Raw genomic sequence first — 72,089 nt, 5'->3', positions numbered from 1 at the left:
GGCCTGCTCACCACCACTGAAAATCCCCACTTTGATGGAGGCCCCTGCCTTGCTTCACCTGGAGCCTCAGGTGATGCCTTTCATGTTCAGGTAAGAGTCACTTCTTCGGCTAACCCAGCCCCAAGCCATTTAATACTATAAAGCTTAAAAGCAGCACTTTGAATTGGGCCTAGGAACAACCTGACAGCCAGCGCAGATAACAAGGTCATGGCATAATATGAGTCTGGACATTCACTGAAACGGGCTATTATTGAGATTGGATTATTGTGTAGTCTGAACCATGATTTGTTGACCTTAAAGAAGTGGCGGTTCACAACATAACAACAAACCATGGGTTCACATTATGGCTTGCTCATAGCTGGGTTCAGACAACACAGAGCCCACATTTTAACAACCTCCAGTTCAATGACTAGTCACCTTCAACCCATTCTGGAGTTACCATGTTATCTGAACCTGGTCAGTGAGTTAAAGGATCTGGGTGTGCTACAGTTCACCATGAGAAGTGATGCAAACCAGCCTCATCTTTCTTCCAAAGCAAATAAACCAAAAAATTATTGACTGCTTCCAAGCAACGTTTAGGGAGCATATTGGACTCTCTGTGCAGGACTTGGAATTTGGGCAACTCCCCAAACCTTAGAACTTCCCCACTTTTTCTATTGCCTTGCATAAATGGGGCCCAACCAAGCAACATTCAAATTAGCAAAGGTTGTTCCTTCTGGAATAGGGTATATTTTTTTAATGCAATGTAAGAAAGTGCCGGGGGAGCAAGAGGGGTGGCTGTCAGACCATTGGTCTGACTAGCGCAGTATTTTCAGCTCTACTTGGCAGCTACTCTATTGGGTCCCAAGCAAGGTTTATTTTCTAGCCCTACCTGGAGATGCAGGGCATTAAACTTGGGAGCGTCTGCATGCAAAGCGCGTGCTCAGAGATATTAAAATGGTGGGATGGGAAGATAAAGTAAAATGAAATGGAAAAAAGAATTCAATATCTTTTTCAGCCTGGTTAAATTCAGATGAAAACAACACCAACGGGAGGAAGTGCAATCGAACTGAAGAAGTGAACTGTCAAAATCAGATAATCTAGGAATGGCTTGAGTTAAAAAAAGAGAGAGAGAGGCTTTGTTTCATTTTCTTTCTTGTTTATACATTTTTCAGTAAATGGACCATGAGCCCTGACAAAAAGCTAAACGGAAAAACACGAAAAATACTAAAATAAAATGCATTGATGTAGCAGCCTGCAGATTGCCTTCAAACAAATAGCTAGCTTAATGAGTGAACAAGTATTGCCTATTACTGTTGCTCCTGCTAGGAAGTAGAGTGTGTTTCCCAAAGCCAGTGAGAAGAGACCAGGACAAATTAGGATAATTAGATAGGCCAGTTGTACTTCATTCGCATTTATGTTTATCCCTTGTTATTAGGATTTTTCTTAATGGCTTTCTACAGTAATTCTAGAAGACACAAACTGAAGTGGCCTTACCTCCAGGCAACCATTGGCAACAAAAGAGTAGCATAGTTCAGGGGCTGGATTTTTATACAGGAGCAGCAATTGTGGGACAAAAGACTTTTCTTTCCCAGATGGCTGCACCTGCTACTGCTGTGCAAATCATGGAAAGATTAGGATGACAAATGGGGATACAGGGAAGTGCCCTGAGTGGATGGAAGCGGTAGGAGTGCCATTCACTTCTTTCCACTGTAGCTCTTCTGGTGCACTATACACACTGGAGACTCCAAAAGGCTCCAATGAATGGGCGAGCTGTGGAGTGTGTGTGTGTGTGTGTGTGTGTGTGTGAGAGAGAGAGAGAGAGAGAGAGAGAGAGAGAGAGACTGAGATTCCTGGAAACTGGGTAGAGATACCTTCCATGAACAGAGTCCTTTCTTCCATGGAAAGCAGATTCTAGATTTAATCCACAAGGAATGGGCAGAATCAGGAGTCATGCAGGTATATGGGAGGTGAGCAGGTTCCTTGCAAGAAGGAAAAAGATGTGGAACACAAATCCAGTGTACTAAAGAATAGGGAGAAAAAGCCAGGAGAGAGTGAGGGAATGTGTGTGTGCGCAACTGTACATGTGCATCCATAAAGACACTTTTTAAAAAATTTATAGCATATTGAAGTGGGAAAGGGTCGCGGGATCCGCGTGGCCACCCAGAACTGGCACCTTGGCGCCAACTTTGCCATCCCTTTGGCATCAGGTTAAGAGTGCCCTCTGTTCCCAAGAATTGACATATTTGCTCATTTAACAGGTCTAATTTTAATTGAAATGATTCTAATTGTTTAAGTTGTTTTAATTTTGTATATTGGAGTTTTACATGGTATTTTATTGTATCCTGTTTTACTGTTATGCTTACAAATGAACCACCCAGAGAGGTTTGGCTCTTGGGTGGTATAGAAATGAAAATCCTCATCATCATCACCATCACCACCACTTACCGTCCCATCTCCACCATGTTGTTGCCTCAAGTGCTGAACCATCAATCACATCAGTGCAGACCAGGAGGTTCTCTGGTGAGTCCTGCCTGATCCTCACAAACTGACTTTAATTGGACTTTGATATTGCTCCGAAAGTTGGGAAACTTTTCCTGATATCTAGCCTGAACCTGAGTCGACACAACTTGAGTCGCTTATTTCATGTCCTGTACTCTGGCATGAATGAGAGGAGATCTTGACCTTCCTCTTTGTGACAGCCTCTTTGTGACAGAGGGATATCGTGTCCCCCATCAGCCTTCTCTTCTCAAGGCTGAATATGCCCAGTTCTTTCAGTCTCTCCTCACAGGCAGTGTTTCCAAACCCTGGATCATTTTTGTTGCCCTCTTCTGGGCCCTTTCTCTGTTATTGCCCTCCTTCATGGCTCTTTCATGAGTTGAATGTTATGTTGGGATAGTTCCAGCATTTAAGGCTATCTAGAAATAATATTAAGCAGCAGCAGCAGTAAAGTCCATGAGTTAAGAATCAGCCCTAGGAAAATTGTGATTTCCAGTCAGATGATTAGTTTAAACAAATTTGGAATATAGCTATTAATGACATGTTAATTTGTAGTATTAAGGTGAAAAAGGGTTAACAAGTAAGAATAATTCTGATGATATTAGGGGTTTGTTTATAGAAAATTTATTAATAAATGGGAAGGGTATAAAACCCTCATATGATTCAATGCAATTTTGGATGCGGAAGGGGTTGTCTTGAGAGAGGAGGAAGAAAAAGAGAAAGAAAATGTATATATAGATATACATAAATTATTATCATGTTACTGAAAGTCCTGGTGTCAGGGGTGCACCTTTGGGGTTTAGTGTTATATAATTTAATATAATAATTTAATTTATATAATTCAATTTATCTGTCTTGTAAGTTTTTTTCTTTCATTGTTGTTTATGTATTTTTGCATTGTATTATTAAGTTAGGTTTTTTTTTTAAAGGATCAGTCCTAGGCATATAAATCTTGTCTTGATGAATATAATTCATATCTATTGCCTTTTATCTCATGTGAAACTGCAAAACTGTGGAATCTCTTTTAAACTAGGGATTAATAAATATTTCAGTTCATGAAGATGAATGACAGGAACGAAAACATAGATAATCTGACAATTTACTTTGCTCCTCAATGTTGACTTTTTCCATTTGAGTGTTTATCAAGTTCATCAGAAGCTGCATGCAAACTTTATTAATGACCTGTTTCTTCAAGATAGTCAAGTCATTATTCATATAAAATTCTGATACTATATCCATTAATTAGGTCCCTAAATGTTTAATGCATTTATTAGCACTATGCTGTGCATATCACATTGGCTAAGCTTTTTTGTCATATTGGTTTGATCAGCCGTGAGTTATTAGCATTTAAATCTGCTAACAGCATAATATGATTTTGTTTGTGGCAAAATCATTAGTGCAATTCGATGTAGATCAAAGGGAAGTGTTCAGTAAAATGAATACAAATAAAAGAATAGAGAGTTAATATGACTTTCATTAATGTGTTAGGGTGATGGTAATGACAAAATTAAGAGGGGAAAACAATTTAAAAAAAAATCTTTGCTAGAACAAAAGAGTGAAAAAACCATAACAGTTTATACTCCTGAATGTATTATTTTTGATAAGACTAAGATAAATTCCTTTGTAAGAATGTTTGAAGTTTGTGTAAATAATTAGATATAATTTGAAACAGTGAGAAATAGAAATAATGCAATTGCCAACCAAAATGACATTTCTTAATTTATTTCAACATAAAAACAGCACTGCTGGGTAACACCAAAGGTTTACGTAGTCTATTCTGAACAAAAATACAACAAAACTTTGCAATTCCTGCCCTCTAATATACAGAGGTGCACCATTTTTCATTCTGGAAATAGTACAGTGGTACCTTGGCTCACGAACTTAATCTGTTCCATGACTCTGGTCACGATCCAAATTGGTTATGAGCCAAGTCAAATTTCCATATAAGGTTCAATGTAAATAAGGTTAATCTGTTCTGTAACTATTTTTTTTAATCACAAAAATGTGAAGCAAAGTGACAAAAAACAACAAAGATTGCGGTCATCTCCCCCTCCCCCCCACGCATGATCGTGGCCACCCCCTCCCGAGTGCGATCGCGGTTGTACTTGTGCAGGGAAGATGGGCGTGATCACAATCGTCACCTGATGCAGAGTTCGCGAACTGAGGCAATTTTTTTCCTGAAATGTCTGTCCGTGACCCAATTTGGTCGTGAACTGAGGCATTTATGAGCCAAGGTACCACTGTATATAGGTCACTTGACTAGTAGGCATTGATAGCTTTATGTTAATGGATTTGTTTAGTTCTCTTTTAAAACCATCCAATTTGGCAGTCATCTTGTAGCAGTGAATTCCACAGTTTCGTTATGCAATGTGTGAAAAAGTACGTATTTCAGTACGTGGCTTCATCAGCTGACCCCAGTTTTTAGTATTATGGGAGAGGAAGAATAATTTTTGCCTAGCCACTTCCTGAATATCAGGCGTAATTTTACACACTTCTACAATATTTCATCAGGGGATTTTGTTGAGGGACTTCATCAACAGCTTTTCAAAAATACAAGTTAACAGTGTCTACCTAACTATACATATGGTTGTTGATATCCTCAAAGAACTTTAATAATGCTTTCCAACAGTTTGCCTGAACGAGATATCAAGTACACTGGCCTAAAATTTCCTGTATCAGTCCTCTGCCTCACAACTTCAATCTCTTTTCAATAATGAATAATGGGCAGAACATAAGGAATCTTACTTATTTTATTTAGTATATCAGCAGTTCTATATACTTTTGAGACCTGATGATTTGTTTGCTTTCTAAAACTATATAATTGTGTCTTTTGGCACTATTATTTATCTCAGGTAACTAGATCTAGATCTATTTCAGCACAAACATCTGCCCTCCATCTTCTTCAATGAAGATTGATGCAGAGAATTCATTCATCTTCTCTGTAATCTCCTTATCCTACTTTGATCACTCTGTCATCCAATTGTTCAACTATTCCATTGGCACGTTTTGTGTTACTAATGCATTTAATTTGATTAGTATTGTTGGTCTTACTGTTTTTAGTAAACAATAACTAAGGATTCTTGAAAATCCTTTTTTGCATCCATTACTGTCCACTTATATTTCTTTTGCGCAAATTTGTGTTCCTGTTTGTTCTCATCATTCAGACATGATTTCCATTACTCACCCACACACACACACATATATATGGAGTCCATATATATACAGTGGAACCTTGGCTCACAAACTTAATCTGTTCCAGGACTCTGGTCGTGACCCAAATTGGTTGTGAGCCAAGTTAACTTTCCCCATAAGATTCAATGTAAATGGTTAATCCGTTCTGTAACCATTTTTTAAATCAGAAAAATGTGAAGCAAAGTGACAACAACAAAGATCACGGCCATCTCCCCCCCCCCCACCCCAAGCACGGCCATCTCCCCGTCCCCTCCCAGCATGACCGAGATCGCGCCTGTCATCCCTGCAGGTGCCCGTCATCCTGGCACTCTGGGGGGTGGAGGAGAGAGATGGACGTGATCACAGGCGCACTGGGGGAGGAAGAGATGGGCGCAAACGGCGTGCTGGGGGAGGGAGAGATGGCCACGATCATGCTGGTTGCGGGGGGGGGGGAGATGGCCAAGATTGCACCCATCTTTCCTGCAGGAGTGCACTTTTGATCAGGCACGCCTTCCCTGCATGAAAGCAACTGCTATCATGGCCATCTCCCCACTCAGGGGGGTGGGGAGATGGCCAAGATTGCAGTTCTGAGCCCCTAATTGATCCAGTCTGTGGCTGTGACAATGGGTCGTCAGGTCCATGTCTACAGGAGGCTCGTGTTCTCCATCTGAGAGACTTTCCTGCTTCTGTCCCTCGTCTCATTCCGCTACAGGCAGGAGGGAGACTGGGCCCTGTGGGTGTCCTTGAGCTACTTGCATCTAGAGCAGTTACAACAACAATTCTGTTACTGTGAGCTCTGAGCCTGTTCTGGGTCAGGCACCCTCACATCATCCTCTGAATCAGAGCTATTAGTCCCCCCCAAAACAGGCTGTCTGTTGTGAAACTGGCACTCCTTCCCAATGAAAGCAATTGCTCCAGTTGATACTACAAATATCTTTCTTCTAAACAGTATTACATGTACAGTCAAAACAGGATGGAAAGTTTTTCTTTCGTTCTAAGTTCAGCCCACACTTGATTTATGAACCCTTCATGGCCGCCCCTTCATGGGTGGAATGCTGTGACCCCTCTCTGCGTCATTCAGTCGGGATTCCAGCTGTCCCAGTCTGCGCCTGCACCTGCGAGAACGAGCATCCTCAAATCTCCCTTGTCCCTTGTCTACTTGGTTCTCACATTCCATATCAGAAGATTGAGAGTCTGTTCTCAGGTTACTCCCAGATTGTCCTGTTTTTGCACCTCTGTTTGGTCTTCTCTCTGCATCTCCTTATCTGACCCATTCTTACTCTCAGCATCTGTGAGAGTGGGGAGTAAAGTTTGCTCTGCTGACACCAGAGATAACTCTTCATCGACGCTCTGGTTCTCATGGGAAGTTTCCTTCTGATGTGTGTGCATAAGAGACTTCTGAGTGTGTGCACATGCACAACACTGTCTCTTGTGCACACCTGGGAATCTGCTGCAAGTGATGTGGAAGAAGATTGCAGGTTGTGCACAGCCCCAATATGGATTCCTCCACATCCCTAGCATAGAGTTATCCGTATGGTTAGGTTTCCATATATTGCCTAAGTTCAGGTCTTCCACTAGGACAGAGCCCAATCCAGGATCCAAAACTTGCATGCAAGTTAGTGCAAGAGGAAGAAAACAAGGGGGAGGCTCAATGCCTCTTACTGTGTGCAAACTACTGACAATTCAGAGCAGATTTCAGTGGGCCAATCACAGGTTAAGTACAGCAGCATTCCCACACCCTAGGAGGGAGGGTAGGATTCCCCATAGGAATACAGCTGGGATCATTCAGCCCAATTAACTGCCTTGTCCTCTGGCCTTGAAGGGCACCACTATCTTGAATATCCAGGCCCACAGCTCTGTTACAGCACTCCACGCTACTTCAGCTTGGCTGAATGGAGCTCTCATACAATCAGAGCACAGAAAGAAAATAGAGTTCTTGACACACGAGGTAGGATGTTTTTGCCAATTCCACAACAGCAATTCCACAATAGACGGACTCACAATTCCTGAGGATCAAGGTCTGTTGCTAATGAAGTCTGATGTGTAGAAAGAGAGGAGGTTTTCCTGTAGTCTTGTTGCAGGCCTTGCATAGTTTCCCCCCTCCATCCTAACACTAGCAGAAGAAAATACACCCCCCCACCCACACACACAATAACAGAAACCTTTCTAATGGATATGCAAAAGGTAGATGGCACAGGAAATTATCTATATCTTCCTCTATATTTCTAGCTATATCTCTGCTCCATAATGGAGTAGTACACCAAACTTGTAAAAGCGTAGATCTCCCTAAAGTATAAAATCTTAGAAACATTACAAGAGTATTTTTTTAAAATGCCATCAAAACAACAAGGTAGAAGGTGGATTGAATCGGATTAACTGCACAATCAGGTCAGACAACAGCACATTCTCAGAGAGACGGCATATTTGAAGAATCCTATTTTCAACTGACATCTAAAGGTAGAGAAGGAGGCAGTTTCCCACTGTTCCTGGAACTACAAATTCCATGGTATGGGTGCAGGGCTGGTCCAAACCCCTTTTCAGCCTGAAGCAAAGAACAAAATGGCTGCCCTTCCCATTCCACGTTCAAAAGCCAGCTGGATGGTAGTCAGCTGAATCTTTCCGCAGCATTGGCAACGGACATGCATCCTTCCCTACATGTGAAGGCATCAGGCTGCTGGTGGCTCACAGGTTTTCTCCAAGCCTTTCCTGTCAACCCCCCCACCTGTGCCTCAGTTTGCCTAATGGCAGCCCTGACTGTCACTGCTGAGGACATTTTATCCCTTGTACTCGCCTGTCGCAACTCATACATTGAATACCCACAAAGCAGGGCCTCCGCTAACCACACAAACATCCAAGAAAGCTTGTAGGACTGCTTTAGAGAAGTGAACAGGAATCTCTGTGCATCTCCTCAGGCTTTTAGGAGGTAAAGCAGTGTATCCTTTTTAATATTGATATTAGACATCAAATCATTTAGGGTTTTGTAAGGCTAAAACCAACACTTTGAATGGAGTCTGGAAACAAAATGGGAGCCAGTGAAGTAGTTGCAACATTGATGTTATGCAAACAGAAAAACGGCTCTTCTTTCTGCTGCATTTTGCATTGATTAGTGTTGCTGGACATATTTCAAGACAGATCCATGCATGTTACAGTAATCCAATCTGGATGTCAGGAAGATGCGTGTAACAGTAGCCAGATGGGGTTTTTCCAGGAAAGAACTGAGGTGACATCATCCAGGCTGTGCAGATTCACTCCTGGCCCTGGCCTCAAGCACCAACTGGTTGTGCAGGCACAACACTATTCTTCATTTGGCTGTACCGGCACACAGTCGGGTTCACTTCACTGAGCATTGTGCCTGAGGTGGTCAGCTTACAGCTTCCCAGATACTTGGCCTACAACTCCCAACTTCCCTCACTACTGGCCATATTAGTCAGGGTTGATGGGAGCTGTAGGCCAAAACGTCTGGAGGCCCACAGGTTGCTCACATGTAGTATATGCTGACCTCCTACTGTGGAGATGAAAATTGCAAAGATGAAAATGGGTCATTAAAACTGCCCGCTGAACATGGAGCGACCTGGCTCTCCTCCAAAATCAATTCTACATATGAATAATTTAACATGCAACTTTATGGATTAAACATATTTAACTACCAACATTACTAAACACACATGTTATTTTATCCTTAACCATAGGATACTTGGCTTGCTATGTGCCCTAAAAATGAATTGGCTCTCTTAAAACTTAAAAGAGATAACTTTTTGCAATTAAGTAGCTGAGAACAGCATATTTTCATGTTCTCATTATTTGTGACAGTTTAGAGTCTGTTTGGAATATGAGTAAACAGTAGGAAAACATTTCCGCTGGTGAACTGTACATTCAAAATAGCTCAAGTTTTCTCCTCTCCCCTTTCTTTGGCCTTTGCTTCATGCAAATGTTTTAAAGAAGCCAGAACAGAACAAAATGGATTCTGAATGTGATCGTGCTTACTGTTGGTTTCATTTCCTATGTTTCTTAGGCACATATTGCACAAGTGTGAGCTACAGACCTTGGTTCCTCTTTTCATCATATGACCATTTCTGGTCAAACCTTTGGCAAGATAGTTTCATCTTCAAAAACCCAGAAATACTGTTTGACCAGATATGGCAGTGGGATAAAAAGGGTGTCTCCGTCAAACAATCTTGGTCAAATGCTTACAAAGTATTTTCATCCTCTAATCATCATGGAGAGTGTATTCAACCTTTACTTCATAATTCCATGTATTTGCATTTTCTCCACTTCCTTTTCTGATCCCTGTAAAATTTCCTCCGAGTTCCTTGATGTCATTAATGTCTTCTCTGCCGGTAGTAACTGGTTGGCGAGTTCCACAAACTGTAACAGTCTATAATTCTTAAAGATCTAATTTTCTCCTGTGCAATTTAACTCTGTCCTCCTTGTATGATCAAGGATGGCAATTCTTAAATGTTCCCCATTTTGTTTAAAATGGAACCTGTAATAAGTTGTTTACTGCAGAGGCTGATGCCCCGCACCGGCTTCTTCAACGTACCAGCTAAGTGGTAATTCTAGACGGTTCATTGTGTCTTGCTCTTTGTTGATTTTTCTTGTTCACTGTTCTTGAACTGCTGTTGCTGGAAGTACTTAGCTGAGAGATTCACAGAAAAAGCACATAGCATGGGGTGGATGACCTATGAAGTCAGACATGAAAGGCTTCTGTTTCATTCTGTCCCCCCTCCCCGAATGCTATTTCACTTGATTCTGAAGGATTAGTAGCTGTGTGACACTACGCAGGAGTCATTTTGCTCCCTAGAATAGCCGGTTAGATTTGTCAATCTCTCTAGTTTTGGGATCAGTCAGCTGCAGGCGCCTAAAGACAAATTCATTATCCAGTGTCATTTGCAATCTGTATTGCTCTTTAGTAGTACTGTACAAATATTTGAGATGAGGAACTGTAGGCCTATTAATAAATTTTCCAGCCAACAAAAAGCCCCTATAACCTTTTTTCCTACTTACAAAATATATAATCTGTACTAATGGGAATGGAAGGTCTGGACTTATGTAACATTTGCATTCACCTGGTTTGTACCTGAAGCACAGTGGGAGGTTGCCCGCTCCATTATACGTGGGGCAACTCTGCCTTTAGCTCCAATGGGAGATGGTGCTGCTACACAAGCATGGAAAATGATGGGAAAATTAAAGATAGATCTCTCATTATCTTTGGAAACGTTTCTGACTGACAGCCCGAGGTGGGTTTAACAGCAAGGAGTTATTACTCTGAGCAAAAGCAATGATAGGAACATTTCTCAAGTGTGGGATGGAATGTGGTTTAGCTGAGCTGGTTCTTGAGATGAAACACAGTTCAGATCCAGTTAGAGTTGAAAGCTCAGTTCAGCTTAACCCTTCACAATGACAGGCTAGTACTGTTTATGATTAGTACTGTTTAGAACATGGTTTGCTAATTAATAGCAGCAGCAGTCAGGTCCTCTTCCATTAAAAAACTTACTGCTTATTTTATTGATCTATCTATCTATCTATCTATTTATCATCACTCTTCTATACAGCCCAACGGCTGAAACTCTCTGGGCAGTTCACAACAATTAAAATCATAAAATACAACATAAGCACACTATCAGTGTTTGAAAGTTTCAGACTCCAGTATAAAATAGAAGTAATACCTAAGTAAAACCTAGCAGCAATGCAAAGATTTAAAATATAGTCAATGATTTAAAACACCAGAAGTTAAACAACTGAAATTCCTGGGAAAATAGTGAAGTCTTCCCCTGTTGCCAGGAGAAAAGAATGGACAATTAAAAGGGAGCACAGGGAAAGTGTGAAGTCAGAGATTTCTACCTTAAAGTCAGCTTTAAATATTTGAGCTGTTTTGTGGACATCAAACAGTCCTACAGAGTTTTGTCACATGCACTTCATTTTTACTGCATTTCCTTGTCTGAAAATACATGCAGGCCAGTTGCCCTAGAAGAGGAGCTTTCTCACAGGGGTAATGCGAAAATTTGATTCAGCAGGTCCCAAATTCAGCCATTCAACATCTCTGGTAATTTGAAGGTAGCTCTGTCTAGTCCGGGAGCAGATGGAAGGTAGGCCTAGATCTATGGTGAGTCTCTCTGATTTGCAGTAGATCAGCAAGGATATCTGATTCTCAGTGGTTTAATGAGAACAGCATTCTTGGATCATGTGGTTTTAACCATTGGTGCAGCAAAAATGTTGGGGCCAGCCCAGAAGAGTTCCCAACAACCATGAGAAATACATAAAACAGTATCCCAAAGGTATTACTCAGGCTCAAATACAGTAATATATATCATGTCCAGTTCAATTATTCCTTGTTTAATACAAACAGCCTTAAAAATAGTTTAGTTGGTTGAACCTGAGGCCTATGGTCTAAACAGAACCACCTGAGGTCCCAGTATGGCCCTCTAGGTTTACGGTGATAGCCTTATCCCCTTCTTCTGACAGCACTTTGGTGGCTTCCTGGCACTTGGTTGATGATTTCCTGGAACTGTATTTTTTTCCTGATCTCTAAAAGTTGAAAGGACTCTCCTAAGGCATAATTCCAGGCACTAAGACCTTTAGCCTGGACTATGCTGTTATTTTTAGTATTTTGGCTCCACCCCTTTGCTCTTCAGTTCTTGTACATCCAAGAACTTGTCAGAATCTAATTTTGGCCTTGGATTAAAAGAAGTTCAACCCCCCCCCCCCAATTGGTAGGGTGAAGAATCCTTTTATCATTTCGTGGGGCATTCACAAGACCCTGCTTTTACAAATTGCCTTCAACTTACAGAATTGTAGAGTGGAACCCTTTCATAGTGAGATTTCTACATTAGAAATGTAAATAGAAATTGGACCTGCTGTGTGAATCTGACAGCATTGGTGCTACTGCAGTACAGGGATGGGTCCAGACTGCAGAATCTGTCTCTCTAGCATACAGGAGCTTTCTCTCAGGCTTGGCCCTGTCTTGGAAAGCAAGCCAAGCCAAAAGGAAGCCTGCAGACACCCATGGAGAGAAATGTGCTCAATTTGCAGCCTCTTTCCACAGCACATGCTGCACAAAACATGGAAGGGGGACATTTCTTCCACAGCTTTTGTGCAGGGCTCAGTTCCTGGCAAGTGCTGCATGAACACTGGTTATGTGTGCTAGGAACTTCAAAGTAAAATAAAACCTTTTTATTTTCCCAATGTTTTAAGGTTTCACTGTCTTAATATGGGTTTTATTGCTGATTGGTTAAGAATTTGACTAGGATGCTGTGTTTTATTTTATTTTGTCTTATTGTTAAATCATCCCAAGATCACAGTAAGGGAAGATCTAAAAAGTTTTAAATAAATAAATGAAATGAAAATAAAAAGGAGACTGGAGTTTGGGGAGTCGATGCCAGGGAATCCAATGAATTCCAACCTCCCTATTGCAGTACACATTCTGCTTTCTGGATGAGTACTCAAAATAAATATGAAAGGCTTGGCATCTGCAGGGCTTTTCATGTTGCTGTTTCCACTGGTTAGCCTGGACTGTTTATTCTCTCTCTGCCTTTGATGCACATCTATCAAATCACAATAGTAATCATGCACCTCACCAGAGCTGTGGCTGAGCAATATATATTGCTTCTAGTAAGGAGCAGTTACGTTGCCAGGGAGGGTGGCGGTGGGAAGCTACTGATTCACAGAATGGGGCCGTTTCAACAGGCCAGTCTTATCAAAAGGGGTCCAACACTTTGGTCATCTTTACCCCTGCTACTTAAGTGTATTCAATTATGTGTTTTTTATTTCATTGTATACTGCCGAATAGCTGAAACTCGATGGGTAGTTCACACAATTTAGATCAATTTAAAACATAAAATACAGTATGAAATAGAGTATAACATTTAAATAATTAAAATGACAGTATGACACAATGGTAAGAGCTACAATAAGAACTTTGGAATTATAGTGGTTTGGACCCAGATTACAGATTCAGTAGATTCATTTCAGTCAATGGGACTGAAGTATGTAATGATCTATTTCATTGACTTAAATGGATTGACTCTAAGTATGACTAAATCTGAATCCAGCAACTCGATTGCATCGCTGGCCCTTAGCAAATGTCCTCAGCCTTATGGTCACTTAGCAAATTTTCAGACTGGAGACTGGCAAAGTGAAATGTATTCCGGTAGGGAAATCAGTGAATGGAACTGATTGTCTCCATTTGTTGGACGTGCCACTTGGCTGTATACTCAAGGGTAACATGACTAGTTACCGTACGTTTGATTCTGTCCCAGTTCAAAAATGGGGAGGGGGAAGAGAGAGAGAGAGAGATTTCTCTGTTTTAGAGCAGGAATGTGGTTGAAGAGAGATATAAATGGAGTTAGCCTCAAGGTATGATAATCATTTCAGAATAATTAATGAAAGGTATAGGCTCATGATTTAGTTGATATATCTTTTTGGTATTTATATGACTATCCTGAGATATTTCTAGTATTTGAAAACTAAATAAATGTACTGAATTGACTGTTTGAGATTGTTTGTAAATCCTTTAGCATATTCTATGACTTATATTTTAATTAAGAATCATATATATATATATATATATTCAGTATGTTTTAATGACTTACATTTCTCTGGAAAAGAATCTTATGCAATTAGCTACCATTTCCTTTGTACTACACCCACATTATTTTACATAATTTTTAATAACTATATAGATTTAATAGATCATATTTAATAGGAAGATGTTCTAAAAATTGAGCAAGCTAATTACTTGAAGGTTAATAATTGACTTTCTTAAATTTAACTATCTTTCCGGGCTTGCCTGTGATTAAAATCATTTTGTTAATTTGTATTTTCAGTTACAAAAAAAAAGTTGCTAATGAATTAAAATGAACAGCAGCTACTTTTGAGAGTCAACATGAAAGCTAAAAAATTAGGAATACTGTTAGTATTGCCCATAGCATTTCTATGTTCTTTTTAAATGGTGTCCATTATAAAATGGCAACAAAATTCAAATACATAGCTAACCTTGCAATCTGACATTATGCGCTACTATGAGCGATCCATGCAGTTCTCTTTATTTTTTTCTATTATTTCTTACCAGAAATTTTATTTATTTATTTAAGGTATTGCTATACTGTTTGATTAGATGAGCTGTGAAAACAGTTTACAGAATACACTTTAAAAAAATAAATAACAATCGATTTAAAAACAAACTTAAAACAACCTTGCCTGTCATAAAACAACAACATAATAATAAAATTTAACAGGCTGTGATGAAACAATAACGAAACAATGAATAATAACATAATAACGATCTAGACATTTGGAAATAACCTGACTTGTACCCTGATTCCTCTCTCCTTTCCTTTCTGTCCTTCCAGTATCAGGGGCAGCTTGCCTACACATACCAGTTGCTGTGGAAGCTGGGCAGCAGCATGCAGGTGCAGTTCTAGTCTTCTCATGGAATCCTGTGAACAGCTGGTGGGTCACCATGAATGGCCTAATCCACATGGCTCTTCTCATGTCCCCATTTCCACTTCTGTGAATTCTACCAGGTTGCTTCCCGCAAGGAAGAATCTTCAGCTGCAGTTACCCTTCATTCCACCCCTTTATGGGTCCTTTCTAAAAGTACCTTAAAAGCCTAATTTAAATCCCTTTCAGACTGTGGTTACTGCAGTTCAGGATATGTTACGGAAGATCTTGAAACTGTCTAGTGTGATCAGCTTCCTTCTCTGCCAGCTACAGAGCAAATCTTATGATAGACACCCTCTGATTATATTCGGTGACCAAAGAAACCTGGCAGTTTAAGACCAGAAGTAAGGAACCCCCATACTGGATCATGCTTCACAAAGCTTGTCAATAGGAGGCCCAGACTCATATCTTAACTGGTGTGCCTTGTGACCCGTGCTGACATTGCATGATGGCACAAACTTTACTTACTTAAAGTTTATCCTCTGTATCCACAAACTTTTCTTGATCTTTCAGACTGAAATCTAGAAGGGGAGGATTAAATGTGCAAACCAGCATAGATGGTCTAGTTTGACCTGGTCCCATATGGCTTATTAGAGCATCTGAACCTTTTGCATTGCTTGTATGAGTTATTCTATGCCTGTTGGTTGCCTTTTCCATTAAATTTGCCATGAAAATGAAACTAAAAAGGTAGTAGATCATATTACAGCTCTCAAATACTTCTGCATGCATACTGCTGCATATTTGTTACCAGATTAAGGGTTTTCGTGACATTCTGCAGACCATGCAAATGGTCATTGGATTAGACATTATGAATTGTCCTGACTGCTTATGGATGAATAGAAGCAATGATTACACTGAAACTGTTTTGGGTCCAAATACAGAAATTTTGCACATAGCCCAACCTCTGTAAATTATGCTTCCGCGCTCATCAGAATGTGACACCTGGCCACTTGCACAGCCACTTTTCCGATTTGCAGATAAAATTAAGAAAGGAAGAGAGGGACATAAAGAGTTGAATAGTGAAAATCGAAGTAAAATATCTTCCTGGCAAGCTTTTCCTTTATTGTAGCTGACTTTATCATTTCTGGGCATGATGCCTACATGTTCATATATCAGCTTTCCTTTTGAATGTATTTGAAATATCTACCACCAGCAACACTTTATTGTCTCAATTGATCTCCATTCAATTTGGGAAGAAGCCAAAGCGTTACAAACTGATTTCACACTGATAGAATTTTGCATCACTTTTGTGGAGGTCAGCTTCTCTTTCTTTTTCCATGACTGGCAAATGACTTTAAATGACCACAGAAAGCACTTGTCAGATGATTAAAATACTTGCATTCTGTGCATTTTGGCACCCAAACACATGAACTTGGTGTTACCTAGAAGCAGATAAGAAGTTTCAGGTTCAAATTAAAGCTTCCTGGTTACATTTCTTTACTGATGTTTGTGTGATCCTTGCAGCAAATATGCACAGAAATGATGATATGCTTTCAACCATTAAAAGTGTATAATCTATTAACACAGTGTTCAGAATTCCCCATTTATTCCTCCGGTATTATGCAAAAGTATAAACATTGTGATCTTTGTTTGTAGCCCCTCAACACTACTCACCAATCCGTGCTATTCACCAGTTTCCAATGCAAGTATTGTGGTTTCCTTGGTGCAGAAAAGTATCTATTACTTAAGAGAGCATTAGGTCTTGGACTAATTAGAAATGTAATAGATAAATATGTAAAGATCCTGAATCCATGTCTCAATGCACAGCCATGCTGCTAAATGCACATACTCCATTCTGTGCTTCACTAAGAGGAGAATGAAATGCCCTTGGATCTGAACCATCACCAGAGCGAACTGAGACACTGGTATGCAAGAGCAATAGCCTGATGAACCTTTTCCCTCTCTCCTGGGCTAGTCCTGTTTGCCAGTTTCACCTCCGCACGCAAAGGGACATTTCTGGATTCATTACAGAGGTAGAAGCCCCGTAAAGGTAGATAGGAAAGAGACAAGATGTTTTCCAAATACAGGTAGAGAGAAAGCTTGTCAGTTTTACCACTGCACTTTGCACACCTTGGAGAGTAAAACTATAATGTTCAATTAGTGCTGAGTTCCTAAGACATCAGCCAGATATATTACATACATACATACATACATACATACATACAAACAAGTGTATGTATCATGGGCCCCTGTATTTACATGCATGCACATTCATATAGGATGCACAAATTCTGGTTCAAATTTCCCAGGAAAAAAGAGCACTTACTGCTGAGGTGGTGGCTGAAAGGACTTCTGAACACGCATTGCTGCCCTCTGTGATAACTAACTGGTGATCTAGTGAAAGGAGTAAGGAAGATGAGATGAGCGTTGCTCTGTCACATCCACTATAGCTGCACAACTTTCCCGATGAGCACTGTAATCCCTGACTTGCTAGGAACTGGCAATAGACCGTGGAAATCATTCCCTTTTGAGCATTTAATGTCTTTAACAACATAACTTGATTGCTAGTATCATCAGGAATAAAAAAGAGAGCATCAAGAGGTCTAATGAAGCTGATAAAGGCATTTAAGCAGAGAGATAATATAGTTAACTGTTCTAGTGAATGGATTTACATAAGTCTGAGCCATGTTGTTATTAAAGATGCTATCTCAAGCCAACAGTGGGATGCAATACATATATATTTATCTACCTATCTATATTTAAGGATCAGTTAATAAGTCTTCCAAGAGGCCAGACTGCAACTTTACTTAAGTTGCTTCCCATGATCATGGGATCATGTGAGAAAGTCCCATAGCAGCCTGACATTTCTCTGTGATTCAGCAACATTGATCTTTCCATATGATCTGCTTCACCTTCCATGGATTGTCCCAGGGAAGCAATGGCTATACTGGCTGAATGAGGCATGACTCAGGCTGATGTACACATATCTGAGCTACTCCAACATGCATGTTTACTTCTTGATGAGTGCAGTGTCAAGCAATGATGTGCATGGTTGAATGAGCCAGAACAGATCAAACACTGCAGAAACTGTATTACCAGCTCGCATTACTTCAGAGACATCTCCAAAGAACTCCATACATTTAAGTTGCCGTGCCTTTAACCAGGTGATTGTCATGAGCCTGGTCCTTCAAACTTGCTGGCATTCTGACGGAGCACAGAATGAGGCTCTTGTATTGTAACAAGTCTCATAGCAGAAGCTCAGTGTTACAGGATTCAAGAATAACGTAGCCTGTAACAGTTGGCTATAGACTCCGTAAGTAATTGAGCAATAATTAAGAGCTAATCAATACAGCCAGGTCAGAAATCCAGGCAAACAATTTTCCTATTACTACCCTCTGTGTCTCAGGATTCAGGGCAAGGGTTTGAATGATTCCTACAGTGAACTATCCCAGGTAGACAAAGGACCTGGAGGAGGACCTGAACAAATCTACACATGCAAAGGTGCATGCCAAGCACAAAATATTTGTGGGAACCGACATAGGTCAAGGCCTATCAAATTCAAGAATCAAAACAGGTTCAAGAGTTAGTTCAGAAGAAACTCCCACACAGAGAGACATTGACAGCCATGACTTGTACCTTGGCATGAGTCCAGGTATAGAAAAGCCCAAGAGTCAGGATTCGTCCTAGGCTATTGACAATGAAGATCCATAATCCACTGATGGCAAGAATTCACATTCTTAACAATACAAAGTTCATATCTCCAGAGTTCAAACTGGAAGTCCATGCAAACTGTCCTCAGGAGGCTCAGACTGCGGAAAGTCGAAACCAAGATGGTTCCAGGGCAGAAGATGAGAATGTTACTAGCAAAAGCTCCCAGCCTTGGTATATTTTAAAAGCGCAGGTGTATCTCTGAAAGCCCTCTTTCTAAACAACTAAGTGACTAAGGATTGTGGCCCATCAGTGAGATCACTTGCCCAAATGTGTCTTTCTTCAACCTGGAAAATTGGAACCAGTGTGATACCTCCAAAAACAACTCCTTTTTCTGCTCAGCAATCACAGAGAAGCTGTCAATTTCCTTCCCAAGACTGAAGATAATAGTTGATGGAAATAAGGAGGGCTGCTGTCCTCAGAGAACACTGATGGACATAAGCTCACGCTAGTCCAAGAGCTCCCAGCTCTTCTGGACGAGCCTGGCCACAGTCCTCAAGGCCCACTTTTGAGCTCGGAGCTGGGCCCCAGTACAAAGGACAGAACACATGAAATGCATGCCTGCGTGAGTCCACGCGAGGCCAGTGCTCCCTCATCCATAGCAACACTGGCTCTATCCAGATGTCTTAGACTACAGCTTCATCAGCCCCAGCCAGGGTGGCTCATGGTCAGAAATACTGTTAGCTGAGGTCCCAAACATCTGTTGGGCACCAGGCTGGGGAAAGCCAATCAATAGCTACAAAATATGTTCACTTTGTGCACCAAATGAATTAGTCTCTTTCCTACAGAAGCTGATAACAACTCTAATAAACCCGTTAGCGTCTGAAGTGTCACAGCTCTTTTTGCCTTCACTCTGTCTGAAGCTGAAGCACAGGACAGGAACGCTACATGACCTTTTCTCATTTTTTCTCTAGGCTGCTGGTATTTATCCTGCACATAAATGGAAGATTCCAGGAACAGCAGTTTAATAACACTGGCCAGTGTCTTTCTTTTGAAAAGAATGTTCCAATCCTCTTTTGTATTTCTATCACACTGAACATCACCCAGTGGTGGAATATGCACTTTTCTTACATAAGGACCTCCTCCAAACTATTTTTAACTGCTAGATTGTGTGTGTGTGTGTGTGTGTGTGTGTGTGTGTTGAGGAGGGGAGGGGGAAGCTGCTTGCTATGCCAGTGCTAGTTTTAAAGACTGGGAGGAAAAAAAATCCAGCTATGGAACACTTTGATCTATGAAAGAATCCAGAAATTTACTTACCAAGTCAAGAATGTGACTGCTTGACTTTTGTATTATGTTACACATCATGGTGCAGGCATCTTGTTTGCCTTACAAGGTTTTACAGGCAACATCAGAGATTCTGTCCTGAGCCGCTGTAGTAATGATGAGGGCAACTAAACAGCTGATTTAATGAGGTTGGAATTTAGCACAATGTTGTATTTAAAGAATTCAGGCACCAAAGGCCAGTTGTCAGCAATATTTCCCCCTGGCTGTATATCCACAAGCAAAACAACTTTCTATATTATCTTAACCCAAATGTCAATTACATTATGGCTGCAAATTACACAGCCCCCAGATGCATAGACTTTTGGGGAGTATGCTTATGGAAGCTATGCCTTTATGGTATACTTATGGAAATTATCTTTGTAAATGTAAACAGAGGCTGTAAATACTGCTCAAAACTTGGTAAAAAAGCTACAAAGCAATTGCAAATTGATAGCAGAGATCAGTGTAAGTAAAATGCCATATTTTTGTAAAATATTTCCTATGATTAGATATCTATGGTTGCCTGGGATACATCAGTTTCTTCGCTGTTCATTCAGTGACTGTCTAATAACAGCATCAAGAATGGTACTATATGTTGTAACCTCAGAGCAGTAGTCCCTGCATGGCCAGGAAAACGGAGCCCACAGAAGAAGAGCAGGGCTTCTGCAAGGGCAGGTCTTTGGGGCCACAAGTTGCTTAAAGCATTTTGTGAACTTCTCAGTAGTGTCCAAAGTCTCAATGGTCTTCAGCTATTCCTCTTGACACTGACTTTGATTTTTGGTGAGTATAGTTGTAATGTATGTTTGTGCTTACATTGGTAGAATTCCCACTGCTTATACTATCCACATCCGTATCAGTATCCATATCCATATCCCACCTTTTTCCTTTCAAAACTTAAGGCAACTTACATAATCCTCCTTTTTCTCTCAATTTTGATCTTCACAACAGCAACCCTGTGAGGTAGGACAGTCTAAGTGTCTGTGACTGGTCCAAAGTCACCCAGTAAACTCCAAGGCTGAGTGGAACTAGAACTTGGAGCTTCCAGATCCCCAGTCCAACACTCTAACCACTATGCCACACTGATTGTCTACATGGTGGAAGTTGAATTAGGCATGGGTCCTTGCATAACATTCTCGATTACAGAGACTCCAAGGTAACAAGGAATGGGCATTCTGATGGCTTAATTTCCTATGCAGAGGTTCCAACTACAACTGTATCTGTGTTGGTGCAAGGCATTTCCACTACCAAACCTTGCTATATGATCCAGGTGTTAAATAACACAACCAGTGATAGTAGCAGCTCTATTCCATAATTGTTCTCCCTGCAAACTGTACTTTATTTCATCTATTAAGCAGAGAAGGTAAAAGGCTTTGGAGCCATTTAGCAGTTCTCTGAGCAACAGGGTGCATAATTAGCTTTGCAATTCCTTTTGTAATGTTGGATAATTTGTTAGCCCTAAATCATTGTATTTTAATTTATTTTCAAAACATTAAATATTAAATATGTTACCACATGACCCTCTGGATGTGATTAATACAAGTAATGATAAAGCAGGCATATAATTAAACATCCTTTCCATAAATAGACTGCAGAAGGAAGCAGCCATTAAAATAACATTATTTTATTGAGAGGGGAAGCATTAGTCTACTCCACCTTAATTCTGAACAACAGATACCCAACAAGATCTTTTTTCCCCCCTGTGGCTGTTGAAAACTATTTATAGGATGGTATGATGATGTGAGCTGGGAAAGAGCTGCACTGTTTGCCAAACAACGAGCCTGCGAGACAGAAGCAGTGCTTCGGTGGCACGGTTGCCCATTAAGTGAGATGTTGAACTGATCCGTATGCATGCAAGTATCTGGGGATCAGCACCCCAAAGCAGCCCGAGGGAGGCTATTCTTATCCGCGTCCTTCACCCCCCACAGGATGTCCTCAGCACCAGAAGGAAGCGCACAGCAAGCCGAACTGCATGTTAATGGCCCTCCTCCAAAGCATCCATGGGGCTTCAGGAGAAAAAGACATTTCACTTCATTTTGGAGCAGAACTCAGGCAGTTCACGCCTCCTAGGAGCAATGTGGACCATCGGTGGCTCAGGTCCGCGCTTTCCTACATTTGCAATGCTATTCATGGAGCAAAAAGAGGGTGCTTGAAAAACGTGCATGGAAAAGATGCACAAATAAGCTTTAATCCAAGGGAGAAAATGTGCTTATTAAAATGCACAGGACTGATATTTGGAAAAATGCACATGCAAGTACATAGCATTGTACTCGGAGGAAACAGGATGCTTGTAATCGGATACAGATTCGAAGTGGAATGAGTTTCATGATGGAATTTGGAGACCCATGCAGTTAAGGGCTGTTGATGCACACACATTTCGCTTGACATGCCACTTTTATTTGCTTTTAAAATAAAACCAGAACCTCCATCTTGCACCAGATTGAGGAATACGTTTGCTGTCTTTTTGATCCAGGGAACTGGTGTCCTGTAAAGCCACCTTCCTCTGACCTGCTCTTTGCTCCTGCAAGTATTACACATGAATGGTTTCCAAGCCAGAAAACAGCATGGAGGCAATGCAGGTGGAGAGCATGGAATTCAGTGGGCCTCTGGAAGAACTAAGCTGGATCAAATGAACGGTCCATCTAGTCCATCTTTCTGTGCCTCGTGGTGACCAGCCAGTGGATCCCAGGACACGAGAGGCACCATAGTGGCTTTCTTTCTTTCAAAATGAAAGCAGCAAGACTAAGCACACATTTGAAAAGAAGTGGGGCTGATGTAACATGCAGATTAGTTCCTGCCATTGAGTAAATGCCTATTTTGAGGATTTTTTTTTTTAATGACAAGATTCACCCAGAAACAAAACTGAACTTTGGATAAAAAGCTGTCGATATGCCACAAACTGCATATAGACAGATTCATCCATCTCCAGGTTGGGCAGTCTCATTTTCTTGGACATTTTTGTATTAAAAATATTTATATTCTACTTCTCTTTGTAAAATTAGGACAGCCATGGCACTTGCTACAGGCTAAGTGAAATTAAATGTGTATATCTCAGTTTTATAGCTTGAACATCTGTAAATGGAATTGACGGGAATTTTTTAATGAGTAGAAAATGACTGTAAATCTGACACCAACAGAAGATTTCATAAAATGTGATCAGTCTCTGGGCTCACAACATCCATAGATATGTGGATACAGAATCATCCCTACCCCCACCCAGGACCATAAAAATAGTATTAGTTATGATCTTTTCTCTGGTTCAACAAGAAATGAGGGGCACCTTCTGCAGATGCAAAGCTTACCATAATAAGCGACAGCAGACTGAATGTGTTAAACATGCATTTTCATCTCTTTAATTTCCACTTTTTTTCCAGGAAACCTTTCAGTGTGTGGTGGCAAAAGAACTCCAGCTTTACTTTCTGGTTAAATATTGCAAAAATGAATAATTCATGTATACAATATGTATTATTTATCTTGTTTAGCAGCTACACAGAAGCCGTTCGCTGGTGGTTGTGGTTAAAGATACTTAGTGCTCTTTCCCAACAGACAGGGAGAAAAACACACAGAACTTTATTAGGGTGGAACTACACCAAATGGTCGGCGTGTTTTGCCTGGCACGTGATATATGTATGCACACAAACAGAGGTTACACTGTGAAGAGAAGATACCTCTTTTTGGGGCAGAAAAGGAGGAAAGCCATGCAGATTTGCTGATGAGTATTTTCCCTCTAGATTGGAGCTGCAGCAGCCAAAGTAATGCGATTATAGCTTTAAAAATTATTTATTCAGCTTTGGTTTGGGGTTGGTTTTCTGCTCCAGTGATTAACAGCATACATGGCAAGAGCTGGGTTTTCCTTTTATTTGAGAAGAAGTAAAATAGGTAATACCCTTCTGAGACCCCGAACGACTAGCTGCTACTCAGATGCTGGCCACATTAGTGGAGAGATTGGATGCACTGATATTACAGGTACCTACCTGCCACACATCACTATAGTAAAGTTTATTAACTGTCATATACCTGCTAAGATAGCTGTAACATATTCTCATGCTTAACAGATGGAATACTGGGGTCTCCCACCAATTTTGCACCAAAGCAGCTGTAAGTGCCCATATAAATATATGATGTGTCAATACAACAAACAGATGCAAATCATAAAAGTAGATTCTCTGGAGACTGACTGACCACAGCTCAGAATGTTGGGGAAATCCACAATGGATTCCAGTGAGTTTGGGTTTCTAGGAATCTGGCCTATGATTCTGTAGTAGGCTGGTTTTCCCTCATTCGTGCAGATGCCGTTGACTTTGGGAACTGCCTTTTTACTTTTTGGAAATTTGCATATGCACAATCATAGAATTATTTAAAAACACCCTTTTCTCTGTTGACCAATGTGTGAAATAAATATGTGTATGGTAATTCATGAGTGCAATTTACACACGAATAGAAATTTAGAAGAGGGGGGAAATCCAATGATGAAACAAAAGAAGTGAAAAACCAGGAGAATGGATTTTAGAAAATGTGCACATCCCTAGTTGCAGCTACATGTTGAGCGTTCACTCAGTGGAAAACTGCATCGTGTGTAATTGTGCAAGGACCACAGTTTGTAAAAAGAAAAGTTACATTCTTTGACTGTATAAGAACATCCTAGTTTGGTTCTGACTCTTTGGAAGAAATTATCTTATGCTTGCAAAGCATGTGTTTTGTTCAGACCCATGTATTCCACTTCATTAAAAGCACAAAGATTTTTTTCCTCTTTATGAAGCCATGAGGTTTTGTTAGTATTTTTCCTGAGGGGAGGAAGGAGTGTCATTCCACTAGTCCTGCTGAAGGATCTCACTCATGAAGCCACCTTCTCTCTCAATGTAACCACCAGCAGTCAGAAATATTGAAGGAGGTGAGGGCAGGAGTGGGCCATTCCTCCGGGCCTGATGAGAGCCCTACTTGGGATGCTGTCCTGTGAGGCTGCCCAGAATGCTCTGAAAATGGGTATCCAATCAAGTGGGGGAGAAATGTGGGATCTAAGATTGCCTCCATACTCCCTTAATTCTAAAACAACATTTAGTTGGTCATTTCAGCTTCCCTTCTTTCTTGTGAGGAGGTGAAGATGAGTCATGACCTGGTTTCATCAGGCAATGGGGATGTCTCATTTTCCCCCTACAGCATCCCCATGAACCATCCTGACCAGCACCTGCTCCAAAGATGCTCTCTTATCTTCAGGGGTGTGGCTGGCGCAGGACCACACCAGTGGTGAGAAGGCCCCTGAAGACAGAGGCTCTGCTGTGACCTTTCTCCTTTTCCTTTCCAGTTCTTCTTCCTTGTGTATCTCCTCTTTGTAGATGGAAGACCTACAGGCAAATATGATTTTATTTGACTGAATAGAAGGAAGCTCCTCTGCAAGGGCTTTTGGCTGAGTAGTGGGATGGAAATAAACAAGATAAATAAAACGATGTAATGAGATAACACAGTGTCAGCTGTATGATGATTCATCATTTTTGGACTATTCTATTCACTTGGCTTCATGGAAACAAAATGTAGCATGAGTTTTAGCTCTGGAATATTCCCCATGTTTTTCTGTAGACCCCTGTCTTTGCCTATCAACACCCACCCTATTCATCACTGAGACTTGTCAAACTGACAGCGCCTTAGGCAGCAAGAGGAGCGGACGCAGCGGAATCTGAATGAAATGTCTTCATATTCACCTTTAGGAATGGCAGCTATTCACCAATCTTAGCATTTTAGACTTGCCTATGACAAGGCTTCCATTTGTACTGAAGGTGCATTCCAAACAGATTTTATGCTTTCTTTTTTTTGCAAGGCCAGGAATGAAATATAGCTATGTCTGAAACAAAACAAGGGCAAGTTTGGTTTGAGTCCAATAGCAAGAGATCAAGTTCACACTGTTGGGTGAGACATTTTTCCAGTCGTGCTGCAGTAAAGACTGAACTTATAAATGGAAATGGTGTGGTGGTGGAAATGTTTCCATGGACTTCAACAAGCCCTGACATTTTGAGCACAAAACTGGGGAAAGATACATACCATGCTTGGTATCTGATGTCAGGGCCAAAATAAGAGAGAAGCAGCATGCAAAATGGACTTGCCAGTGGAGGTGTCCATGGGCTATTTTATTTAGAGTGATGCATCAGTCTCTCTTTGTGCAGGGTTCACAACAATTTGGCTGGACCATAGGCTGTTGCAACTGCTGCCTGAGAATGGATAAGCTTAAATGGGGCATTTGGCTGAACCCGATCCATGCAGACGCCCAGGAAGTGCACTCTGCTTTCTAGGAAAGGTGGAAGTGGGAGGAATGACAATGAGAATGCAATTAAAGGTGAAGTGATATTTTCTAGACAAATAGGCATCAAACATAAAGGCTGACAGACTCCTAATGTGATGACCAGTCTTCAAGAAGTGAAACTCAAAAGCAAAATACTTAGCACTATAACACAGATTATACTTGGGGCTTCACTTCGGTTTCTTGGTTTTCTATCCAATGCCCTTTCCATAAAATAGAGAGATGCTGAGGCATTTGCAACTGGGCATGATCAAGTGCTCTTTGTTCATCTCAAGTATTGTATAACTCAACCTTTATCCATTGCTAGAAGTACACAGTTGGAATTCCAGTTGGAATTCAGATTGCTGGGAGAAATAACAACCTCAGATATGCTGATGATACCACCCTAATGGCAGGAAGTGAAGAGGAACTAAAGAGCCTCTTGATGCGGGTGAAGGAGGAGAGTGCAAAAGTTGGCTTGAAACTCAACATTAAGAAAACTAAGATCATGGCATCCGGTCCGCTCACTTCCTGGCAAATAGAAGGGGAAGAAATGGAGGTAGTGACAGATTTTATTTTCCTGGGCTTCAAGATCACTGCAGATGGGGACTGCAGCCAAGAAATTAAAAGACGCTTGCTCCTGGGGAGGAAAGCTATGGCAAATCTAGACAGCATACTAAAAAGCAGAGACATCACCCTGCCGACAAAAGTGCATATAGTCAAGGCTACGGTTTTCCCAGTTGCAATGTATGGCTGTGAAAGCGGGACCATAAGAAAGGCTGAGTGCCGAAGGATTGAGGCCTTTGAACTGTGGTGCTGGAGGAGACTCCTGAGAGTCCCCTGGACTGCAAGGCAATCAAACTGGTCAGTCCTAGAGGAGATCAACCCTGACTGCTCGTTAGAAGGCCAGATAGTGAAGATGAAACTCAAATACTTTGGCCACCTAATGAGAAGGAAGGACTCCCTGGAGAAGAGCCTAATGCTGGGAACAATAGAAGGCAAAAGAAGAAGGGGATAGCAGAGGATAAGGTGGCTGGATGGAGTCACTGAAGCAGTTGGTGTGAGCTTGAGTGGACTCCGGGGGATGGTGGAGGACAGGAAGGCCTGGAGGAATGTCGTCCATGGAGTCGCGATGGGTTGGACATGACTTCGCGACTAACAACAAGTACACAAGTTGGGAGCCCTGATCTGTGCTGGACTCCAGGTTCATGTTCTACTAGGCTTCTTTGTGAATGTGTGCAGAAGATGGCAGAAGCCAGATCTACTCTTGCAATCTTTCTGACCAAGCTTTTCAGAGTGATAAACAAACTCTTATTTATTTTACTAGTGTTAGTTAACATTTTCAATTTTTTTTAAACCAGGAATGCTAGCTTTTACTGTCTAGGCTTTTAAAAATGGGGAAGAATTCAAATCTTTGTTTCTGCATTCTGGAGAGTACTGTCCCATAAAGCCTCCATTAGTTTACCCAAACTGTTCTCCAGAGTTCCAGATATAGAAACATAGAAATAGAGTGAGTCAGAAGGGGTCTCCTGGGCCATCTGCTCTGACCTCCAGCTCCAGCTGGCTCCACTCATGACATTCCTACCATGTATATGTCCTGCCTATCCTTACATACCCTCACCACTGGGGGTTCAACCACCTTCTGTGGAAGCCTACAGGAGTACTTCGCCATGAGTACTAACCATCAGGAAGTACTTTCTGGCACCCATCCTAAATCTTGGTCCCCTGAGCTTTGCTCCACTGGAAGGCATATGTTGGACTACAATCAGAGCTTGTTACAGGTTTTGAGAACCTGTGTCCAAGACACCAGTAATGGATGCACACTTGCCACTGGCTGCCATGGCTCCTCCTCTTCTTTCTCATCATTGCCACCACTTGCTGGTCTGACAGGCTGCAAGGTCAGGAGAAGAGCACCTTCTTTCTCATACCACTGTTGCCTAAGTGAGGCAAACAAGTTGCAATGGTCAGGAGAAAACTTCTCAGGAGCTTTTCTCAGTGGTCCCCTACTGGGCTGTGAGTCCTTATCAAATGCCCAACCTTGCCTACCCTTGCCTACAACTCCCAGCATCACCATGATGAGGATTGTTGGGAGTTGTATTTGAACACTTCTGGAAGGTTCCAAGCCAACGATGGCTGGTCTCTATTCTTCTGTTCTCTGCAGGCTCTTATTCCTCAGATCTCATGTATCTGTCTTATCCGTCGACCAGCCCCTTCTGGGTTCAAGATTATGGTGTATTTGAAGGATTCTTTGTTCTACATATTTCAGCTTTATTGCAGTTATTTACATGTCTAATGAACATTGTGCTTATATTTAATGACTCCAGTGTAATTAGATTCCTAGCACAGAAGGATAATGGTTAAGACTATATACACTCTCATACCTTGACATTTAACCAAATAAATGTATCTCCTTGCACTCCTGCTTTGCATGAATGAATGCTTTCTGAGATACTTTTATTGTTTTCTTAACTACCATAATGCCACATCTAATGATTCTTCTTCTTTTATGTATGACTGTAGGGCCTTTCTGACAGCCGTGTCGTTTTGTTGTGCTACCCATTTCAAAAAACACAATCATCACTGTCAGGTGCTTTATTTTTTTATCTCCCCTTAGGAGGTTGAAGCTAATTGTACGGAAGACATTATTCCTTGATAATTCAACTTGCTGCTACTTTGTCAATAAGCGTAGATGTTTTATTTAAGATTAAACTGGACATTGACTCTCCAACTAAGCACCCACATTGTGGAAGGAACATGCAGTAAGCAGGTACATCTGAAAGGTTAATTGTGTGATCAGCAGCAGATGCATATACCTCTGTATTAGGTTCAACAGGCCACAAGGTACCATGCCTGTGGAAGCCAAAATGGGCAAAATTCCCTTTTTAGTTACTTTCCAATGACAGTTAGTGGGAGGCAAAAAAAAATGTGGGTTTCTAAATCATGATTTGGAATTGGATCCAAATTAAACCCTACAGATCAATATGAGCTGAATTGGCTGTCTTCCAATTTGCACATTGGGATCCAAACCCAGTCTTTTGGTACATGTGCACTCCTAGAATAGACGGTTGGTAGAAAAATGCATCTCTCTCTAAATGCTGTGGCCTTGATCATAAAAAGAGTGGGGAACTCTGAAGGCTGCAAATGATGCCATCATCCTTGCTTTGAAATAAACCATGGGGTATCTGCCTTCTCCATTACATCACTGCACGTTTAGGCTTCTTGGGGAAAGCATCAATTAATTTATCTACCTCTGGTCAAAGCTGTTGATATTAAGTAGGAAACCTAATCCAGCAAAAGGGTAGTCACCTTTGCAGCAGTTAAACAAGTAGGCCAAAATAAACATCAGACTTTGTCATGCAACGTTTTATTTTTCAAGGTCAGTGGTAGTTTTGGTGTCCCCCACCCTTTACCTAGCCCTAGTGTAATAAAAAGGCATGGTTTTATTTTAGAAAATACTCAGTCAATGAGCTGTACAACATATATTTAAACATCCCACAGGAGCCGATTCTATCCCGCTGCATAAGGTCACTTATCTATGTTTAAGCCTAAAAAGTATGATATGTCTTCAACAAGGATATTCCACATAGGTGCTGGATATTACATCTTGTTTTGGGAACCGAAAGGCAGTGGAAAGTACACAGACATGATAAAAATGTGTTGCTTTACAAAATAGAATATAGCTCTTTAGAAGACAGGGAATCAGTGAATTCTTAGGAAGTGTTAGACACAGCAGTATATGACTGTTTCATATCTTATATGAATGGGAGAGAATTTTATTCAGTTTGCATTTGAAGAAGACTTAGCAAATCCACACTTCTTAAGTCAATGTGTGATCTACAATACTGCTGTTGTTTGGGATAGTTTCATTTCTCAGAATTTTGCAATACAGTTCTCTGAAAAAGCTCATTTAAGGGGAAAGTGTGCACAAATATGTAAGTTCCTGTAACTGCTGACTCAGTGCACGGCACCTGGGGTTGTGTCCCAACTCCATCTTTGGTGATTACGAAGGGATTCTCTTTCATGCCCTTCCGCAACCCAGTGGTATTGTTATGATGATAACAATGGAGAGAAGAAGGAGATCTCTGGTGGCTTCCAAGTGAGTGTGAGGGGACCATGAAGAAGATAATGTTCCTGTAATTCAGGTTAGAAACCTCCATAAGCTGGATTGGGCCCATGGGCAAGGAGTTATCCATCCCTAGTAGCTAACAGAACTTAAATTCCTGCATTTAAACATTTGAATTCACTCTTTATTTCCGAGTAACCACAATTCACAAAAAAGTTGTGGAATCTATTTTACTTAATAAGCAGGGCAGGTTTTCTGTTTTTCTGCTGAGTGTGCATGGCTTTTTTTCTGTATTATGTAAATTCTGTACAGTGATATCTACTGCTAGTATATACCAGATAGTTTATTTTGCTGCCATGTCATTTTTATGCATTTCTTCATTTCCACTACATATATTTTGAAATAGAAGAACAGGCAATCAAAGCAGGGTGTGGCATTTATAAAGATCAGAATAATGAAGTATAGAGTTTCCTTTTGCTTCTATCATTTTCCTAATCATATTTGACATTCTATATGCGGGTTTCCATTGCTGTGGAATGTTTTACTACCATATTCAGAGACTGAACCAAAAGCATCTCATTATAACAATGATGGCTAACTTTGATAATTAGGATCTGTGATACTGTAACCCTTTCCCAGCATAAGAACTTAGAAGAAGACTATTTAAAAACCTTATATTCATGCTGGGGCTGAGCAAAAAAGCTGTCATTATAATTTCATTTCATGAAGAATGGACCATGTGCTTTCTTGGTAGTGATATGGTGCCAGCTCATCCTCATGGATCCCTTAACTCCCATGGAGAAAGGATAGCCATTTCCTTAAAGGAAATAATAATAGGCAACCAAAACAAACAAACCATTAATACAGTCTCACAGGTGTGGACCCATTAATGCCATCCTATGCAGAACTATTTGCAAGTAAGCCCCATTGAGTTCAATGGAGCTTCCATTTGAATTCAATGTGTAAAAAACATGATCACAAGATCACAAAGTACATGATCACAAAAGATCTTTACCAGCTGAAATTCAGCCTTTCCCCCTCAATGTAAATGTAAACAAATCTTACAAATAAAAAGTTTCTGTTTGCAAATAAAGAGTTACTGCTGAGATGAAGTAGGAACCCAACCAAAGCAACGGAAAGAAGTATTTATCTTTTGGTTCCTTATTTTCCTCTTTCTCTGACCTCCCAGTCTACGCTAATCTCACACAAGCAGCAGTAAAACTCGAGAAAATTCTTATTCCCTCATTCAATTCCCAGAGCAAGGGTGGTTGTTTCTCTAATCCTGGTGCTCCAGCAGAGGATTTCCTTGCTCCTACTGTGACAAAAGTCCCAAAGCTGAGCTTCCCTCCATTCCACCTCCACCACACCAATCCAAGTGAGGGAGATGGACAAGCCCCTGGAAATAATCCAAGCAGCTTTCCTCAGTTCACTAGTGGCTCACCTTAATTCCGAGCTGCTCGCCTCCATCCCGAGTGAAGTTGCTAATATCTCGTGTTGCCCAGTCCTCCAACCACTCCTCACTCCTCACCACAGCAGAAGCAATTGCACCCTGTATTGTGTGAAGGAGGAAGATGGAAGATGCTCAGTCCCTCTCCCTCTCCCTCTTCTTCCTGTCCAGTGTACGCTGCAAAACAACAGGACCAAAAGCCCTGGTAGCTTCTGCAGAATGTAGTTTACCCAGAAACTAGTGACATTGTGCACTCACGCGCGCGCGCATGCACATGGAGGGCCGATTCTATGAGACAACGTCTACACAGTCAGTGCCAGCCTTGTGCCTGCTGTGTTCGTATGCCGCCCCGCCTGCCTCATGGAAGAGTGACTCTGCACAGCCAGAGAGAGCTCTAGAGATGCTGGAGTTGAGGAAACAGTGTTTGACCGAGCCTTTCTGTCAGTTGTGGAACTTGCTTTCTTTGGTTCTCATCCCCAGACAGTGCCATTCCTAAATGCCCAGTCATTTGTGCCTCTTTGTAATAAGACACTTAAGGGTTTCTCCAGATCATGCATTATAGGCAATAAGAAAAATGAGAAGAGAATGGATTGAAACCTTTGGTTCTAATTCAGAATTGCTGTGAAAAATAGAATGAATGGTTATGGACTTGTACAAAATGTTCCTTTCATGTATCTTCATTGTACTAACTAGTCCTTCATTATTTCTAAATGATGCAAATTCATAAAATTATCCATAAATGGTAATATAGGCAAGTGTTCCTGGTGAATCACTGAAGTTAAAAAAAGCAGCACTGGAATAGTAAGATGGTGCAGACCTGTATTTTCAAACTCACACCCCTGTTTCCTATTCCTTCCTTTGCTCTATTCATGTTATTTTTCTGTTTAGATTAAAAGCTACTTTAATTGGTGCTTTACCATTTGCCAAATGCTTAGTACCATTTTGGTCAATATGAATTAAAGTCATCATCCTCTTCCCAGTAATTACACATGGACAGCAGAGCACAGACTCTCAATGTGGATGGACACTGTGGTCCACCAGATGTTTTCCCCAAGGCATGCTCATCTTATTTATTTGCTATGACTTGTCCTTTTTCCACTATGAAGCACAAGGCAGTATAGATGGGATCTCTACATGGTCCTCCGCCCAGGCATTACTGCACCCAGCAGAGTACACCCTGCCTTTAGGTTGAGTGAATTGGCTTCCTCAGAAATCTGACTGAAGGTATCATGACAACACAGTAAATGATTAGCTGCTTGTTGTTGTTAGTCGCGAAATCGTGTCCGACCCATCGCGACCCCATGGACAACATTCCTCTCCTAGTGGAAATGTGGGAGTTTCTGTCTCAAGAGTCAAAGTGGTTTTTTTTATTGTTTTAATGTTTGTAATTTTGGTGATCTGTTGTGAGCTGCTTCGACATTCCTGTTAAAATAGTTTGGTGGCATACAAATGCAAAAGTAAATAAATAAAGCAATTGACCAGCCTTGACAAGGGAACTGACATAATATGCATTAGGCAAATTAGCAGAATTACTTCAGGCCAGTGGCTGCTTTAGCGGCCCTTAAGTAATGGCATGTTTCCTCATTACACTGTAGAAGTTTACTTCATTGGCACTAACGGAGCACCAATGTAGCTGTGGCAAACCTGGGCACCATGCAATGTGAAATGAAGGTAGAAGCAGGAGAGCTGAGGATAGGAAGCCCTCTGCAATGAGCGATTTGTTTATTTAAAACTTTTATATCCCATCCATTACTGAGGTCTTGGGGCAGCTACTGAGGTACTACCATGTCTTCTGCTGAGCCGGATGGATGCTCTGTCTACTCTAGAAAGTGGAGCAGAATTTCCATGGAAGTGGGAAAAAAATGGCAACTTTTACAAATTTGGTCAAATCCAAAGGGTTGCTGCATAGCTGAAATAAAAATAACATAATTATATAACGTTTCCCATTGCCACAATAAGGGCCTCCTGAAGTCACCTCACGTATGAGTAAAAGTCACAGGGATTCTTGAAAAAAGGAAATTATACAGAGCTTTTAGATAGGTCAATGCAATGCTAAAGGAGCCGGTGTACCTTCTTTGTTCATTTTAAAAGAACCTGTATTGGTGTTTTTGTTTCATTTTATTGACTGCTCTGTAATTTAGAAAAGAGGTCTTTCTGTAGTTCCTGCATTCATATATCTACCTATGGACTGTTGACCAATATTAAGTGCATGCACCCGAGCATTTGATCTATTCAGTAGTCGATGACTTTAGTGTATCTAATAATTATTTAAATACCTGAGCACTACGTTGTAATAAATAGCAATTCCAATTACGAAGCTGTGTTCTTCTTGCACTGTGCATGGAAACATTAGTCAGGATCGGGCTTCAGCTGAACTGTGTTAAATAAACTGACTGTAATTTTCAGATAATAATGCTCGGTATCGTACAGGGAGCTTACTTTTTACAAAAATAAATCCTTGAACATCCAGTCATTACACCATTTTGTCATGCTAAAATACCAACAACAACCATGAAACCTTTTCTTTAAATCCCTTTTATGTAGGGCAACTTTGGCTAAAACGATTTAAACACTGAAACAAATTCCCATTTTTCCCCCTCATCCCCATTTAAACAAAACAGAAGCTTATTTGGCATCATTGCTACCTTGCCCGAGCATAAATCCACATGAATGCACAATCCATCAGCTTCCTTATCGGCGTTCATTTTATTTGTGTACAGTAAGTGCATTGCCAGGAGAAAAAGCCATAAATACTTCTGTACTCCCCAATCATTTGACCATATTTAAGAGCTAAATTATTTTTACAGCTTTGGGACTTTGGAAACCCTGTTGGCCAGCCGACAGAATAGGCTGAGTTAATTGTAATATGGAAATTGGAGAGTTGATGATAAGAAAAACGAAGAGAGAGCCAGAACTTGTATTTTATACACTGACTGTTGATGAATAAATAACAAGATGTCATTGGATACGATCCTGTCACTCAAAATCTAGCATAGCCCCAGCCCCTCCAAATGCACAGAGGTTTGGCCCATGGAGAAGATGATCTCTTGCTGTTCATTTAAAACAGGGATTGAACAGGGATTTAAAGCAAGGCAGGAAGTTGTCTTGACAAAAAAGGACACAGAAGCTGCTTGATACGTGAAATACCAGGGGAGAGAAGGAGAGAGAGGAGAGGCGAAGAATAGCAGATAAACCTGTTGGAGTAGCAGGAGCTGGAATAAAGTGAGGGTAGAGGTTCTTCCACTCTGTTATACAGGATGCTTGTGGGTTTCCATCTAAACAGTGCCACTGCTTTTTCACCAAGGTATCTTACAGAAAATTATATCACGTATTTAGGGTTTATGCAAGATTGGTCTGACTTATTTTCTATTCATTTCATTAAGTCTGTTCTGAATACGAATTACACTAAATAACGCCCATAAGGACTTGGGATCACTATCACTATTTCTAATAGAAAACACAGGTGGTTGAGTCCTAATAGGTAGTCATGTTAGCAAAGTTGGTAATGAGTTGGCTTGTTAGTCAAAACGCATCCATTTATAATGCTCATCCTTTGCAGTGTGCCTGGGCTGATGGATTATGAATTTGCTGTTATGGTCAGAATTGACTGTAACGCTCAGAAGATGCACAACCTGTATCTAAACTATGCAACTTCGGCACATGCACTGAGTTTGTTAAAACCTTGAATGATGCAGTACTTCCACCGGTCCTTCCCTCGACACCACTGTTGCCACAGCTCTGGTTCTGCATGCAGGAGAATAATGACTCTGCGGGTCCTTGCTCTTTCCTCCATGTACCAATGGCATCACATGATATCACACCGCATCACATGACATCATTATGCAGGCAGATGATGCAAAACCAACCAGGCACATAACATGAAAGTGTCCTGCCGCACAGCACAATTCCAGACTGTAGTTCCAAAGACACACTTCGCTACTATGAATACACAAAAAGTCACATACATGGAACAAGGTCTTGTATTACAGGAGAACTGCTTTCTGAATGTATGTGTCATTTTCTGAAGAAATCATGAATTCACTCAGGTTAACTTCATGCATCACTACTGCTAGGCCTGGCATCAGGGTGGCCATGTGTCCTCTTTTACAGAGGACTTGCTTCAAAGTTGCTCTGTTCTCTATTTGAAATGTCCTATCTTTGAAGCCTTGTTCAGTTCCTGGACCTTGAACTTGCTCACCAAGTCTGCCGGAACAGCAGAATAAGCAAGGCATGCCAATAACCTTATCATCACCATCATCTTCTGCACTGTGGCAAGATAAATTGCATTTATATTTTAAGAATAAAAGTATCATCTAAATTGCAGATCTAAAAATTTCCTTTTTGGGTGGATTCATAAAATGCTACCATATTTGGACTTAAAAACGGGCACCTGAAACAATAAAGAGGCAGAGCCTTGTTTGGAGGTATGCCTAAAATTTGCAGATCTTCCAATGCAGCTGGTTGGATCTTGCTCTTCCTTCCCCTTCCCCAACATATATGCTACAGTAAGCTGCTTTTGACATTTGGGGGAGTTTCAAAAACAGTTTTAATATGGGTTAGAAACTGCTGTTGAAATATGTTTTTTAAATGTTCCCATTGAGCAATTGAAAGCTGTTGGATGTACCCAAAGCAGTTCTTATTTTTTGTTTCTCACTTAACATTAAAAGCAAAGTAACTGATGTCTGCTAGGGAAACAAGCTGCAATCCTCTTCCCAGGTCAACTTGTTCACTAAAGTCAGTGGGACAGAACAGACAAATTGTGTGCAGGACTGCAGTTAGTTTTAGAGAAACACAGCTATATTCTTCCAAATATAAATTGTATTATGAACCGTTGTTAGTTTAAGATCATATTTTCCACAAGAATGATCAGTAAATATCCAATATACATTTACATTTGTAAATGTTCTGTGAGCCATCCCGAGGCTATATAGCAAGGGGACGGCACACAAAAACTTTATAAATAAATAAATAAATAAATAAATAAATAAATAAATGGTTCACAATCAGGATGTATAGGATTCCCGAATGGTTCACAATCACAACAATAAAAAAGCAGGAAATAAAACAGCTAAGACAAAGTACATATAACAATAGTAACAAGATGAGAGTATTAATCAAAGCATGGTGAATTAAAATCATAACAACTTTTAAAGTCATTACAATAAAAGTCAATTATTAAAATGCCCAGGGAATAAAGCTGTTTTCCCCTGGATACATCGTCGTCGTCGTCGTCGTCGTCATCATCATCATCATAAAATGGTAATGAGTGTGCCAGCTGAACCACTTTAGGGATGCTATTCCACAAGTGGGGTACAATCACCAAAAGGGCCCCTCTTCTGTTAGCCATCTTCCTCACTTCCTTAGAGGACAGCCCTTTGAGAAGTGTCTCTGAACCTGATCTAAGGAGTAGGGTCGGTATCTATGGGGAAAGGTGCACAAACCCATGTGCATGCACATAGACAGTCCCGCCTCCCATAGGGAATGAAAACCACAGAGCAGCCCAAGGGAGACAGTACATTAGTAGCTGTGGGGCATTGCATGTCATTTTCACAAGAAGAAACGTGATGCTGTGGGGCGAGGTGGGGGAAGGGTGCCACTCGGAAGCGGTGAATGAGCGGCTGTCCAAGATAGCCAAGCGTCTCTGACCCACTTCTATCATGATCACATCATGCGATCGCTACTTGCTCTGCGGGAATGGGCAAATGGAATCAAGCAGCATTTGGACTTTGGGATTTAAGCAGTTTTCCCTAGATTGGTGTAGATTTCTCATCTGTGAAACGTTCCTTCATAGAATAAAAGAGCCTACTGGAGAAATCTGCACAAATGATGGAATTTGACCAAAATCAAATAGAGAATGCTGTGTAAATTGAAGAAATTTGGCAAATCTTTCTGGAAATTAGCAAACCATTTTGGTGGACATGGGATTACAATCATGTTCAGATTTCAAACAAAGCATGTTTTCAAACAAAAATGAAATTCTCACACTTCCCTAAAGGGGATACTTTTTCTGGAACAAGTGGCTGGGTAGACCCTGAACAGAAGCACTTCTTTTCAGTGGGAGGAGGGGGGGAACTTTTTCATTCTGGCCCAGCTCCCCAATCCCTGCTGCACACATACAGTCAATTTGGATAATCAAATGTTCAGCACCTTGGAAGCTAAATAGATCTCTTCAGCCCCTAGTTTATTCCCTACACATCAGAGCTACAGAAATTTCAAATTAAGATAGTATTCCATTCTTTGGTACACTAAATATCTCAAAATTATTACTATAACTTACAAATTACTTCTGTTCTATTATGGACCCATAACTTTAACAATTCAGGGTCTAGGTTTTTGGAGGTTCATGAACAAAGAACGCTCATAAGCCCATCTCTTGATGATTCTACCTTCTCTGTGCCATTGCCACCACTCACTATTGCTCCTTTTCCTCTTTTTCATCACTGTGGCTACTTGCCCACTTAAATAGATAGATAAAGTTTATTATGATCTCCAGCTCATTCAATAAATAAAGATAAAGGTTTCCCCTTGACATTAAAGTCCAGTCATGCCTGACTCTATGGGGTGGTGCTCATCTCCAGTTCCTAGCCGAGGGAGCCAGCGTTTGTCCACAGATAGTCTCCATGTTCATGTGGCCGCATGACTAAACACCGAAGTGCACGGAACGCTGTTACCTGCCCACCGAAGTGGCAACTTTTTATCTACTTGAATTTGCATGCTTTTGAACTGCAAGGTTGGCAGAAGCTGGGACGGAGCAATGGGAACTCACCCCGTTGTGCAGATTTGAACCAGCGACCTTTCGATCAACCAGCTCAGCAGCACAGCAGTTTAAACCACTGCGCCACCTTCATCCCCCATTCAATAAATACATAAATTTAAAAAAGTAAATACAGAAAACACTATCTATATTAAAATCCCACTTGGATTAATAAATACTTCAATACAATATCAGTCATCTTAAGTCAGTGACAATCCCAGATTTTGTCCTTGTCCAACTAGGTAGAGCCACACTCCCCCAGGATCTGTCTTTGGACACCCATCGCGTCTGCAAAGAATTTGGCGACACTATATGTTATTGTTGGGTTAGCGTCAGACAGCATGTATCATATGGTCCGGGAAGCGATTCAGCAGTGAGGAAATGAATGCAGTGTGAATATCCCTGTAGAATGTGCACCTCAACAGGGCGTGCTCTGTAGTTTCTACCTGTTCCACGCCACCGGGGCAAAGGTGCTTTGACCAGGGCATTTTTTTGTACCATCCCTCCAAAACTGCTGAGGGGAGCCAGTGAGCAAGTGGACAGTAGTATCTCCTGCTTCTGCTCACCACAACTGTTGCCTGGGTCAAAGCATGAAGCAGTTGAAGAAGCACATTTCAATGGTAAAGATGAGGAACAACTCCAAGAGGTTCTTAGTAGGCCTGCTGAGGTTGCAGGCACAGTAGTGGGCTGTGGACTCTTGGTAGGTGCCCAACTTTCCTACCCTTGTTGCCAGTGTGATAGATATCCCAGTTGAAACGGTTACATCAAGGGGAGGTTGGTGACTCTTGTCAGTGGTGTTCTCAGCCATCACAGATCATAGGAGCTGTCCGTGGTCCTGACCATAATTTGAGGTGGTGTTCAGCACCATGGCCAGCTCCAATGGAACGTCTGCCAAACTGAATGGAAAAACTGTAATGAATGAGCAGCCCCATTGATATAGGAGTCACTAGCCTTCCCTGGCTACATCTGTTGAACATCTACCAGGCATTGAAGGCACAAAGGTCCTTCCACCAAAAGAGTGGAAGCTATAATAAAATTCCAAAAAGAAAAAGACAATGTAAAAATATACCCTGTCGTCGGGGTAAGAAGCACAAAATCAAGTGAGGGTTTGGCTACTCAAATAGAAATTCCAAAATGAATGTTGCATAGGTGCAGTGTAGTTACATGTATTAAAAGGAAATAAGAGGAGAAATAAAGTTAAAAGAGAAAATGAAAGTCTGCATTTGTGGACAGCCCCCACCCTATTCCCTCTCCCAGATGTGTCAAGTCCGTAATATGTATCTGGAGGACAGTATCATTATCCATCTTTGATTACTCTGCTGATTACATCATTAGCTTTTTGAGAGGACTGAAAGAACAATTTTTATTCTTTTCTGCTCTGAGAATTACAGAGGGAAAAATGCTAACCTTGCTACTTCAGTATGCAAAGCCAAAAAGAAATTTCCTAATGGAATCTTGACTGTTCTGAGAGGTGTTTAAAGGTAAATGCCACACCATCACTCAAGCGACAGAATAGCACAGTAGTCTCTCTTTTGTTGCAACCATTCATGTTGGATTTATGCAATCATTTTGCGGTCACCTCATGGTGAACACATCCTTGGATCCGGCTCTTATGAATTATTTAACTTGCCTTGCGATTATGACTGGGGCATTGTACACTCCAAAGCGAACAAGCTCAGACTTTTCACTTATTCAAGTTCTCTTCACTCCAACTCGGGAAGCAAAACCCGGAGGCTCACGTTCTATACAAGAAGAGCCACCTCCAGTGGCGTGGATGAGTTGTTCAAATATAATAATCAGAGAGAACAATAGTGAACCTTGGCGTTCCTCCCACTAAGTGTCCTTCACGGAATCTAAGGGGAAGATGAGGCCTTGCCTGGCAGCACTGACAGGCAAGGCCTGCTGCAGGGCTTGCCCTCCTGTCAGGCAAAGTGGGGCAGTCACCTCAGGGAAGTGCGGCAAGATGTTGTGGTTGAGGGAAACCCTGGGCCTAACTTTCTACCCCAACATAGCCTACTGCTTTTAGATGAGGTGGAGGACGCTACATTTATTGGTGCTGGAGAATGTCAGCCACTAGTTCAGGTGGCTTTTGCTTATGGGAAAGCAATTTGCTTTGCACTACCACCAGCAAAATGTCTGATGCTGGCCCTGTGTAGTGGACCATCATAAGGGCCAGGAACTGATTTTACACGTGATGCGAATTCTGCACACAAATCTAGAAATGCAAATTATACAGCCCCAATTATAGCACCCTGATTGCTCGGCTTAACGACAATCGCCTGCCAAAGGAGCATGCACTGTGCCCCACTGGACTTCATTAATGGACTAACTGGAAATCACAATGTAGTTGAAGTGGAGGGCAGCACTGCGAGTGTATGATGAACAACTGTAAAAGGCTGGCTTGGAGTGAGTACATCAAATTTAGTTCAACTGGAAATGCCATGACAACAGCATGTGTTAGATGATACAAATACAGGGGAATTTGCTTCCTGCATGCATTGCAAATCTTGCTCAAGTAAGCTGGGAACTGGGGAGTCTCCACAGAGGATGCAGATCACTTCTATGGTGCAATACACTGTATTCACCCAGGCTGGGGTGAAAGGTTGCTGGAATTCCAGGAAAATGATAATACCAGCTCCAGGGATTACCTGCAAGGAGACTTTATTGTTGCAACACAATATAAGTAAGCTAACTGGCACTTCCAAGTGTTTTAGAAGCAAGTCACTTATACCGTGTGGGCAGGGATCGCAGCAGGAGGACGTGTCATGGAAAGGTACCTCATACAGCATCAAGGTATACTTGGGAGACTTGACCGATGGACAGAGGGGCAGCGGAGACCCTGAGTGCACAGGAGCCAATGCACATGTGGGTTCAGGGAGTCAAAAGGAACAACAGGTGAGGAGGAGCCATGTCTGGGTTCTCATCTCTGCTGTGGGTCCTAAGAGGATATGGTATAGCAGAACCTCATCAGCTAGTAACTCAACCCTCATACTGGAAGGCAGGATTATGTGTATTAGCCAGTCCAATAAGGAGTCTGGGAAAGAGGCAAGCACTGTGGCGTGTCTGCCCTTTGTTCATCTATCAATCCAAGAGGGTGTCTCCCTACTGGGAAGGCCCTCAGGTGGGGCCAGAAAAAGATAACTTTAAAGCAGACATGGAAACTAGAGTTCACCAAGCCAAGCAAGGCCTATATTTGGGGAGCCAAAGACTTGGGTCTGGTTTTGGAGTACAAGTCTTGCAATACATACATCATAGGGAAATATACCTACAATACATACAAAGGGAAATGTAATAGGCAAAAGAACAAGCTTGGGTAATGTGCATTGCCTAGTCATTCATTTAGCATATTATACTCCATATTATATGTTCAAAGCTTACAGTCATAACAATAACATACATGAAAAGAAGAGTGGAGTCATTGTTTACATAAAGGTGTTCTAAAGGATCAGAATCATTCTGCATTCTGCATCCAATGCTAGAGAAGAATCCAGTATAAACATAAGCCAGCCGGCCTATTTTTCACATCAGACACTTCTGAGTCAAATCTCACACCTCAGGAACCCAACTTCCATGCTGAGTGCTTTTCCTCATGCCCATTTCTCCAGGCAGTTTGGCTTTACAGGGGTTTAAAGCCAATCATCCCCTCCAGCTGTGTTAATCAGCTGCCTCCATTAATGGACACTTGCTGTCTTACCAGGAAGGGCAGCACCTTCCATTTAGAAGGGCAGTATCCAGCAAACACTGGAGTCCAGCTGCAGGGAATAATAACAATAATAAAGTTCCATTGTGATTTCAGAGACTCCAATCAAGGGCTTTCCTTCCTTGTGTCAAGAGGGCAGTCATTCCTAGTCGAAATGGAGCTTTGACAGTTAAAAAATGTCAAAGATACTGACCAAACAGGGGTGAAAGCAATTTGATATTCTACTTACAAGGTGATGTGATGACATGCTTATGTTTAAAACAGTTGTATGTAGTATTCATTTGTGCAATGTATGTAATATACTTGCATTGCCCAAAGAATAGGTTGCAACAATTTCTTGCTTTTAACTAGGGTTGGACAATCTCTCACTTTTCCCAGTTTCTCATTTTCCCAGTCTTATATTCCACTCTTCCTTATTTTTGAGAATATTTTCAATCATAAGTTAGGTTCATCAAGAACTTTAAGTTTTTTAAAGTATGCATTTACATTTCTATGTATTTTTCATTCATTTATGACATCTGCTTACCATCCAAATTTCCCTATGGGCAATTTACAGAGATTAAAAACCTTAAAATACAATATCAATATAAAATGCAAATGATTATTAAGATTAGTTGAATCATATAAGCAGACAACATGCTCAATGTTAGCAATCAACAATAAGAAATCCTAGGACCCAATTAAAAACCCATTTCTCATTCGCTGATTATTGTGAGTAGAGGAAAACATGCATGCTTCTCCCTTAAAGGATGACAGTCTTGGCACCAGGCAGGCTTTAAGATAGTTTCGTGTGTGTGTGGTGGGGGCAGCTGGCACTGAAAAGACACCTTGTTGTCTTCTTCCAAACTTCCTTCAGAGAAAGGCCTCAGCTCTCGATCATAGCATCAGTAGTCCTGAGCTATGTAAAAATTTATCGGTTAAGCCAGCAGCATAAATCAGGCTTGGAAAAGCACGAGCAGGCCAGAATTAATCTTCTGTTTTGGCCCATCTGGACATCATTATTAATCTTGCATCTATCTGCATCTTGCATGAGGTGCAGCTTCTGAGCCATCTTCGAAGGCAGCCATATGTAGAGTGCCTTGCAATAATCTAACTTCAAGGGTACCAGAGCATAGACCTCTGAAGCCGGATAACCCTCCCCAGATGAGAATGTAGCTGGGCCAACAAGCAAAGTTGGTAGATGGTTCTCCATGCTATTGGTGGCACTTGAGCCTCAAAAGACCAAGACCTTCAGCCAAATCTAGAACAGGTTGAACTCAGTTCCTCTGGTCAGACAAACCACCCACTGGCAGCATCTTGGTCATGTCTGGATTGGCCTTCAATTTTTTAACTCTTTCCAGGCTGTTATTGCAGCCAGGCACTGATCTAGCACATCTACTGCGTCAGCGAATGAAGAATGAAAAATCACATTGGATGGAGAGGTGTGCCGGGTGCCGAGTTTGTATTCTTTTTGGCGCCAGTTAAAAACCTTTTTATTGAATCATCATTTTCAGAATTAGTATTTTAACATTTTAACAGTCGCTTTGATTTTGATTTTTATGTGAGTTTTTATTGACACTGTGTTATTTATTTATAGTTGTAATGGTTTTATTGTATTTTAAGGATTGTGAGCCATCCTGAGATGCCATACATAAGGGACAGCATACAAAAGTTTTAAATAAATAAATAAATGGCTGGAGCAACTCTGGCATCAGCAGATGCTCTTTCCAGGCAATTCTGTGATATGGCCATGGAAACCATGATCTTGGGTTTCAATGAACAGATTCAGTGATGAAGATTGTAAACCATAGAACATACTGTTGCATCTTATCATGGTTTCTAAAAACATAATGTACCATGCTAAAATACCACAAGAAGATCCAGATTTCATGAAATACCATCCTGCACAAGGAACCACGATAGTTTGTAGTGTTGAGTGAACCTGTCCTATATTTATTTATTTATTAAAAGCTTTTCTAGCCTGTCCCCCTACAAATGTCTTGGGATGGCTTACAATATATCTAAGATGTCATAATAACAATATCAGACTAAGGGTTTTTTCCCATATAGTAGCCTATACTATACTATTTGTTGTTAGTTGTGAAGTCATGTACGACCCATCGCGACCCCGTGGACAACATTCCTCCAGGCCTCCCTGTCCTCCACCATCCCCTGGAGTCCACTCAAGCTCAAACCAACTGCTTCAGTGACTCCATCTAGCCACCTCATTCTCTGCCGTCCCCTTCTTCTGTTGCCCTCAATTGTTCCCAGCATTAGGCTCTTCTCCAGGGAGTCATTCCTTCTCATTAGGTGGCCAAAGTATTTGAGTTTCATCTTCAGGATCTGGCCTTCTAAAGAGCAGTCTGGGTTGAACTCCTCTAGGACTGACTGGTTTGATTGCCTTGCAGTCCAAGGGACTCACAGGAGACTCCTCTAGGAATACTATGCTATACACTATACTATACTATACTTGATCATGTTTACTTAGACGTGAACCTATGTCCAAGATAGTTAGTACTAGGCACCAACTAGTAGTCCAGTCAGTCTTTACTTATGATTTTCATGAAACCATTTTCCAAATCCTCTCTTTAGGATCAGGCTTTAAGCCTGCAATTCTAAGTAAACCTGCTTAGACAGTAAATCCTGTTTCTCCAACATCAGAGAAGTAAAGAATCAGGAAGCATGTATAAAAATTTTGTTTCTACTTGCAAAACATCTGAACATGCCCTGTTCTCATTTCCATTGGCACAACCTAATAGAGACTGCAATCTGTGAGTAAAAATCAACGAGAGATGAACTTTGAGTGATGTTCAGAGTATCTTGGTGTATTTGAACATTGCTTCTTCACCCATCCCTAAGTAATTTTCTCCCATGTTGGAATAATATGCATCTCCATATGAGAATCTGCAGATCTCCTGTCATCACTTAAGACCCAGAAGAAGTAGGAAAGGAAACATGAAATCTCTTTCAATGCATTATATGAAATGGTAGCTCTTTGTGGTAGTTTTTAAATTCAAGGTGGAAATTTCAAATTAAAATATCAAATCCTGGAAAGTTTTCTTAGCTTGAAAGGAAGATCTACAGAAACTTTCTGGAACAAGCTGGGTTTCACCCTTTGGCAGGTCTTGGGGGAAAAGAATTGCATTGCAATGGGTCAGTCACTGAGGACATTTGTCTTCCATTACTGTTTGAATATAGTCTACAGCAAGAAAGAAAAAGACATCTTCTGCGTATCTAGAAACTATATCACAGAAGTTCATATTTGCAGACATTTGTAAAGTCCATTCTATTTTAGTGTAGGGTACTGGTTTGATGGTATATATTTATGCATGAATTTATGCTATTTCTTTGGGGGTTCTAATAAATCCTTGACTGTAGCAAATTACAGGGTTTTGCATCTGGTCAGATGATTCATACCAGAAAATTCAACCCTCCAATGACTAAGCTTTCCCTGGCCCTTGTAACTGTAACCAGACTTGCATGCCAAATTCAGGAAGGCAGAATTGATGGAGTGGTAGCAGAAATGCTCAGTGCCCATAACAAAACATCTGGACTGTTCCTTTGTACATTTTCTTAATATGCGGAAGACAGTGATGGAATTTTATTAATGCTTTGCCACCCAGCTTGCATTTCTCTTATGCAAATACTGCCCTTTCTTGGTTTGTATTTTCCATGCAGCAGATCATAATTTTCAAAGCTATGTTTTAGAATAATTGAAATATTAGCAAGACAGGCAGAGACTGAGGATACTAACAATCTGATAATCTGGGATCTCCCCCCGCTAGTGGGAATAAAACTATAACACAATAGTTTTCTTTTTGCATGATAATTAAATCATTTTCGCAGGAATATTTGCATCTAAATACAGGATGGGAACTCCGGTCATCCCGATGTTACTGGCCTACAATCCCTATCTTCCTTGTCATATTTAGGATGCTTGAACTGGTCTGCTATCTTTTGTAGCAAATTACTGCTGATGCTGCTGAACATCCAAAAACAAACCTTATTCACCTTGTCATCTGAGGATAGTTGGGGATTCTTCAAGGGAGGGAAGATATGGATGTTCCATTGTTAAGGAGCGGGCCATTTCTATTTCTGCAAAATGCCCATGGTAAAGATCATATATACTTTGCATCTCACATGGATGGTGGGCATTCTGGAAGACAGATGCTCTTATGAGGTTAACAACTGGATTTAATTTCAACTAGTGCAGATGAGAAAGGGAGCAAAGAGCTTCAAAATGTTTAAAAAAGAGAAACTGCTTTTTTAATTAATTGAGGATAATTATAAAACATGTGAAATGGTGAACATTACAAGGGCCTTCTTATCTGGTCAGGTCATTTTTAGAGTCTCTTCTTTAGATGCATCTCAAGAGAAAGCTGAGATAATTCTTCAAAGTTATTGTAAGTAGAGGAAACCTACATTCCAAGAATGCCCTGCTCTCCAGGTATGGTGGCATTTCAGTGTTGACTCAGAATGATGGGGGTTGTAGTCCAAAGCACCTGCAAGTTACCAAGTAGGGGAATGCAGAACTAGATGATATAACTGATTACTTCTAACTCAATTTTTAAAGAAACATTTTTAATGGAAGTATAGTGCTATTGATTGCAATAAAACTGGCTTCTTAGTAGTAAATGTCTTAGGATCACATTCTTGGATTGATTTATATTAACACTGGGTAAAGTCATATATCAGTTCATTATCTGAAAATGAGAGCGCTGTCTGTGAACGGAAGAAGCCCATTGATTACCAGTCTATAAAGTGTTATTTTATAATGGATTTTAAAATGATACAATGAGGTATGTCCTTTATTCAGAGATGTCCAGCCTTTCAAAAGTACGCTTCTGAATGGTTAAGCCTTGTGTAGTAGGTGAGATTTCAGCGGGAACAGCTTGCCTTGCCACCATGCTGCCACTGTCTGAAGAGCTGCATGCTAGAGTTCGATCTTCCCATATAATTAATAGCTTCAAAGCAACCCGTCTCAGCTTTATTCCTACACAAAAATGCTCTCCCCATGAGAGAGGGGAAGACCAGATTACACAGGGTACCGAAGATCTAACAACATTCAGCGAATGCATTTAAAAGATTCTTGTCACTTAAATTCCTACTGATTTGGTTTATAGATGAAGAATGTTGGCCAGTGATGTTTGATTGATACCGGAGCCCTCGATTTTCTTCTCCAGCTCGGCATCATTAAAGATTCATGAAAAATTTGTTTCAGCTCTGAAAACTGCTGAACAGGCTCTGCTCCCGACTCTGAACATGAACACAACCGTATATTGTGGAAATGCTCACACAGTGTCTGGTTCGCACAACATGATAACTTATGCCCAAAAGTTGCCCAGGAATCCAGGTTTTCCCAGCCCTTGCTCTAACCTGGAATTTAACCCGAACATCCTGATAAAATCCTTTGCTGCACTTGGGATTTGTCTGAGCTGGTACCCATGTATGACATGTTCGAACCCCAAAATCATTTGCTCAAGACCTTTAGCTAGAGTCTAATATACATTTGGTCTTAGTGTATGCATATTTCCTCTATTTCCTATACTACTACACACTTGAACAAATTCAACTATAAAAAATACTTTTATGGCATGGAGGATGGAACAGATACAGAATCCTAAAAGGTAGCTTAAATGTCATCAGTTTGCAAATTTAATAGCCAGGCAGCCAAATGTAAGTTGTGCACATTCACCTTAGTGTATGGATATATATGTTTTCCTGTGTATACAAAGCATAGGTGCAAGGCCCTGTAAAGCCTATTGAAAAACGATAGTATGGGGTAAGAATCCCCCACGGGAAAGGAAGGAGAGAGAGAGCCCATAAGCACTGCTCACTGCTTGTCTAATGAGGCTTGACTCTTGTTGGATGGGCGCAGGTGCTGCTGGTACTTGTGAGATGGTTTCCTAGTTGCAACAATCCTTATACTCTTGACTTCCTACTCAGCTTTATGGGGAAAGGAAGGGTCACATCAATAAGCAAGCAAAAGTATCTATGCATCATTACCTCATTGCTTATGTTCTCATTCTGTTGTGCCTCCTAGTTAGATGTTTTAATTCTAATTAGAATTTATTAAGCCAGGCCTGATGAACTTATATCTGCTGGCTTTCCCTGGGTTAATCTCATCATTCTCCAGACTATTTACTAAAGCAGTACTTTCTCCTTTTCTTGTTTACTTGTCTAATCCCATCAAGACAGGAATGCTCTGTTAGTATTTCATTAATATTATCTCCACTGTAACGCAATACAGTTCCTGCTTTAGTAACAGAGGAAAATTTGACTCCTGTAGAGCATTTTTTTTGTAGTACGTAGCAACTTTCAGAACTTGTTTAGATACTCACTTCATATATATTACTGCAGAATAATTAACCAAAAACGTCTCTCTGTTACTCCTTCATATTCAAACATTCTGTAAAAGGCACCCCTCAGAATGTGCTTTCATTTACTGCTTAATCAGTTGAAGAAAGTTTAAGGTCCTGGTCATGCAGATAGACTCAAGCTTTCCTAACAACCCCAACACTAACCTATAGCTTAATCCCAAGCCGAACACTCAGGTATAAGTTCTTGAAATTCAAGCAGCATGCAGGGAGGTAGTACTGAAAGGGTTCTTGTAGTTTGCTCACTTTGTTTGCCCAAACTAGGCTATTTCTGGAAACACTGAACTGCCCAGGAACTCCTAAGCCTAACCTGTAGCTTAATCCCAGCCCTAAACACTGGTTTAACCCATATACATTTGGCAATAATGCCCGCCAAAAATCTGGATGTTTTTGCTGACTGGTCACTTTCAGTCCAGGCAAGGCTTTTCCAGGAACCTGAACATATACAGGAACCCTGGTTTTTGAAACCCTAGCCCTCACCCGAAGGGTAATCCCAATGTAGAAAGATCATACATCCAGGTATAATTGCTGTACATTTGCATAGCATGCACAAAGGTAGCATTGATCATATTCCTGTTGACCCATCTCAGTGCTTTTTCAGTCAAGGCCAGCCTTCCCTAATTTGGTGACCTTCCGAGGCATTTGGATTGCAACTCCCAAAGTTCCCATCCAGCAGGGCCATTGACTGGGAATTCTGGCTGTCACAGTCCAAAAGTGTCTAAAAGGCCCAAGGCTGGAGAAGGATGATCCTCAGCACACACTGCCAGCCTGACTTTCTGAACCCTAACCTGAAACTGAAGCATGACCCAACCCTAAAACTCAAATGGAAGCCCTATGTATTGAGTCAGTATTTAGAAAAGCAACAGTCAGGGTGGTCTTGTTGACCACTCATGTTGTTTGTACAGTCTAGGCCCTTTCCTGGCCCATGGACATGCTGAGGGATGATAATCTAAATCTTAGCTACAAGCCTAAAACACAGGCGTAATCACTATGCATTTGAAAAGAATGCCCAAAAGCCCAAGTCAAGACATGCTTCCTGCCCCACTTGAGACTTCTCCCAAGCCCTCAGACTTGCACTGGGGGCCAGGTTTTCTTAAATTTTATCCTCACCTGAAGCTTAACAACGACCCTAATAACCAGGTACGATTCTGATACATTCAGACAATAAGCACAAAGGCATAATTCTGGGTGTTTTGTTTTGTTTTTTTGACTGCTCACTCTTTCTGCCCAGTCAAGGTTCTTTTCAGACCTCTGAACACACACAGGAATCTTTCCAAACTCTGACGCTAATTTGAAGCTCAACAGCAACCCTATCACTGGTGCAAGTGCAGACGTGCTGTGATGCAAGGTGAGCCAGCTTGGATGCATTTCCCTGTTTGCACAGTTTTTCAACCGCTAATAACATTTGTGCCAATTAGCACCTGAAAGCTATGTGGCTCTAGTGTGCATGTGTGCCGAATCAGCTGATTTGTGTGAAGAAGAATTGTGCAAATTACAATTATATGCAAATAAGCCAATTCTACCCAGATCAATCTAGGACCAGGTGCATTTGTGCAAATTTCATTAGTGGTTTGAAAAACGCTCAAATCACAATCTGCCTCAGACTTGAATGCCTGTGCAAATATTCCCAACCTGCCTTGTTTTCCAACTGGAAGAGGACAGGAACTCCTTAAGACAGATATCCCTGTTTTGGTGCCTTTCCAGCTGGGATGAGTCCTTTAGGGAGAGGATTCTGTCATCACTATTCTCATGAAAGTCATAAAGGCTCCTGTTTGGTTATAAAAGGCAAGATTTACTCTATAAGAACACAATGAATGGTCTTATCTTCTGAACTAAATTTAAATATTCAGTCTTATTTAAATACACAAATGCTTCAATATATAGACGACTTTTCTGACTATATAGATACACACACCCCAGTGGTGGCATTAGCAAACCAAATAGGGCTGCTGCGTTGAATGAGCAAAGTTTTGCTTGAATGGGATTGCGTATTGCTCCATGTGTTAGATTGCTGACACAATATATTTCACCATAAAGTTCCTATCCTGAACATCTTTTCCCTTAAGTAATGCAATTTATTTTGATAGAGTTAATTTTCAAAAAAGCATGTGTAGGATTGCAGCTGTCTTTTATTTTCCACTTTTTGATTCAGGTGTAATGTCCTGGAGCGTGACATTTTTCTGGCTAGGATTTATAGCTCCTCCATTGTTTGTCTCCACTGAATATGCATTTAGCATCCAGGACATACTCGAAGGCACACTTTCTCCCAGCATTTTCATAGGACCACAGTTCCAACTTCCTAGCACATATAATTCCAGATTTATTTATTTGGATTACCATTTCCAAGAATTGCTCGAAGCACCTAACAGTAATTCCTAAACAGAATTATTAATACCTAAACAATTAAAATATGACCCCCTGTATACAGTGTTTAATAAAACACTGTAAATCTGTGCGTGACCTATAAAGAGGCACTACAAAATCTTGAAGAGCACCCTCCCTTCTTCCACTGTAAAGGTCCAGGACGTAGGCAGCTGGATAACAGACAAATTCACCAGGAGCAGGCAACAAGGCAACATGGTATAAGGTCAGAGCTCAAAGTCTAAATCACAAGTCCAAGTCACAATACCAAATGGGCCAGGATCAAAATGGAGAGTCAGTTGTAGATCCAGACAAGGTGCAGTCCAGTAAACAAGAGTGTGGTCAGAATGAGCCAGAGGACAAAAGCAAGGAGGACGGCATGGTAAGGAATGGGTACCTTGGACCAAGACCAGGAACCAGGAAGATCCACATGCAGTAAAGGGCTTCAGAACACTGGAGACCAGTGTTGGTGAGGTAGCTTCTGGAAAGAAGAGCCAGTTCTTAAGTAGCTCTTCCCCAGGGCTCTCAGGTGGTGCCCATGAAGACTCCAACAGCTGCAAGTGCTGAGGTTGTTATTCTGGTGGTTGGCCAGCAGGGGTGAGCTCTGGACCTGCCCAGATCCTGGCACCAACCCTTCCTCCTCACTTCTGCTGACTTTCTCCATCCCCAGGTGCCCATTTGCCACTGAAGATAGTTGTCTTTTAAAGAGTCGTGAATCCCCTGTTCAGGAATATCCTCAAGGACTGCCCAAGTCCAGTTTGAAGACAGAAACCAAAATAAGAAACAGAACCAATGGCCATGAAGTTGACCATCAGTAGTCAGCCCTGGATCAGCAGACTGTGTGGATGCACGGATGACCTGGTAGTTATGGAATTTTAATTTAAGTGGAATTTCTGGAGAAATACTTAAGAACCAACAAAGTAATATTTTCAGTGGCTCTTTCATTTACCCCTCTAATGAATGTGAAAGCCCTGTCATGGAATCAAATCAATGCAGGTAGAGAACTAGGAAAGCTTTCAATGAAAACAAACACACCTGCCACTTGCATTGTGAGCCAGCTTGTGTATTTGAGGCCAATTTGCATGTGCTGTACCAGGAAAACAAGTGGGAAGTTGCAATGCTAGGACCTGATGTACTACATTTCCCCATTGTGCATCAGCTACAGAGACATTTGTGGGGAAATATCAGTGAAAATATCTGTTTTCCTAGGTGCCCAAAGGGATTCATTATGAAACTTTCCAAAGCTTCATCAACATGTCCTCCACTGCTCCATTTATATCTCTATCAATCCATCATCTACTTTTCAATAACAAATGAATGAATTCACAAAAATTGAGCGATCCTGATGCAGCAATGGGAAATAATTATATTTATGTGGTTTCCAACATTCTGCTCAGCATACTGATCCATCAGCTGCGTCCCTTCCTAGAGAATGACTGCCTGGCGACAGTGACATACGCGCTGGTAACTTCCCGATTAGATTTCTGTAACGCGCTCTACGTGGGGCTACCCTTGAAGACGGTCCAGATACTTCAATTGGTGCAGAATAGAGCTGCCAGGTTGCTGACGGGGACTGGGTGTTGTTCTCATATAACCCCAGTTCTCCGTCAGCTCCACTGGCTCCCGATTGAAGTCCGGGCCCGATTCAAGGTGTTGGTTATGACCTATAAAGCCCTAAATGGCTTGGGACCTGGATACCTAAAGGAACGCTTGCTCCCATATATGCCCTCCTGCCCCTTGAGGTCAGCAGCAGATGCCCTTTTCTGGGAACCATCTGTGAATGACATCAGGAGGGTGAGTACCCGGAGGAGGGCATTCTCTGCGGTGGTGCCCCATTTATGGAATGCGCTCCCCAGAGAGGTCCGCCTGGCACCGTCTTTATTTGTTTTTCAGCACCAGGCTAAGACCTTTTTATTTAAAACTTATTTTAATTGTTAATTTATTTATTTAACTGGGTTTTTTTTTTTAATTTTTAGCCGAGAATGCACTGAGGTTTTATTGCACTGAGGTTTTATTGCACTGGGGTTTTATTGTATTGGGGTTTTATTGTATCGTTATTTATTGATGTTTTATGAGCTGCCCCGAGGCTTTATTGCGATGGGGCAGCATAGAAATGTTTTAAATAAATAAAATAAATAAATACTTCTGTGAATTTTGATATCTGCTGTTCCCCAGACATGGGACTCTTTGGCGAGTATTTTTTTCATATCAAATGTCAGGAGATGAAATAGGTGAGGCCCCAGGTCCAAACATATTTTAGCACTGATGACATATGATTGCCCACCTTCATCAAAACCTGGGGGTTAATCTTGAATGGAATAAATCTGGTTGGCTCTAAGTCTTGTCTCAGCCGCTTTTTGACTCAGGGTCTGGTGACCACCTGGGCTTGCCCTAAGCTGTTGACCGGCTGAGTTCAGTAACAGTACTTTCAGATCTATGGAGCTTCTCCCATCCAGCAACCAGTATCAGAATGTTTCTATAGCGTGGCCATTGACTACATCTGGTAGATGGAATTTGGTTTCATTGGATATTCTAACAGTTCAATCAACAACATATATGATAGCTGGCCAAAACTAAAGCCAAACAACTAAGACAGAGCCAACAAGCCTCCAGTTTTTCTATTTTTAATTCTAAAACTGAATTTTGATTTTTACTCAGAGTATTTTATACTTTTTTGTTTTTTAAAGCTACATCCATAATCCGACATATGATTGGAATGCCCTGACATGGACTGGTTTCCATGAAATCCAAACTAAGAACAACATTGCTAGTTAATTCTACCACTGGTGTTCTCTCTCTCTCTCTCTCTCTCTCTCTCTCTCTCTCTCTCTCTCTCTCTGTTTCTTCTTCAAACATCAGAGTCCTTCTAAGGCAGACTAGTAATATGAGCTAGGCCATGCAGGAGAACCCATAAATGGACCCCTTCCCATGGCAGGATTGGCCAAGTTCCAGGAGATCTCATACTGGTATGGGGGGTTTCCATGTAACCACAATCAACTGACATTATTGGAGCAGTGCAATGAGGGAAGACTGTGACAAGGCTCCAACATCATGAAAAGATAGCATTGGAAGGGCCCCAAACACAGGAAATTCAGTTCTCTTCCTCCACCACCCATCTCACATTGGAAAGCTAATTCCTGCAGAACTGGACTGCTGTTCCCAGGGAACAAGAAGTCTAAAGCCAGACAAGGAATGCAGACCTGACTGCCTGATGCTCTGGACTGTAGCTTCAGTCAGTTACATGGATACGTTTCATTCAAATGTGGAAGGCGCAAAAAAGCACGTTCATATGCAATTCTTCTAATTCTTTCGCCTTCCATTAGGAAGCAGAATAACATTTTGATCCATTTCTCTTCCTTTCAACCACACACACACACACACAAACACACATGCTCAATCATAGCATTGCATCACCAGATAGGTGGTGATAATATTGCTTATTAAAACACAAATACAGTAATTACAGTTTATATGCGATTATCCTGAGTCTGCACAGAATGACTTTAAACAGCCAAACAGCCATTAATTTTACTGTTCAAAGAGATGCTCATAATCTTTTAAAAATGTCATATAAAATATTCATTTCTAAATGCCCTACGGTGATTTTGGAATTTATTTAAAGTGGGCTGTTGATAGCTCTTTTATAAATAAGCAATTACAGTACACTAAAAATATCACGGCCCATCATATTATACATTCTATAATTTCATGGATGAAAGGCCTAAAGCTGATCTGCATAAATGTGGTGTGCTTCTCAGCAGGTGAAGGGTTTGATTGCACATGATAATCAGAGTTATTATTTATAGTAACCATTTATACCTGTTATTTATTAAAATGCTGCAAATCATATATAGATTTCTTTCAGGAAGTCGCCATGGTTTGGGAGAAAACTAGGCATAGGATCATTTGAGTATTTTTAAGATGCAAGTTCAGGTGTATAATAGATGGAGATCGTTCAAAAAGTTGTTTGACATAAAACAGCAATTCCATTCCAGCTCCTCTGGCAGATGTTTCCTCATACAATATAGATTGTTTACAGCATGCCATGCTATTCCAAAAAGTAACTCAAAAGCTAAGAGACATGTGCTCCAGACTGAGGATAAATGAAATCCTTCTGAAAAATTCCAGGTCTTCTGGAAGACCTGGACTCTCTTGGAGTGTTCCTCAAAATGCTTCTTTTTACTGCTCATATGCTTGAGATTTAGCAAAGAGATTTCAGTATTAAAGATAGGATCATTGTTCTTCAAGCAGTGGCCAATAGCCAAATACTCATGTTTCAGAAAAGGCTAGGATTCTTATGGTTCTTTCATTCCCACACTTTTGATTAATTTGTTTTACTCTAAGCAGTGGTAATAATGAAAGTATCTTACTATCCCAAAGCCACACATCACAAAACTTTTTGGCCCTAGGCTGGGTTGTAAATTTGCAAGCACTTTTGGAGAATGATGTTTTGGTTTGACATCAAAGTAGTGTGTGCTGCACCCCTCTCTTCTGCCTCTACTGAGAGGACAGCATTGTTTTGAGAGGTGTTTCATGCCATGTTAGTTCCTTGCACTGGGCAGACATATTGGTTTTGCCCAGTTCTTCTCTGGTCTTCTTGTCTAAGGTGGACTAGTCTCCATTGATGTTATGGCCAGATATTGGCAGCTATGTGAGTGTGTGAGTATGTGTGTATATCCAATATCTGGCTCTTGTTAAGCCCTCCTTCACGGATATATTGGGTTGGATCCAGGTTTTCTACTTTTCCTCAGAGTCCTGATAAGAAGGTGCCTGTTATTTAATCAAAGGGTCTCTAAGGGCACAATATTCTGGATGTTTCCACAGAAAAAAGCCCTATAACTCCCAACAAAGAATCATAGCATAGTAGAGTTGGAAGGGCCTATAAGGTCATCAAGTCCAGCTCCCTGTTCAGTGAGGGGCTGCAATTAAAGCATCCCTGACAGGTAGCTGTGAAATGGCTTCTTCAATGCCTCCAGTGTGGGAAAGCCCACAACCTCGCTATGCAATTGGTTTCATTGTCCTACTGCTCTATCAGTCAGGGAATTTTTCTTGATATCTAGCCAGAATCTGGTTTCCTGCCACTTAAGCCCATTATTCAATGTCCTTCACTCTGGGATGATCAGGAAGAGATCCTGGCCTTCTTCTGTGTGACAGCCTTTCAAATATTGAAGAGTGGTATCATATTTCCCCCAGTTTTCTCTTCTTAAGAAGATAGTAACTGGGGAACACTGGGAGTTGTAGGACTTTCCCCTACCTAAATGTGCATAGAATTGCATCCTAAATGTTTACATGTAAGGTTTGTGATCAGCTGCCCTGTTCCTCAGAGAAAACCTGTGATTAACTCCATTTTGAAATGAGGTGAACAAATAACTCTGGGGGAATTATATAAGTTGTGGTGCCCTGCTATGTATAAGATCTGGATCAGGTGGGATTAAAAAGAAATCCCCCTGCTGCCATTTTATGGCAGGGAGAAATTTAGAAGGGGTGGCTTTCCTGGGTCATCCCATGAAGCTGATTGTTGGGAGGTTTAGGACAGATGAAAGAAGTACTTCTTCACACAACATATAGATAAGCTATGGAATTCACTGCCATGGGAAGTGGTGATGGCCACCAATTTGGATGGGGATTGGACAGATTCATGAGGGAGGAGGCCCTCAGTGGCTCCCAGCCTTGTTGGCTATGGGCTACCTCCTTTCCCAGAGGTGGCCTGCCTGCCTACGCCAGGTGCTGAGGAGCTTGGGCAGGAGGGCCTCTTGCACCCATCCTGCTTGAGGGATCCTGTGGGCAGCTGGTTTGTCACCAAGTGTATGGCCAGATCGACCTTTGGCCTGATCCTGCATGGCTTTCCTTATGTTGTTATGTTCTGATAAGCATCATATCAGACCAACATCCCCCTGCTCTTCAGCTGTTGAAAGCTTTAAGGCAAAGCTGTGCATGTCACTATTTTTTTTTTTTAAATAAACGTATCCCTGCAAGTATTTCTATTTTTATGGCCATGATCATTTCCAGAAGTACTGACAGTATTTAATATATCCTGATCTTGTTTGGAAAAAAGATAGATCAGAATCAAAGTGATGTTTTAGTAGTTTGGCCATTCCTGGAAAAATAGGAAAACTGCATTCATCACACAATTTCAAGAATGATGGCCAAATCAATCCTGCTTAACCAGACTTAATGGGAACACATATTACATTTATATTTAGTTAATCAGTAGGGTCTATTATTATTATTTTTGAGCAAGAACAAAGAATGATTTGGTATTGAAGAAGACAATGATGAGTTGGCATTTTATATCTTTGCCTCCTTTCAACAAAAAGCTTCTTGTGTTCCCTTCTGAGAAGAATATAGTCATGCTTCAACATGAAAAGGGGCTATTGTCGAAGAGCTCTGCAATCTATAAGGCCTTCTCACATACATACAAAGAGGCATTTTTCCTAGACCAGCCCAAATACCCTGCAAGCTTCTGATTGCCGCCTTGTTGTTGCAAGTTGTGAATCCCATGACTGTTGCTGCTGCTGAGCAATATGGCAGCTGCTCTATAGGAATGACCTTCTGACAAAGTTCAAGAGGTAATCAAAGCTCTGGCCAGTATGAATCTGCAGCCATTCTTTGAATTAACCTCTTAAGGGCTCTTAGGGTACTGTTACAGGATCCCAAAGACTGAGCAGCCTGATCGGTAGCCCACTTAAGTGGGAATATGTATGAGTACCATTTCATTGACTTCAGCTGGCGAAATGGGATTCTATGTAAGTCCCTCAAACCCATTAGACTCTGGAGTGACTTCCTAGAGGATTTTGCCTGTTACAAAATATCTACCTATATGACTAAAATCAGCCCATGTACCGTGTAAAATCATGGTACTTGGATCGTGAGTTGGATCTAGATTTGCACTGCATTGCAGCCAGGGGACTTCCCCGCCCCCTCTTTTCCACAGGCGTTCCTCCAGCCTCTTGGAAATGGAAATGGTACACATGAGAGTGAAGAGACCCTGCTGAAAGGAATATGTTGTGGTGTGTGGAAGAGTGGGATCTCCACAAATTGGAAGGACTTTCCATAAGAAAAAGTCCCTCTGTCTTGTGGAAGGCAGAACCTGGGTTCAAGCCCAAGTCTGTGCTCCAGCTGACCTCAGTAGAAAGTGTTGGTCAAGCAACCTGACGTACTATTCCGTGTGCAAGAAGACAAGCAAGGAGAACATGGCTCATTGTGTTCCTTTCCTCACTAAGGCTCTAAAGCAGTTCCTGCATATTAGCTGAAGAGCAATTTGGGCTCCAGATTGGCAACCGATACACTGTTTCTGAAACCTAAAGTATATTATATAAAACCTGTATTTTCATGCATGCTACACACAATAAAGTATAGTTTATTTTCCAGGAAAGCATAAAACCTGAATATTATTTAACAATATATATGAAACAAAAAGATGTAGTGATAAGCAATTTCGTCCCTGCTTGTACCTTGGATAGACTTGGAAATAAGCAATTGTTTTGGTGGTGGAGAGAATCCAAGGACTATAAATATCTCACACTCCTGCTAGTCCTCTCTACTGCCAAAGGCCCCTCCTGGCAGCCACAAGCTCCCCACATGCCTCCATGCCTCTCTTCTCTTGCCAGACATTGCCTTTGGTGGTGGGAGCAACAGTGGTACAGATGAGGAACTGGGAGGATGAAGGCTTTTTTCTAGAGCTCCTTGGAAGGGGCCAAAAAGGCTATCAGGACCAACCCCCTGCTGGAGCAGAATGCCAGTGACGCCATCCCACCCAGATATGTCTAACTTTCTCTTGAATGTCTCTAGTGTGGAAGAGCACACAACCTCTCTTGGCAACTAGATCCACTATCGTATTGCCCTGGCAGTTAGGAAGGTCTTCCTTACACCTGGTGTACTATAGTTTAAACGTGTTCTATAAACTGGGATGAGTGGGAATAGGTCTTTTATTTCCCAGTTTATTTGTGGACAGAGAAACTTCTGGGTGGAGTGGGGGGAATTTCACTGAATTTCTCCAGGAGGAAGAGAAGTTCTACAGTAGCTTTTCAAATGAAGGCTAACAATTGGCAGGAGTGATCATATTTATTTAAATTTAATTTGGTAGCATCTTTGAGCTGACTTAATTGCTACAAGGTGGCCAAGGATGTTTTCTTTGTAATGTGTGTCTCTCCATTGCTGCACACCATCCTGAGCTGTTTGCACTTCTATCTATCTATCGATTTATACCCTGCCTTTTTCCTACAAAGGGCTCAAGGCAGCTTACATCATTCTCCTCCTCCATCTTATCCCCACAACAACAACCCTGTGAGGTAGGTTGGGCTGAGAGCCTGTGACTGGCCCCAAGTCACCCAGCTGCTCCATGGCTGAGCGGGGACTAGAACCCAGATCGCCTGAGTCCCAGTCCCGCACTCTTAACCACTACACCACACTGGCTCTCAGTGTAGTTTTTGAGATACATATTGATCAGTTCCTTGTAGCAGATGACTTTTTCTCACTTCCTAGCATTTCATTTTCATTAATACAAGCTCTCTAAAGCTTTGTAGGGGGAGTCACGCCATGGAGTCTTCCTCGCAGCTGTGGGGTCTCTCCGCCACTGAGGGGGTGGCAGGACTGTGCAGGTGCACCTAGCGTTGGCTGTGACTTGTGCATGTTGTGCTCAGTGCATGGACTGCACACTCAGTGGGAGAATAAGTCAGTGCAGAGGAAAGGCCTACTAGCATTCATATTTATTCATTTATTGTTCATTCTATACCGTTCTTCAGCAGACGCTCTCCGAACAGTGTACAAACATTTAAAACAGCATAAAACATAGAACCATGATAATCCTAAAAATGCAAATATGATAGCAATGAACCAGATAAGTAATAAAAATAAAGCATCACACAGTTACAACTAATCCACAGCAGCCAATCATCTTACGAATAAAACCCAGTATAAAATCAGAAGCAGCTATTTAGCAAATAAAATACTGGCAAAATAAAAGGGGTCTAATCTGACTCTGAAAGGTCTACAAGGTCACTGCTAGGTGCATCTCCCAGGGAAGCATCTCCATAGTTGGGCACCACAGCTGAGAAGACCCTTCTCTTGGCTACCTTCCTTCCTTCTTTTAAAGCTGGCTCCCGGAGAAGGACTTCCCTGGAAGATCTTAAGGTCTGGGAGGAGGACACAGACAAGTGTAGTTGTGATCTTGCCTTGGCTTGCTTCCTAGACCAGGGCCAAGTGTGTGAAAGAGGCCCAGCAAGCGCAAGGGAGCCCAGGCTCAGGTGGATCTTCACACCACTAATCTGGACTATAAGCTACCATGGAAGGAAAACCTAAGCTTTCCAAGGTAGCTACTTGTTGTTTATTAATTCCTGGAATAGGAATAGGCCAGGAGAGCTGGCATCTTCAGGCATGCTGCATACTCTAAGTGGATCCATTGTAATTAGGATGAATGGTCTATTTTGAATTATAAAATTATTTAATGCATTTTTAGATTGCCCAATAGGCCAGCCTCTCTAGGTGATTCACAACAGTTAAAACCATAAAATAGAGCAACCTGATAAAAATACTATAAAACTTCTGAAAGTACATAAGGCATCCACCTAACCATGTTGAAGCTAAGTTGGTCTACGGCTGGTTTGAGCTGGGAGGGAAGACCACTTGGGAATCACATTTAGCCACCTTGAGTTCCACAATGGGAGAATGGTGGGATAGAAATAAAATTAATATAAATAATATAAAAACTAGCAGCAGTGTGGAGTTAAAGATGTAAGTCTGCTTTGTGTGCTGAGTTTTGTTTTCATGTTATCCTTTCCCATATTGGCTGGTATGATATTCCTATGATCCAATAAGTGTGGAAGGATTTCTAAGCACACCATGGAACTGCCCCTTCCCGGCAGGTTTTCTGCCTAATCTAGTAATAGGAGGCAGTGGATGCCTCACTGGTCTCACTGAATGTAGCTGCTTTTCTTAGATGCAATTCCTCTGACAATCATGGCTGGAGAAAAGTGCAGGAAGAGCATTTGCATTGAGATCTTGACTCTGTGAGACATTCCGCATTTGACTGCATCCCAGAGAACCCTCCAGAAATCCTGCTGAGTGACAAATCAACCCTCTAAAGCATGCACTAGAATAGCATTTAACACACTAAGACTTTATTATAACATGAAAGCACTTTAGTGATGGATGAACTTCCTTCCACTCGATTTGGAACTGGTTCAGTAATTAGGAGCATTCCTGGCAAAGATTCAAAAAGGTTTTTTTTTTTCTTTTTAAGCTCTATTTTCAGAGAATTCTCTGTCCATGCATAATACTTGATGATAGTTGCACCCTAGCTTGTTGTCCACTGGGAACTGTAGTTCCTACTAGTTCTAGCAATGGCTCAGAGCCACTGGAAATTTCAAGCATTGCCTATCAGAGAAGCATACATGGGAACAAGAGAGGCTGTGTTATGTTGCTTCAGAAAATGCTTGCAAAAAAACCCCAGAGAATTGACTCAAATAGAGGAAAGGGTGGGACATCACCAGACCTAAAGCTCTTTAGTCAGGCAGGAAGGTGATTTTTTAGCCATATGGTTCTCAGCAGCCAGTGAGTGTTTTGCTCAGAGTAGGGAAATTAATACTGCTTTGGGCATCTGGTTTGCAGAATATTGACTGTATATGCACAGAAGGTTTTTCTGCATAAGTCTGTTAATTAATGGATAGACTTTTGTTTTCATCACACAGCTTTTTTCTTCCTACCTTTCCAAATCATCACCTCTAGGTGGGACTATTCTGCAGCAGCACTGCAGAAGGTGTACTTTCTTTAACCATCAGAAATAATGCCCTATTTTCTGTGTTCCAACCCCACCCCAGCCAAAGTGCTTTTAAAAAACAAATGAAACTGGAGCATCATATCATTTGAAGAACTGGTAAACAACGGTAAGGAATCACTATCACACAATGAATGTGTTGTGTTGAAAAGCTCAACATTTACTGTACATTGTGAAAAATAGAAGAATGCTTGGTGGAAATGGCTCTTGCTTTTAAAAAACATCTGAGCGTAAGGAGCTGATGAACAAATTTATTCCAATGCAAGGGGCTGGAACCAGATCTAGACATAATAAGAATAGTCCTATTGAAATCAACCAGGATTAATTTACTTTTGATTAAATTCAGCACCATTGATTTCAGTGAGACTACTCCAAGGATGACAAAGTCTAGATCCAGGACTAGGTAATTAAGAACTTTGATGAGATCACTGCATTTATGGATGCATTTAAGACTCACTGGAGTATTTTTTTTCTTGGGAGACAATGACATTCTGTCTGCCGGTGTGCCCAGGCAGATCTTTAGTATTGTTCCAGCAACAGTCCAACACAAATATTTATGATCAAGCTTCCAGTTAACAAAGATCAACCTGTAAGGACAAAGGTATCCCTTTGAAAAGCAGAATGCATCAATGAATGGAATAGCGGTTCTGCTGTTAAATGTCTGTAATGTTTGTTCACAGCCGCGTTTCCACTTATTTAGTTCTATTGGCATGCATGTATCAGGAAAGATGACGTGGGAGCTTTCAAAGGGGAAAAGAAAGAGATTGGTGGGGCTTTTTAAAGATATTGTTTCCCCATCCCTTTCTTTTAACATTTCACAGCAGAGAACAAACAGAAAAAGCTGGAGCTCAGGTGGGAGGTTATTTATCAAGAGGGTGTTTGTAATAAGCATGAATGAAGTGTCAGCTTGGAGAAAGGGGAATAATAACTGAATAGAAGATTGAATGCTTTCTCCTGAAAACATTGATAAGTGGTGGCTGAAAATAATAACAAAAGGAACAGATGCACACATAGAAAGAGATAGAAAACTGAAAAATGATCCCAGTGTAAACTACACTGGAAAATGTGTGTGGTTGAAGGCAACACCATACAAGACAGAGGTTCTTTTATTCATACCTTAATTAGTGGCATCTCCTTATTGTAATTCAGTGTGCATTGCCTTAGGCAGCCCACCCTGCATGCCTAGCAGGCCACTATGGGCTTGATTACACATCTGCTTTTGCTGCCTCCCTGTAGTTGATTAAAGCCTTCCTTGCTACCTTTTCCGAACCCACATGGAGACCAGGCATGTGTGAATCAGCAAAACTCGAGCTTGCTGAAGTTCTCCAAATTCCATCTCAGCCTTGTTCCACCTCAAGTCTGTGTCAAATTGCAAAGTTGGATCTTCTGTTTGCATGGAATTTTGTGGAAGTTTTCATGCACATTTTGAAATCCATGCATTTTTCTCCCATTGGATTCATTGGTTTTGCCCAAGCATCTGTGTGCATTTTTCCACTTCCAATTTTGGTTTCAAAAGCATACATTTGTATTGGCTTTTTGTTTTGAATTCTACAAATAATATTGCAAGCTCAGAAATGAACCAGCATCAACTGTCAGGGTATCCATTGTGTCATTCTGATTATTTTTGAATGACCACCAAAGTCTCCCCCAATGATTGTACTGGTCAATTGGGAAGGTGGCCCTAAGATCCTTAAGGCATTGTATGATAATAATATATGGCTGGTAATGACTCAGTAGCAAACAGGTAGCCACACATTGTCATACTGTGCAACAACATAACACATGATTTCTCCCCAAATCTCTTGGCATCTTCATCATCATTATTATGGCATGGAAAAATGAGGAGAAAAACTCGTAGTGCTAGAATCCAGGGTCATTCAATGATGCTGAATGATGAGTGATTCAGGACAGGCAAAAGGAAGTATTTCACACAGAGCATAATTAAGCTATGGCATTCGTTACCACATGTTGCAATAATGGCTGCCCAACTTGGATGGCTTCAACATGGGATCAAACAATGTGATGGAGTATAAAGTTATTAATACTGGCTAGAGACCACCTCCACTTTTAAAGGCAGCTTGCCTGTAGGAAGAGAAAGAAGAAACATAAAATGAGACAATACCAGTGCTGGTGAACAAGACTCAAATTGAAGGAATGAGTCAAAACTGATCGTACAGGAAAGTGAAGAGAAATGCACCATTTTTAAGAAGAAAGGGTAGTAGTCTAATGAATATTAAAAGAATAGGCTGTGGTGCCATGAAACAGGCGCAGCAATCATGAGAAATGCTTGAGATCTGCTAGGGGAGAAGCCACAGATGGGGTGGATACCGCATGACCAGTGGGTTCCGGGCATCTCAGTGGGCCTTGAAATGCAGCCCCTTTCTGCTTTCAGCCAACAGAAAGTGGTGGCAACAGTGTGGTGGAAGCAGCCCCCTCCCCCAGATGCCTGTCATTAAAATCCAGTGGCGAATGGCTGCAGGGACTCAAAAGTGCCAGGCATAGTATGGGTTCAAGAGAAATGTGGCCCCTTTATTTGACTTGGTAGTACCTGGCTGCCAGTTTTTCCATTGCATTTCTATACCATGCAAGAGTCACTGCAGGTTCATCTTGTGTGTCGCCTCTTGGAGTGCCAACTCTTCAAAAGATTTGGCAGTAGGACAACAATGATCTGAACCAGCCAAGCTAACTAAACTGGTTGCTCCCCGGCAGGGTTATCGTATCTTAGTATTATCTCTTCATTTATGTTACTGAAATGCATTCGGAATTAGCACATCTAGATGGTCTATTTTTAGACAGTGAAACAGTCCATGTTTTCTTGACCTATCAACCAGACAAGGTCAGCCAAATATTTGGGAATTAGCTTTCATACTGAATGATTGCCAGTTGCTTAAATGAGTATTACGAAGTGTCTATAATAATATCTCCTGAAGAAATAAGGCCTCTGCCTGGGTATGGATCTTATCTGGAAGTTCTTTCTGTGTGGCATCCACATGAAAAAGAAAAACAATAAAGTCCTGCTGGATAAGGAAAATAAGGAAAAATAATAAGATACAAATAGGAAGCCAACATGAGATGAATCTGTCAAATTCTATCAAGTGGGGTTATTTATGCCTGTGCATGCAGTTTGGGTTTATAAGGAACGAAGACTAATAATAGTGTCCAGATGCTTCAATAAAAAATATATTTTAATGAAAAACTTGGAAGATGTAAAAATGGTCCCATTCTTTTTTCTTTTAAAATGTTGTGAACATTCCCTCATCTACCTGACAGGTTTTAAAACTGAAAACACAGATAAATTTGCTGCAATGAATCGTTTAATTTTGTATTTATGTTAAAAAACAAAACCTGAGGTTCACAGCACACACACATATGAATATAATCTCATTTTGCATAGAATAATATTATAATATTTTATGCTAGTTTATTTAACATGGCACTAATCAGGTGCTCACTTATCTGGAAACAAACACAGTGCAGAGTAAACTTTTATAGCATAGCCCTGTTAACCATCTACTTTGCATATAAAGGTAAATGCAGTGGCTGCAATTATAAAACAAGGGTTTATTTAGTTAGTTAGTTCTCTGCCACACAATAGCCAAAGCTCTGGATGTCTTTGTCTTTTTGTTTTAATAGAAGACTGATCTGAATCATCTGTCCATAATATCCTTGAGCTGAACACAGAGAATATCATTTTATGAAGAGGTCCAGTTGACACAGCCATCTTCAGGGCCAAATCAGACATTATTTTAAAGATGCAGCTAGCATCTTCCAGTTGAGATGTCAGAGCAATCTGCCATAGATTCAAACGTTTGGATTTCTATGCATCTGACCTGCAGAATTTGCAGTAGACTATCTTTTCCCAAGAGTCCATGGACTTGTAGCCCAGCCTCTTCTTTAATTGTCCATAATTTTACACAAATGTAGTCAAAGAAAAATAGGAAAATTAAAATTGTGCATTTTTTCCTCTAGACTACAGCATGAAAATGCAGATTTGGAGGAAGGATTTGAATATTTTTGGAGAGGATACATGCAATTTCTGAACTGCAAATTTGTATGTGTATATGGACACATTTGCATAAAGCCCCATCCTGTCAACAAGTAGATGATAAAAGAAAAGACACTTGACAATCCTCAAATGCAGGTGCAATATACTTAACAATGTCTATGAATCTTTCCTTCAGGTAACAGCGGTGAATGCTGCTCTGCCACCAGAGTTGAAGTATAATTTAACTGGCAGTCTTATTGGCTTCTGTGCATGGTATGTTGTGGGGACACCAGCTTGTCCATATCCTTGACCAGCAAAATGTCTTGGTCCAGCCCTGTTGCCTTTCAGGAAGACCTCTCCAACTAAAACCTCTTTCTCCATCTGGGGATGAATCTTTTCCAGCAGGTAAGGGTTGAGATTTCCTGTCAACCTGAGGAACCCTACAAAATGTTCCTCAGACTTAGAGCCACTCTTGTCAAAAGAATCAGGCTCAGGCATACTCAGAAGGAGGGTTTCTGGAAGTAGGTGCATAGATTTGGGTCATTGAAACTATCCTGGCATGGTCAGAGATACATTCTGTGGTGATTGTTTATTGGGCATACTTTGGTGAATAAAGAGCCTTTTCTCAAAGAATGGCCTGTTTCCTTGAATGTGTGAAGGGAGGAAAACCCCAGTTCATGACACCGCTTAGCTAATTCTGCTAGTGCAATGCCACCTAGAGGTTATGCAGCAGAAAAGCAGGAGTGGAAAAGCTCTTCTTGTAGAGCTTAGATATCAATCTGTGATGAAATTGAAAGTAGATACTGTGGATTAACATCCTAATGTATAAAAGTTCCTTGCCTTTTTTCTTAGTAGTTTCTTCCTGGCTTTTGTCTTTGGTATCTCTTCCAATGAAGAGAAAGATGGAACTTACTCCTGCAGTCTTCTCATCTTCTCTTATTACACTTTAATTAAACTATTTCTAACTGATTCCATGGCATTGTGTAATAGATCTAAGCTTTATTTAAATAAAATACAGCAATCAGCTTATACTTTATTTATTTATTTATTATTAAAACATTTCTGTGCCGCCCCATTCGCCAAAGCCTCGGGGCGGCTCACAACATAAAGTAAAATACAAAAATAACAATATAAAAATAACAATATAAAATAAATAACAATATAAAATAAGTCACCCTGGCCAGATAAAATAAGCAAATACTGTTAACAATTAAAATGACGCTTAAATAAAAAGGTCTTCGCCTGGGGCCGAAAAACAAATAACGACGGCGCCAGGTGGACCTCTCTGGGGAGTGCATTCCATAGATTGGGCGCCACTGCAGAGAAAGCCCTCCTCCGAGTACCGGCCGGGCATATATGGGCGCAAGCGCTCCTTCAGATAACCAGGACCCAAGCCATTAAGGGCTTTATAGGTCATCCCCAACACCTTGAATTGGGCCTGGACTTCAATGGGAAGCCAGTGAAGCTGACGGAGAACTGGAGTCATGTGAACATAACGCCCAGTCCCCGTCAGCAGCCTGGCAGCTCTATTATGAACCAATTGAAGTATCCGGACTGTCTTCAAGGGTAGCCCCACGTAAAGCGTGTTACAGAAGTCAAGACGGGAAGTCACCAGCACGTGTGTCACTGTCGCCAGGCAGTCGTACTCCAGGTAGGGGTGCAGCTGATGAATCAGCCGAAGCTGAAGGAACGCGCTCCTCGCCACCGCTGTCACCTGAGCTTCCAATTAAAGCTCCGGGTCGAGGAGCACTCCCAAGCTGCGGACCTTGTCCCTAAGAGGGAGTGCAACCCCATTCAGGACTAGGTTAAATCCACCCTCTCCGAAGCCTGATCCGCCAACCAACAGGACCTCCGTCTTGTCTGGATTGAGCTTCAGTTTATTGGCCCTCATCCAGCCCATTGCCTAGGCCAGGCACCGGTTCAGTACAGCCACTGCCTCACCTGGATTGGTGGAAAACGAGAGGTAGAGCTGGGTATCTTCAGCGTACTGATGATTCCGCAGCCCACACCTCCTGATGACCTCTCCCAGCGGTTTCGTGTAGATGTTGAACAGCAAGGGGGACAAAATGGACCCCTGTGGAACTCCATGGCATAGCTGCCATGATGCAGAGCCATAGTCCCCCAGCACCACCTTCTGGAATCGGCCATTGAGATAGGAGCGGAACCACTGCAAAGCAGTGCCTCCGACCCCCAATCCCGCTAGCCTATCCAGAAGGATACCATGGTCGAAGGTATCGAAAGCCGCTGAGAGGTCCAGGAGAACCAGCAGGGACGCACTCACCCTGTCCTTCTCCCTGCACAGGTTGCTCCCTGCACAGGTTGCTACTTGCTTTAGGCCTATGATTATTTCAGGCAAAAAAATAAACAAAGCACACACATTCCAGTTTAGGTCACCACTACAGACATTTTGCTTTTGATATATTTTATTGTTCAGTGCTTAGAAGCACTATGAGGTTTTTAAGACTGTAAGCCAGTTTTGAAAAAAAATCTTTGAAAAAAATTAGGGTATAAATTTTAGTAGTAGTAGTAAGAACAACAGCAACAATAATAATGCCACACCAGGAACAAGTAATTACTTAATCTGTACCATCACAAGACATCAGTATGTTCCTGTGATTCTGTGAATATGTGGAAAGGCCACCTCCCCTCCACTCCAACAAACAAATACGCACACATGTGCATGCACACACACAGAAGCACAAAGGTGTCCATGCTTGTTGGCTGCATATCATATCCTATCGACCAACAAATCTCATACTGTCGAAACACATCCTGTTGAATAATGGAAGTTTTAGGCAAGTGAGTATCTTAGGAAGTCCCAAGCTTTAACAACACTTATAGCACTGAATCAATTGGATCATTCGTACTCCTACAGTTAAGCAAATGCCTAAGTAACTTGCTAGACACTTCACAGATGGTGATAACCAAGTTGGATAACTTCTTTATATCACTGAACTAGTAGGTGTCTCTTTAATCAAGGTCAATGAATTCATTTGCTATTTAATTCAAATGTGACATGATCTGGCTGCCATTGAGGCTAATGTTCCTTGATTAATCACATCTGAAAAAAAGGCCTTCCTTTCCCTCCTGGAAAGTCCCTGGTATTTAGAAGCCAGATAATCTGAAATGCTCAGTACAGGAGTTGCATGCATGCAACGCTTCAGCTAGCAGAGAGAAACGCTGTTTTAGTTCAGGGCTAGGAAACCTGTGGCCCTCAAGTACTTGTCTGACTACAACTCCAAAGATCCCCAACTACTGTCATGTTGGCTGAGGTGGATGGGAGCTGCAGTGCAGCAATGACCAAAGGTTCCCTACACCTGGGATAATGAATAAGGTTGGACTTAGACCGGGCAGCTTTGTCTATTCAGCCATGACGATCACTCAGGAAAGTGACTCTCTTCATTTTTCCGGTTCTTATTCTATCCTACATCAATGTATCACATGGGAACAAAATGGATTTCCCCATGGATTGGATCCAAGGATGGGCCTCTGTGAACACTGTTAATAGGAGGGTCCTTTGTATTTGTGAAATGGGGCTTGGATTCCAGGAACGTTTCCATGAACAGAGGCTATTCTTACTAATTTTCCCAACAAGTCCCTAAGAAACTTTTCATGCTTTTCTGTTTGCAAACCTCTAATGAAGATGAATTCCAAGAGGATAACATCCCGGACTTCTAAAGAAAAAAAAAAAAAAACAACAACCAAGATCAGAGAGCACTTTATTCCATGGTCAGAACTCTGCTCACAGAACTTTCACTCCAGCCTCCTGTGGGCTGCTGTGTTACCCACTTACAAACACTGCTTATGCCCAGAAGGGTATCAGATGCTTAGCATCTCCCTTCCCCAACATGTAGATACTCAGCAAGTCATTTCCTGGCATTTCTGAAAGCATGCTGTGTGAAAAGTGGCCTGAACGCACCACAGAAGGGGCAGTGTCCCACGGACACTACTGCTAATATAAATTACATTGCGCTAGTGTACAAGGCCTCTAGGACAACACCAGTGATATTTGCTGGCATGGTGGGTTTCCCGGGAGGTGCTTATCCTAGTACAATTCCATTTACGCTAGCTGCATATTGCCCAGGGACTTGCGGGGTGGTGGACGTGCTCTTGTAGGCTTTCCAAATTAAGATGAATGCAACTGTGCTATGAGATACAAAGTCGTCATCTCTGCATGAGGCATTTTTCCTGGCAGTTTACTGAGGCTGTTTCTTCCATTTACCTCACAGGAGGATTAGAGCAAGATTCCACCCCCCCCCCCGCAAGAGGTTTCCCCCTTTGTCTGTCTTTATGTTCTATCACACGACACAGAGTGGCCCTCCATTATAGAGTGGGATTGCAGTATTACATTGAACTGCTCTAGCAAATAATGCTGGCATCCAGAAAAAGAGCCGGCTTCCCTTGCTCCAAGAAAAGCTGTGGAGATGGCTCCAAAACAGGGGACAGCCTCAGAACATAGTAATGGGACCTGCAAATTTCCATGAATCATGAGCACACAACAAATGCCTTGAGCAGAGAAGCCCAAAGGTGTTGCTGTGGAATTTCCATGGAAAAGTAGAATTTCTTTAAGAAAGAAAATGAGCATTGGGAAGGCTTAATCTCTATGCAGAGTTTAAAGGAAGTATTTTGCCAGATCTAGTTTAATATGCAGGGTTGGGAGGGGGGGAAAGGCCCCTTAGTGGCATCACAGAAAAACCTCTAAAAGCCCTGTCATCAGTTCCTGAACAGTGCAGATCCTATACTTCTTCTGCCCAGCTGCACTTGCAAGGTTGAGGATCAGCCCAGGAACGATCAAGAGTCAAATGTCCTCATTCTGCCCTTGTGAAAAAAGCTCTAATAAGCCCATCATTTGCTGCTTATGAATAGCAGGAACACCAGGTATGGATGTTGCGCAGTCGTTTTTGCCACTGGGCTATTATTTTGGTCTATATTACATAGAGAAAAGCAAAGGCAGCCATGTTGGCCATAAGAACAATTCCAGTATGTATAGAGGCAACTGAATTGAGAGCCAGGGAGGTGCAGCAGATTGAGTGTTGATAAACTGGGTGATCCAGGTTCCAGTCACCCTTTGCCATACAGCTCACTTTCAGCTTAACCTACTTCATAGCACTGATGTGAGAATAAAACGGGGAGGAAGAGAGACTTGTAAGCTGCCATGGACTGCTTGTAACAGGAGAGCAAGGCGAGGATATACATGTCATGAAACAATATTAATATTATAAAGCCAAGTGAAAGATCAGCCTCTCAGAGGTGTAAGATTTGCAGATTTCCTGATCAGGCAAGAGATGAAAATCAGCGGGTTATGACCGGGAGAATGAGTGTGATCCTGGCAGTTTGCATGTTCAGACAGTATCTCGGCATTTAGCGTTTTCTGCCTATGAGCCCCTCCACCTGGCTCTTCGTTTATTCCCCGTGAGATTTGTCCAAGAGTCATTGCATACCCCTCACACGTATCCCTGACTGCCATCCATATGTTGATACACTGAAGGGCTGTCAGCACAATAACTCCTCATTGCCACACTTCCCTGATCCCTCAGTTGGGATCTTGGTGACATACAATCCATTGCCCTTTATATTTCACCAACCTGTCTATGGCTCGAGCTCCTGGGGGTAGAGGGGAGGGTGCGGAGGCTGCTCTGAGGGACGTGAATACAGTGTACACAGACAAGTCGAGAGATTCTGTGGCTTCGGAATATTTAAGGGACTCATACCTTGTGGTGCCAACACATCCTCAGCCGGGCCTGTGCTGGCTGATGAAGCATAGAAACAAAGCGAGTCAGAAGGGGTCTCCTGGGCCATCTAGTCTGACCCTCTGCTCCAGCCGGCTCTGCTCATGGCATGCCCACCATCTGCAGGGACATCTGCAACATGAACATCTGCAAGATGAAGTGGGCATGATTTTCAGACCTTTGCTTGAATGTAAGCCTTATTTAGTGAAAGAAACACAATAAAAATGCTGTCTTATGATATGGAGGATAATCTGATCTGACCCAAAGTCACTGAGGGAAAACAAGTGGCTCCAAGTCCCAGGGAGCTTGTCACTTAAGAGTAAGAAACAGCCCCCAAAAGAGCAAATCGCCTGCTTTTGTGTTGGTATACTATGCTGTGCAGTAACTTTTACCACCTACCAGGTGTGCTTCATTGTATAACCAAGTATTGATTGTCTTCTGGGTAAAATTCAATGATAACTGAAGTGTCACCAGCTGCATTTGATCATTACTGCATCTTTTATTGATTTTCCATTGGCTGGCCAGCACAACCTTTTCCCAAAGAGAAATAACTACATTTTGAGAAAAGACAAGAAAAGAAAACAGGCTTGAGGAAATCTATTTTATTCTTTGCAAAATTAGTAATGAAAAGGAGCACTGGGCATTCTTTCTTTTTCT

The sequence above is a fragment of the Varanus komodoensis genome, unplaced genomic scaffold (assembly GCF_004798865.1).
Source record: "Varanus komodoensis strain SLA01 unplaced genomic scaffold, ASM479886v1 scaffold1, whole genome shotgun sequence".
Lineage (NCBI taxonomy): Eukaryota > Metazoa > Chordata > Lepidosauria > Squamata > Varanidae > Varanus > Varanus komodoensis.
Note: the sequence above shows the minus strand (reverse complement) of the source record.